The sequence below is a fragment of the Hylobates moloch genome, unplaced genomic scaffold (assembly GCF_009828535.3).
Source record: "Hylobates moloch isolate HMO894 unplaced genomic scaffold, HMol_V3 SCAFFOLD_17, whole genome shotgun sequence".
Lineage (NCBI taxonomy): Eukaryota > Metazoa > Chordata > Mammalia > Primates > Hylobatidae > Hylobates > Hylobates moloch.
In genome coordinates, this window is record NW_026652292.1 from 49,152,744 (window position 1) to 49,220,084 (window position 67,341).

Here is a 67,341-nt window from a genome sequence, read left to right on the forward strand (position 1 = left end):
AAAAGTGAAAATATAGATGGGCTAGACAGTCTATAAGTTAAAAATTATTAGAAATAATTAACCAGTGTTAAATTCTACTGATATCTGTAATAATGTATTGTTTCAAGGCAAAATAAATGGAATATTTGGTGTATGGATTATGCAATACTTCTTTTCCCCTTGGCATGACATAAAAGATCCATTTATAAGAGACCCATTAATAGTCAAAAATGTTCATTTGCAAGAGTAGAGTATCTCCCTTTATCCTTGCTCAAAACTCTAAAGACATCTAAGAGTATCTGAAACCATTCTTCTCAGACTGCACCAATAGCAAATGTATTCCACAAATTCTATAAATTTTTAAAAAAGAATTAATCATGTGAATGCCCAAATTATGATGGCATCCCAAAGAACATTCACGGGCACATTTCTGACACTGTTACTTACCATATAAAAATGCACACTTCAATGGCTGGGCATGGCGGCTCACACCTGTAATCCCAGCACTTTGGGAGGCCAAGGTGGATGGATCACAAAGTCAAGAGATGGAGACCATCCTGGCCAACATGATGAAACCCCGTCTCTACTAAAAATACAAAAATTAGCTAGGCGTGGTGGTGCACGCCTGTAGCCCCAACTACTTGGGAGGCTGAGGCAGGAGAATCACTTGAACCCAGGAGGCAGAGGTTGCAGTGAGCTGACATCACACCACTGCACTCCAGCCTGGTGACAGAGCGAGACTCCGTCTCAAAAAAAAAAAAAAAAAAAAATGCACACTTCAGTGAACAATATCTGAATGAGGACTGTACTCTAAAGCTTTCCTTCACAACTATCAGTAAGAAATTTACTGACTTCTCAGTGGAATTTTAGTTTCTCAGTCTTAAATTGAGACCCCAAAATGTCTTTCTACTTGTTGCATAAATATAATGGAAAAAATTAGCTCACTTATGCACCTTGAAAACTAGTAGTATGTATTAACAAATGATAATGGTCTAAATTTTTTTTATAGCATGAAAAGGTTAAAATCATGACCAAGAAGCCCTTTAGAACCTTGCTTAGATAGGTTAGTGTAAAAACCAGCTGGAAATAAAATCAACAGTCAAAACCTGTTTCCTTTTCCCCCAATTTTTTTTAGTTACAAGCAAAATGAGAGCCACTAGAATTATTTTTCAGAAAACTTGCCACCAGGGGGCAGTTTACTTGTAATTAAGGTAAGATTCTAACGTTTCAAAATTTAAGAATCTGATAATTACCAGTAAGTAGAAAATGAACAAAGCATGATTTTATAAACCTGCTTTAAGGTTGAGTATATTAATAGCAAAGATTTAAAAACACTGATGCTACTGAAAGCATATTACCACTGTATGTATGTATAACATTATAGCAGCCAAAAAACCATTTCAGAATAAGTATAATGAACACAAAAACCCAAATAGACTTGTAATAAGTCTCCTTACGGATAACTTTGCCACAATATTAAAAGGCAAACACCATCACCAAAAAACCCTCTGGTAGGTTATTAGGATGTTTACTTACTTTGAAAAATTTTTTTTATTTCCAACAATATATCCATATAATTAAAAACATAACTAAAAATATAAAAGAGCACAAATGAAAATATTTTCCTTGAAATGGTTTCATATTTTTCTTTTGTTTTTTAAAGGAGATGAGGTCTTGCTGTTTTCCAGGCTGGTCTCAAACTCCTGGGCTCAAGCGATTCTCCCACCTCAGCCTCCCAAGTAGATTACAGGCATGCAATCACCATGCACAAAGTCCAGATTCAATATTTTTCCAAGAAATGTTTCTTTTGCTTATATTTTGAAATTAAGAACTGTCCTCAGGACAGGAAAATATAAAGTTCATTAAAAAAATTAATTCAAAAGAAGCCCAATAGCACAAGAGCCCAAAAAGGAAGTTTAGCCATCCAGATAAAGTAGTTTTTTTTTTTTTTTTTTTTTAAAGCCCATTTCTAAACACTTCAAAAGATGAATTACATGCTTTGGATATTACTAAGTTGAAGTGCCAAACACAATACTATGAATTCATAGTATCAAGACCCATTATTTTAAAGAAATCTAAGTATATGACTGTATCTTGTATAAATTAATGACAAAAAAAAGAAGTATCTTTTTATTCTGGATCACCACAAGTTTTATTTCTGTGTCTTCAGAATCTTGGTTTGTTACTTAAGTGGAATGGTCTATTACTGTTGGAACACTAGGCAATAATGGTTGTAAAGCTCCAAATTTGTAGGATTTAAAAAATGATACAAACTACTATTTTTTAAAAATATATAAAATTTTAAAGTAAACCTGTGATTAAATTCACAAACTGACAATCTAATTACTTGATATTTATTAATATTTGTTTTAAGGGCAACTTAATGAAGCCAATGGTACCAATATTAAATTTATCTTAATTTAGTGGCATAGCCCCAACTTACCCCCACCCCCTTCTTTGGTTAACAGGACTCCCTTCCTTTGTGGAACTTAACTGCCTCCTATTCTGTTTCTGGCGACACCACCAACCAAAACCCCATATACTCAGGTTTTCAGGGAAAAATAGTTGGATACACTATCTCCACTGGGAGGGAGAGAATAAAGAGTAGAAAGGCAAAATCTCTTTCTATAACTTCCCCAAGAAGGAGATGTTTATCTCTGCATTTTCCGGAGGGCAACAATATATGGAGAGAAGTCTTCCCTTTACTAAAAAATAGTGGAATTTCCCCCTCCCTTCATAATATATTGCAATAAAATCATGTAAGCCTTTTTACCATCAGGGCATTACTCTTAATCATTTCTAGTCATCCAACCTAAAAGACCTATGATAATTATCGTTAACTTTTTATATTGATCTTAAAAAGCATCTTAATATGTTAGAGATACATAATTAAAATTTTACTAAGTTATTTAAAATAACATGAAATGATTTAAACCAGGAGAAAGGAAAGTGAACAGGGATAAGGGTAGGGCACATTTCACCACAGCCAAGGATTGTGAGGGCTGGGAGATCAGAATATGGAGGTTCATTACACTATTTTTGTGCATGTTCAAAATTTGCCTTGATAACATAAACTTTTAAAAGACCTTTGTTGACACGTCACCTGCTTAGACTGATAATTCTCAAGGATCTCAGTGCACCACTTTCTTGGAGTTTCTCCATTCAACCAGCCTTGAGGAATGAAATATTTTTCCCTTCACAAAGCTCAGAATTATTTTATAAACAGCTCCAAATATTTCCATATGCTAAAGGAAAGAGCATTATGAATCAATAATGCATATGTCCCTAAGAACTCACACTATTAAATCTTTAGGAAATCAATTTTCCTAACTCTTTTTATTTATTGCATTACCACTTTTCCCCTTACGTAGATAACTCATTTACTAATTAATATTTATTCACCTGTCAGAATTGCCTTTATACAACTGATTTCCATAATGCTCTTAGATTACAATCTCCAAATGGACAAGGATTTAACTTCCTTGTACAGTGTATTGCTTAATGCCACTTGTTAAAAAGCCGTAGAAAATTCTTAACACCTAGAAGGGAAATATATTTCTTTGTTATCCTGCATTGACTGATGACTGTATGCTGTGAATCATTATAGGGCTATAACTGATCTCTAGAGTATAAATTTCACTAGATTAAAAAAAGTACAGAATCAAGCAAACAGCTGAGACATCAATGTAATTTTTCTTTCCTTTTTTTTTCCAGTTACACCTTAGATCACATTTTTACCAGTTTCACATCAGACCTCAAAATCACGGCATCTCTATTATTTATGATGGGCTGAGGATAAAAGAAGTGTGTTCAAATTCACCTTATTCTAACAAAAAGGCAATTAAGCTCAAAGGAAAGCTGATTTCTAACTACAAACGTTCTTAGTTCTTTTGCAAGATAACATTTTTGTATCTGCTTAAATCCAGAGAGATTTTTATTCCACAATTAGATTTTAACATCAATAAAATCTTACATATAACAATACAGATGAAGGAACAATTTAATTTGCATTGAAATAAATATTAGACATACAAAGTATATACAGTGAAAAAGGGTCACAATAAATTACAAGTAGAGACATTATTTCCCTCAATCACCAAAGAAAGCCCTTGATACTTCCAATTTCACACCATCAAATTTATCATTCTTGCTGATTTAAGCAGAACACAAAACAAATATGGATCCCAGGGCTTACTTTCACAGGTACCAGCATGGATAATTTACTATCGTGATCCAATTTGGAAATCAGTAGGGACCAGTAAATCACTGCATAAAAGAAAGAGTGAATGAGGTCCTTTTTCCTTAGTGTCAGCAGGCTATGATTATTATGTTTATTAGATTTTCTTGAAAGGACTTCACATTTTCTCAAATATGCAGGAGAACTGTATTTCCCCTCTGAGCCCTACATTAGCATTTATGTGCTTTGGTCTTGAATACAGGGGAATGAATTTTTCAATTTATTTTATAAATTTATATAGTCTGGATAGTATTGGCCTGAAGAATGTAACTCCCCAACCTGTACAATATTAGATATTAAAAATGGATTCAAGAGAAGTTACTAAGAAATGCTGACATACTGCATATACAAATTTTTAGTTCAATATATGCCATTATATAAAGCACCAAAAGTAATGCATTTATAAATCAAGCCATTTTTTATGACCCTGTTTCTAATCTTTGTAACCCTTTTACATTTGTTCCAATATACACACATCACAAATGTCACTCAGTCAACACTTCACCGATTTGGTCTCAACTTAAAAATATATATGTAGGCAAAAATTAATGTCAAAGGAACTGTTCTAACAGTTACAAGAGAAAATAGTAAATATTTGGAATTAAACCATCATGAACCAAGAAAAAAAAGGTTAGTTTCAAAGTGCTAGGCATATCAAGTGAGTAGCTTCAGAAGGCTAGATAACATGAAATGATTCTTAGGCCATTCTTTCTCCTGGAATATGAGCTAACTGTTAGATTTCAGCAAAGATATCCATCTATAATTTTTTCCTATTGTTTTCTAAGAAAGGAATCTGCTTTAGATTTTAAAATACTGTGCTTTCTTTATCTCTTGTCACATCAACTCACACTGCAGGTCAGACTTCCTACATGCACAAGAGGAGAAAGACTATATAGAGTTAATCCATCACACTTGACTATGTTCCTTCTAAAGAACCCATGTGAACATCGCCTTAAAACATAAATATTTCCTAGAATAGTTACTACCAGGAAACCTCCCAAACTTTTAGCAGCTCCTTTCTTCTCCTTAATAGCAGATCCAATCATAACTTATATAAGACTGCTCCCTTAAAACAATCTCTGGAAATAACTCCTAGATTTACACGGGTATGCCTTTGGTATACTAAATGTTGAGCTATAATATCATATAGGCTCTGTGGAATTCTCCTAATCCTAGAGAATTCCAATGAGTTGTTAAGGGAAACTAGTTGTCTCAGCCAGGCTTAGTGGCTCACACCTATAATCCCAGCACTTTGGGAGGCCGAGGCGGGCAGATCACTTGAGGCCAGGAGTTCAAGACCAGCCTGACCAAAATGGTGAAATCCTGTCTCTACTAAAAATACAAAAATTAGCTGGGCATGGTGGTGCACACCTGTAGTCTCAGCTACTAGGGAGGCTGAGGCATGAGAATTGCTTGAACCCAGGAGGCAGAGGTTGCAGTGAGCCAAGACTACACCACTGCACTCCAGCCTGGGCAACTGGGTTGAGAATCTGTCTCCAAAAAAAAAAAGAGAGAGAGAGAGAGAGAGAAACTAGTTGTCTCTACAAGCCAAGCTTAATTTTCAAATCTAGGTGCCATTCCTAATATAATATCTACAAATTTCAATATGCTTTTATACTACTATCAAAAGTCCAAATTTTAAAAGAGGTTGAACGGGCTATATCTAGTCTACCTACAAAATGATAATGAAAACATTTTAAGTACCATTTTTCTGCACATCTGAAAATGAAGGAGAAAGGTTAATTTTATATTAGTGTGTTTCGGTGATGTAGGCACTTAGCATGAAAAGAAAAAACTGGATAGACCATGATCTGAATGATGTCACTCCAAATTGTGGCCTATTTTACTGTTTTCCTAGAAAGCACATATTGACAGGGTACTTCTTTTGAATAATTCAGTATTTTAAAAATGTAGGCCAGGCGCAGTGGCTCACGCCTGTAATCCAGCACTTTGGAAGGCTGAGGTGGGCGGATCACGAGGTCAGGAGTTCAAGACCAGCCTGGCCAACATGGTGAAACCCCGTCTCTACTAAAAATACAAAAATTAGCCGGGCATGGTGGTGGGCACCTGTAACCCCAGCTACTTGGAGGGCTGAAGGAGAATTGCTTGAATCTGGGAGGCAGAGGTTGCAGTGAGCTGAGATGGCGCCATTGCACTCCAGCCTGGCCAACAAGAGTGAAACTCTGTCTCAAAAACAAACAAGCAAACAAACAAAAAATGCTTATTTAATATTTTTTCAATCTTGAATGATTACATATTTAAAAGGGCCATGGAATTCAGGGAGTTAGTTTTATAGCTGACTCAGCACTTTTGGTGGCATTTAACCTTCAAACACAACATGTGAAATGGGGGGCTACCTGAGGAAAGAGTGCCACCTACCGATTATAAACATAACTGTCCATGGCTACTTCTTCCTTGAAGTTTTCATTTCAAAGTGTCAAAATTAGTCTAATTTGTGTGACAGCTTTGAGACTGTCAGATTCTAAGGAGACTGAAGAAGGAAGAGGTGGTGGTCAGAATAACTATGTTAATCAAAGTAAACTCCTTAGCATTAGTTAAGGTTCTTTACCTCAATCTCTCAAAATTAATGTTATTCTGAACTAAAACTTTTAAAAAAAGAAAAACTAAATCTCTCAGTTCTACTTGTCTTATTACACATATACTCATCTTCTTTTCCAGAAAAAATAATATTCATGTCCTAAACTTAGAAACCTAACCTGAAGTTTTGATCCAGATTTTTAGGAAGAAGGAAGTATTGATAGTTTCATCATTCTTAGCTCCATAAAAGAACCTATTAATTTTTCATAACTTTTAGCTTAGTATTATAGTTGGCCTTGATTTTCTCTGTAAGGGACGTTCTTAAATATTCAAGTCTAATTTTCTTTAAAAAGTTCGCTTGCTTTCTTTCTTCCAGGAGGATCTACCTCTGAATTTTATTCCAAAAAAAAAAAAAAAACTAAATACAAATTGCATTTAATAAATTTCTCTTTAGATTGATATTAGAGTTTAAATTAATAAGGTACCAACTATACAAAAGGACAGAGAATCCTTGCTAAAATAAAGTAGATTTTGTATAAGGCTTCCATCTATCCAAAAAGGTTTAATATTTAAAAATGCCAGAAGAACAATGGTACTACACCACTTCCAGAACAATTAGACAGTCTGGATGTTAAATGAACTTCTTTTAAACCTGTAACTAACAGTAAGTTCAACGATGCAGAAAGAGTTAATTTCTCTTACTACATTCATTCTATATATTGCTATTGTATTTCCTTAATTTTAATTTGATAGGTATACATGTAACACTATGATTTCAAATTCCAAATCAGCTGGTTGTAGATATTCCTATTGCAGAATTTCTAACTATGAGTTCATGCAAACTAAACATCTAGTAATGCTCAAATTGTAAAATTTACTTTTTTGGGAGTTTAAGATTACCTTTTTTGTATATTAAACCTTCCTTTAAGAAACAAATCTGTTTCAACTTGTCAAACATGAGTATATCAGAAATATTATAACTCTGCTAAAATGACACAAAACCTCAATTTAAAGCACAGAGTGTTGTTTTATACTGTAGTAGTTTTAATGTTAAAATGCTTTTTGTTAAAACCAAGATGGATTATTGACCAATTATCTTGACCAACAGTACTTTTCAAAATAAAGAGGAAAAACTCAAAACAGAGACACACAGATCTTTAAAAGACAATCATAATCATGGATCATGGTATAAACAGAGCACACAAAAGGAAAATAAGAAATGAAAAAAACTGTTGAAATTCAAGTAAGTTTTATACTTCAGTTAGTAGTATTGTTCTGGGCTAATATCTTACTTCAGATAAATGTTCTACAGTTATGTAAAACGTTGACATGAGAGGAGCTGAGTAAAGGGTATGCAAAAGAACTCTTCTTGGCCGGGCGTGGTGGCTCACGCCTGTAATCCCGGCACTTTGGGAGGCCGAGGCAGGCAGATCACGAGGTCAGGAGATCGAGACCATCCTGGCCAACATGGTGAAACCCCCGTCTCTACTAAAAATACAAAAATTTTATATTTTTACAATACAGCTGGGACTACAGGCGTGGTGACGTGCGCCTGTAGTCCCAGCTACTTGGGAAGCTAAGGCAGGAGAAGCACTTGAACCAGGGAGGCAGAGGCTGCAGTGAGCCAGGATTGCACCACTGCATTCCAGCCTTGGCGACAGAGAGAGACTCCGTCTCAAAAAACAAAAACAAAACAAAAAAAACTCACTTGTACATTTCTGACTCTTCTATAAATCTAAAAGATCTTTTTAAATTATAGGAAAAAACTAATAGCTTCAAAATAAACATGACTTCAGCTGCCAAAATTTCTTGATATAATTCAAGACTTCATTTTTTAAAACATAATTAGAAATCAACGTTATGTTTACTTAACATTATAGTCATTTTATTGCTCCAGAAAGTTTAGTTTCTAAAACCATTAGATTACTTATATAGTGACAATAAGACTAGCCACATACACAAAATCAACTGTATGAGGCTGCTTCTCCAACTTAGTGGACAGATATTACAAAAATACAAAAATAGCTGAGTATAGTTAAGCTATCAAGTATAATTTTTCATGTATTTATCCTAAGAATATCCCCTTTTTATAGATTAGGAAGATGAACAAAAATAAAACTAATGTTGCTGATAAATTACTAATGAATGTATTTGAGAAATCCAAATTACATGCAGACAGAAACTGGTCACAAAAACCATTACATTTCTCTATACTAAAACTGTACAATGTTTTAAACATTTCCAATCATGCGACGGTAACGAAGATCAGCATGAATTTTATAAGAGTTGATGGGAGTTCAATGAACAGGATTTAACACATTTTACAACCCAAATCAAAGTTGCATAATACATCCAATTCCCCTAAATTTATCTATGCATTAAGAGACTGAAATGCACACTATTCCCCCACAACTCCTCTTCCTACCCCATTCCCAATCAATTACCTTACCTATAAAACCTTCCATTTAACCTTTTAAGTCAGATTTGATGGGTAAACATGTAATCTACAGTATACTCTCCATTATTATTTCAGAATAGACACACATATAGTCAGATGCTGAATCCTCGTTAATTCCTTTCAAAAGGCATCTAAACTGTTGCAATTGTCTATGAAAATTCAAGGCCAAGAAACCAAGAAAACTGGCAGTCAAGATTCTGAACTAGGTAGTTCTACAAACTATAATACGAATAATCTATATGTCCACATTAGCAAAAGAAGGATTTCCTACTTGAGAAATGTTTCTCAATGGCTCTCTGAAGGGAAAGCTGTGTCACTACTGCTTTCTGCTTTCAATGGCTAGGTGACCCCAAATATTTATCCAATTGGCTAAGAGGCTTACAGTTGAGCCTTTTAAAAAATTCTCAAGGCCACAGAAGTACTTATGGAAATAAAATTTTAGAAGATCATAGTTTAAGATACGTAGAATTCTTCTTATAATGGTACATTCAAAACACATCTGTCCTAACAAAGCAGCATAAAACCAATTAAGAAAACAATTTGAAATTAAATACACTGAGAAATGTTAAAATCATTAGCCAAAATTACTGAATGGTAGAATAGTGTTTCAAAATGTACTGAATTCACATATGTCTATCACCATAATGAACTCATGCCAGATATAAACTCAGGTTACCAATTAGGTTGAAACAAATTTTAGAGCTATTTTTTACAAGAGAAATAAATGTACTTCATGATATAGGCACAACAGCATCTTTTTTAAAAAATTGGTACATTTATCACTAGATACAGACTTCTTTAACCATTAGCAACACAGCGCAGTAAAATTTTCTCAAAACTTTTTAAGCTTGATTTAACATGCCAAGAAAATGATTATTTTTCCACTGAGATGCATTTATGTAAATTATGTAAATTGGACTGAGGTCAGTGTAACACCTGGAATTTACAACCCCTAGCAGAAGTACCAGCTGCTAATAATGCTTATACTATATTTGTAGCTTAACTAGATGTTAAACTATGGAACTGTTGGTGCCAATCTGCTTATAAAGGCAATGCTCTGGAGACAAAGTCTTCTCACAAACAGTGGGCAAGCAGGTTTCATTATTATGTGTTCAACAACAATCCTCAGTTCATTAAATAAGGTCCTGCAAGATAAAATAGTTTTCTTTGAGAAACACAAGGAAAAAGCAATACACAGGCTTACCTCATTTTATTGTACTCCACAGTTATTTCATTTTTTACAAATTGAAGGTCTGTTGCAACACTGCATACAGCAAGACTATCAGTGCCACTTTCCAACAGCATGTGCTCACTTCATGTCTCTGCGTCACACTTTGCTAATTCTTCCACTATTTCAAATGTTTTCATTATTAATCTATTATGGTGATCTGTGATCTATTCTGTTATGGTGATCTCTTTGGTGTTGTAACTGTTTTGGGGCACCACAAACTGCACAAATGTAAGATGAAGCACTTCATCAAGGCCATTCCTGGTTGGTCTCTTTCCCTCTCCTCAGACCTACCTATTCCCTGAGATACAATATTGAAATTAGGCCAATTAATAACCCTATAATGGCTCAGGTGAAAGGAGGCCTCCCATGTCTGTTACTTTAGATGAAAACTAGAAATGATTAAGCTTAGTGAAAAAAGCATGGCTAAAGCTAAGACAGGCCAAAAGCTAGACCTCTTGTGCCAAATAGCCAAGCTGTGAATGCAAAGGAAAAGTTCCTGAAGAAAATTAAAAGTGCCATTTCTGTGAACAGATGAATGATAAGAAAGCAGAACAGCCTTATTGCTGATGGTGATGCTATTGCGCACTTAACAGACTACAGTTGAGTGTAAACATAATTTTTGTATGCACTGGAAAACCAAAAAAATTCATCTGACAGCTTTATTGTGATATTCACTTTATTGTGGTAGTCTGGAACCACTCCCACAATATTTCTGAAGTATGCCTCTAATGCTAAACAAATGCTCATAAAGGAATATACCATAGCCATTAGAATTTGAAGTAAAAGAATAACTAGCATGCATTGTAGTGAAAACACAAAATACAATGAAATTCTCAAACTCAACACCTACATCTTTTATGGGTGGAAACACTCATTTAACAAAGGTATTTAATAAATGGCTATCTCTAAAACCTCAGATTATATTTTAAAAATTATATATATATTTTTTAGAGTCAACTAGTTTTCAACTAGTTTTTTAAAACAGAACAAGAAAAAATATATAACATGGACAGTGTTATATATTTATTTACCCACTATTTCCTTAAATGTACATATTGTCCCTCAGAGATTTCCTCTTCTGTAAAATAATTCTGAGTTGTGGTGAAGTTTAAATGCAATACAGAAGATGCTCAATAAATGTTACTTCCCAGTTGGATCAATACACTGAACTATGACTCTTTTATGCCTTCCGACTAAAGCCCAAGTCCTCAGCATAACACCCAATACCCTCCACAATCTAGTCTCAATCTAATTTTCTGCCCCATCTCCTGCCACTCCCTGCCCTCGCTCCTATCATCGACTTATGTTGCATGTTTGTGCCCAAAACCATGTGGGCTTTGCCTATGCCTTAACTGTGCTCACTGCCTACAAAGTATTATTACATACTGTGCACATCACATATATTATACAGGCTAGTATACACAAAATCATGTATACTGTACTGACATTTATAAGTGATATGAAGGATCATCAAGGGTAATTTTAACCAATCACAATTTTCACCTTATGTGCTGACTCATCCTGTATAAAGATGCAACTACTATTCTACCTTTTTGTGTCCTGTTTTACTTTTATGGTTAGAAAAAAAGGAACAAATCTACTTTTCTAAACAAGTATTTAATATGCTTGCACAGAAAGACAATAATATTTGGAGTAATGCATAATTTTCCAAAACCTGCCCTTCCTGTATCTCCTGTATTCGTGAGAGTACCATTACAACTCTAAGGCTTCCAAGCCAGAAACCTGTGGGTCTTTAACTTACTCTTTTCTCTCAAGCCCTAATATCCTACCTCCTAATACCTTTCATATTTGTCCCCTTTTCCTTTTACCACTGGATTAATTCAGGCTCTAGACTACTCTTAATAGTCTCCAAATTGATATTTTTCTTCTCTTGGTGAGCTTGCAATCCATTTTCTGGAATATTTCTAAATCAGATTTCATCATGGGGGTTCCCAGCCTCTCCATGTTACAATCTTCAAAGGCTCTCCTTACCTCAAAATAAAATCCAAACCCTTTCATGATCTAGTCCTTTCTACCATCTACCTTTCTGGACACAGATATTTATCAATTCTCTACAGACTTTCTGAGCTCAAGTATGCTAAGCACTTTTCAGGCACCCATGTGTCAGAACTCAGGCTCATTCTTTAAAAGACTTGGCTTATGTTCCCACCTCCTCAGTGAATTCTTACTTGTCTCTGTCTGTTCTCTATGCTTTCAGAGCACCTTCATCACCACACTGATTTACATGGCTGTTTAATTTATTCAGCAGTGAGTACCTCTGAAAGAAGATATTTTAATTCCACATAAGTTCATCAACATACAATCACTGTTCTAACCAATCAGTCAAATGAATAAAGCTAGAAGACATGAGGACTAATGAAGTCAATCGCTTTCGCTAAAGTCACAGTTAATTCTTTTATTACTGGCTGCATCGCTGGCATAGACCAAGTCAGAGTTCCTTAACAGCACGGACAACAGAACTTTGAACAATGATAAAATTTTTGCATATCTGTGCTGAAGGAGCAAGTCAGAGAGTTCCTTAATGGCACTGACAACAGAACTTTGAGCAATGACAAAATTTTTGCTTATGTGTGCTGATCCACAGTTGCCACCAGCAACACATGGCTTTTGAGTACCCACCTGAACTGTGCTCAAAAGGAACTGGGTTCTAAGGTTTATGGATTTTATTTAAATGGTCAAATGTGGTTGCTGTGCTGTATTGGACAGCACAGCTATAGACAATCTGCACTAGAGATCCAAAAAGAACTGAAACCACCAACTTGAGAATAAATATTGTAGATGAAAATGGTACAAATTGTGAATACAGATGGTCTCAAAACCATTAATTAAAAAAAGTGTAGTATTGAAAATGTAGTTTTATAGCCTGTTTATCAATATTTACAAGCTGAAATATTTTCCATTACCTTTCCACTGGTTTGATTAAAATGGGTGCTTATAAGACAGCTTTGAAGATGTTTACCAGCACATATTTGTGTTATCTTGATTCACTGCTATCCTTTCCTTTTCAGTCCACTGAAAACTAAATTCTAGATGTACTAATATGATTTAAGGGTATGTGGAGAAAATAGGAATGGAGAAGGAGGCACAAAGAAGCACAGAAAAACAAATTTTCTGATTAAAATAACAGATGTCAGGGCAAGAGACTACAAGATAATGTCTGAAATGAATATAGGGACCAGAAAGAAAAAAGGCTAAAACTCAAGAAATCAAGTAAAAATGAATGTTAATTTGCTACTAGAGACTCACTAAGAACGAATGTCTAAAATAAGTTCTGTTTTAGAAAGTATTACAAAAAAGACATTGTCTAATAGAGCACAAAAACATTGAACAGAAAATCAGATCATAGAATAACGAAAATGAACTAGTAAGAACCTAACAGTCTAAGTACTTTTAAAATACTACTTCACTTCACCCCCAGGAGTTATTTCCTCTACCAATGAAGAAATCCAAATTTAAATAACTTGCCTAGTCACACAGCTAGTTAATGATGGGCCAGCATTCAAATTCAAGTTCTTTTTACTGTACTTCTGAAAATATACAGATTGCTGTAATGCACTCATTGGATTTCTGGCTGAATTCTACTACATTATTTTAAACTTAAAAATAGACTATGTTAATATTAGTATCTGAGTATCATGTTAGTTTTACTCCAATGCTTGAGATCAGAATGCATAATTTAGTGTATATTAATTTAAGCCTCCATTCCTGAAAACTACAGTAATTCCCTAAAATTTCTCTGCTTCCTCATTTTTCTGCTTCAAACTCTTCTGGCACAAGGCTATCAGAAGAATATTCTGACCACGTCAAAACCATCATTCCCATTCACCTAAAAGATAAATTCCAAACTTCTTCTCCTAAAACTCAAGAAATTTTATAATATGGCTCCAATATACCTTTCTAATCTTAGCTCCAGCAATTCACCATTCAGAATCTCCATTAGAGTCAAAACAACTCTACATAAAGTTCTTCAAATATGGCTTGTGCTTCTCGTCTCTCTTGCTCCTACTGTTTCCCCACCTAAAATGCCTTTCCCTATTTTCATTATTCAAAAACTTTACTCCTCCCACAATCTCAATTTTGTGAAACCTTCCTGGGCTCATCTATCTTCTGGCCCAATGATCTCTCCCTTCTGTGGACTGCAGTACTGATAAAACAAAGCAAACTTATGGCGTTCATTATCTATTGGCTTGTGAATTCTGTATCCTAACCATTGTTTATCTAATTGACATGTGTTTTGTTTCTTCAACTAGGAAAGCTGAGAGTGGAATCTATGTCTTACACATTTTAAAATTTGCTAAGTTTTAGCAGTGCTTTAGAGGTGGCGTAGATAACTGCAGTCTCAGTTTCTAAAAAGAAGTACAACCACTTCCTCACCAACCCCAGTACATTCTAAGGCCTAGAACTTAAATTTACAAAAACACTGCTTGCTTCTGAATTCTAACACATTAGCTAAGTAACTCTCAAGATTTACAAATACTATATATTCACAATACTCTCAACAAATAAAACATGCCTAAAATAATCATCAGCTTACCGACAATATGGGTTTCTTCGAGACGAATATCGAAGAGTAAGAAATCTATAGTATATAAAAGGTTGGAGCAAACTTCCTTGACCACTGAAATAAACAAATACAAGCGTGATAAATATACATTATCAATTCATGTGTATACTCTCAAAACTTAAAGGCAATTCAACTAGAGAATATGTGTATCTTCATTCATCAAATGGTCATAGTGAAATCTACCATGTCTAAATCCAAGTTATCCTTAAAAAGGATATAAAAGAATGTATATGATTGGTAAAGAGTAAAATGTTGTTTAATTTTTTATAAATGTATTCTTATATGTATTACTTTTGAAATTTTTTAAAATACTAAATAAATCAGAAAATGTTAAATAATTCCATAATTACTAATTGATGAAATCAAGTTGTAAAGCTTCATAAAATATGCAAATGAAAAATGACTTATTTTATATACATTAAAAAAAAAACACTCTCCCCCACCAAAAAAATTACACTGGCTCATTAGTAAATCTACATAGCCTATACTAATTATTGTTCTTGGTTAAAAAACACAATTACACTATCCCAAGAATTTTATATATATGTTTATGAAATACCAAGTCTGGAATTCTTCCCTAAGAAAAACTATCTGAATTAAGACATTCACTGAAATAACTACAAACAAAATGTGGCAACAACCTAATGTGAAGCGTAAGGAAGTAGAATTAAACAACTTATATTACGGTTATTTAATGGATTTAATATGCAACTACCTAGAATCTTGGTTATGAAAATTACATAGCAACTTTGAAAAAAGCAGAATATAAAACTACACATATTATGACAACTGTATTTTTTTAAATTGGAAGAAATATATTAAGATGCCAAATGTGTTTTATTAGGTTTTTTAACCTTTTCTTCTAAATTGTATTACTTTCATAACAAAAAAAATTTACACGATTACAAACTTACACTAAACAAATGCAACATCCATTTTCCCCAATAATTTGACAAATTTTTATCTTTTTAAAGTGAAAACGTAAGAGACACAACACAGAAAATATAAATAGAAAATATTCACTTAAAAAACAAGTTTCCCATCATCCAAGTTAGCCCCTTCCTCAAACTTAATACCACAATCTCAAATATGTCCTTTGAGAAATTTATATATACAAGTGTATATAATGACTAACATTAAGATGGTGCTCACTTTATAATTCACTAAATCTGTTTAACAACTCTAGGACAGAGATGGTTTATCATTCCCAAAAAACTGAGACAGAAACATCTATGTCCTTACACACATACACCCCGCTAAATATAAATGGAGAACACCCTACACAACTAAGTTTAACTTATTATATCCTGGTGATTATCCCATATCACAACACATAAATTACCTCCATCTTTTTTACAGCTTCAAATATACCATCTAATGCTTGGACTATTATGTAACAAACTCCCTACTAACGAATATTTGGGTGGCTCCAGTCAATTAGAAATAAAGCCACAATGATCCTTTTATCTGTCTTTGCACACGCGTGCAACGCATGTGTAAGATAAACTCACAGACTATGCATCAATTTTTAAATACAGGGCTTGAAGCATTACTGGCACAAATATAACTTGATAAAGCCTCCTAATATTAGACAGTGTGTCTACCACAAAGGGTAGCACATTAGGAATAGCAGTAATGTAAGATTGTTCTTTATTTTATTGTTTAGGTTATATTCAAGCTACCTACTTAAGGCATTAACAGCTTTTCCTAATAAGAATTAAGTACAACTTTATAAGCTGATTTTAATTTTTCAAACAAAATTATTTCTCTATTTAAACATTTCTGGTAAATTCTCATCTTTTTTACAGTGATTTTAAAAAATTAAGATGGTAAGTTTGTACAAATAAACATTTAAATTAAACATTTAAGGAGCACAATTGAATTAAAGTACCAATGCAGTCAAAACCTGGTGCTCCTAACAAAAAATTCACTATAGTTCCAAAGTGAAGTTTTTGTCTAAGTTTGCATGGCATCTCAGAATTTCATTAAAATTACTTTAATCAGATTTAAGAGAAGCGTAAGAAATTATTTTGCTTACTAAACAGAATCCGGAGGTTTCAGGATATAAACATCAATTATACCCATATAAAAAAACTAGTCTTGGTATCTACCTTTTTTTTTGTTTGTTTGTTTGAGACGGAGTCTCGGTCTGTTGCCAGGCTGGAGTGCAGTAGCACGATCTCGGCTCACTGCAACCTCTGCCTCCAGGGTTCAAGCAATTCTCCTGCCTCAGCTTCCCAACTAGCTGGGACTGCAGGCATGCGCCACCATGCCCAGCTAATTTTTGTATTTTTAGTAGAGACGGGGTTTCACCATATTGGCCAGGATAGTCTTGATCTCTTGACCTCGTGATCTGCCTGCCTTGGCCTCCCAACCTGCTGGGTTTACAGGCCGTGAGCCACCGTACTCGGCCTGGTATCTGCCATTTTAACTTTCATCTACTTACATGAAACAAATCACAGAACCTGGTCTGACCCAAAAGCAGGATTACGTGACACAAAAACCAGAGAAAAATGAATAACAAAAGGGAGCAAAAAGTTCCTTTTACTAATTAATAATTAAAGTTTCTAAGTGTAGATCAGGATCACAAAAGAAAGAGGTGGAAAGAAAAACCTACAAATGATGGGAAAAACATTAGAACGAGCTTGTCCCTTTTTCTGTTGTCCCAGATTACATTACCCTTTTCTTTTATATGCTTTCAGCTTCTAGGATAAGAGAAGGCTTTTATGAAATTTTAGGGTCAGGTTTTAGAGTTAATTTACAAACACAACTGCATCAAATCTACTTGAGACCACACAACTTAAGCAACACCTGCCAGTCCTGGAGTTCTCAGAAGAAAGCACTACTTAAAAGAATGAAACAGATATACATTTATAAGGAAATCTATAAAACTCTGTTCTTAGTTTGAAGAGACTGCTATAGAAAGAAGTAATTGTCAAGTACATGAAAACTCTACTAGTTAATCAAGGCAAGGTACATTTAAAATTATAAAATATAACTATATGATCAATAATGACAGTTTGTTACAAACTAACAAGATTATGAAAAACAGGTAATACAGACATTTTAAAGAACAATTTAGCATGGTCCATTAAACACAAAAGGCACCTAGCTTGTACTAGCAAAATCAATTCTGGTATCTATGTTAAAGAAAACACTGGCATTAAGTATAAGCAGGTAAAAAATAATTACTGTGTCCGTATTTGGAAAAGCAAAAATTTGGAAACAAATTCCATGATCAGGAGATAAGCTGGAATGCTATACGGCTAAAAAAAAAAAAAAAAAACAGAACTAGATATGCCAAATCAATTAGGTTATGAAAACATACAAGTGGGAAAAAGGTACAGAATAACACCTTTTTTTTTTTTTTGGTGAGACAGAGTCTCACTCTGTTGCCCAGGCTGCAGTGCAGTGCAGTGGTACCAGCTCACTGCAATCTCCATCTCCCAGATTCAAACAATTCTCCTGTCTCAGCCTCCCGAGTAGCTGGGATCACAGGCGTGCACCACCATGCCTGGCTAATTTTTGTATTTTTTTTTCTTGTTTTTATTTATTTATTTTTTATTATTATACTTATGTTTTAGGGTACATGTGCACAATGTGCAGGTTTGTTACCTATGTATCCACGTGCCATGTTGTTTTGCTGCACCCATTAACTCGTCATTTAGCATTAGGTATATCTCCTAATGCTGTCCCTCCCCCCTCCCCCCACCCCACAACAGTCCCCGGAGTGTGATGTTCCCCTTCCTGTGTCCATGAGTTCTCATTGTTCAATTCCCACCTGTGAGTGAGAACATGAGGTGTTTGGTTTTTTGTCCTTGCGATAGTTTACTGAGAATGATGTTTTCCAGTTTCACCCATGTCCCTACAAAGGACATGAACTCATCATTTTTTATGGCTGCATAGTATTCCATGGTGTATATGTGCCACATTTTCTTAATCCAGTCTATCGTTGTTGGACATTTGGGTTGGTTCCAAGTCTTTGCTATTGTGAATGGTGCCGCAATAAACATACGTGTGCATGTGTCTTTATAGCAGCATGATTTATAGTCCTTTGGGTATATACCCAGTAATGGGATGGCTGGGTCAAATGGTATTTCTAGTTCTAGATCCCTGAGGAATCGCCACACTGACTTCCACAATGGTTGAACTAGTTTACAGTCCCACCAACAGTGTAAAAGTGTTCGTATTTCTCCACATCGTAATTTTTGTATTTTTAACAGAGACAGGGTTTCACTACGTTGGTCAGGCTGGTCTTGAACTCCTGACCTCAAGTGATCAGCCCACTCTGGCCTCCCAAAGTGCTGGGGTTACAGGCGTGAGCCACTGTGCCCAGCCAGAATAACATCTTTGATGTAATAAGGACTAAACAAATTAACAAACAAAACTCCACATCCACAATATATATGTTCTACAAATTTGTATAAGTATTTTAAAGGACTACATACATAGACACATATTAAACTCCTTACACCTCTGGGAAGAGGACAAAATTGCAACTAGGATTCATATAGTCAAATGTTATTTTAGCTTTTATCTGTAATGTCTCATCACTTGTAAAACTAAAAATTGATAAAACAATCATCTGGGTAGCAAGGTGTATTGTTTTAAAATGTAATGCAAGAATTTCAATGCAGAGGTCAATATTATTTTAATGTTCATACTTTTAAAAGGATGGCTTTCTTTATTCATGTATTACTTCTATAAGATACAAACAAAATAAGGTGATAGTAGGCACTATTAATATAAGAACCTAATTTTAAAAGTTTTTCTCTAGTGTAAGAAACATCATCTCAATAGTGACAAAATGGACTAGATTAGACTTCATAAGATTCTTTCAAAGGTGGTAACTATGAAAGTAATTTTTAAAACGTTAAATGATAAATCACAAGGAATAAGACAAATTCCTAGGTCTACTACATTTCAAGTTCTCTACTATAAATGACAAAGGTTAGATTAGGCAACTGCTAAGATTCGTCTAGCTCTACATGTCAATACCTACCTTCAACAGATTTAAACAGAATAAAACTTGAGTTACTATCTTTATTACGTTCAGTCATCAGCCTCCCAAAACAAATATAATTTTTCCTTACCTAAATAGCATAAAAACTGTTGCAGGCATCAGGAATATTTCATTGCAAGCAATGAATTTCAGAATATTTTGTTGATTAGCACTTAATTTGTCCAAGACAGATCTCAGCAGAGGTAAACTATTTGAGCCCCTTGCCTAAAACAAAAGAAAACCAACATTAGAAATAAGTGAAGCATTTCTGATAACAGTAGTTTCTTTCTGTAGGTAAACAGCCTATCCAACAGGCAATACAACCAAATATACTACTTTGGAAATGATGGTACAAAGTTCACAAACCATTTAAGGACAAATACAGTATACTTTCCTGCTTTTTTATATTTTTAGACAATATAAAAAACAACTTTAGTAAAAGTACTTTTCATTCTTAGCTGCTTTTTCTCAAGAACGATTATTTAACAAAAAATAGTGGTTATTTCTCTCTAACTGCGACAAAATCTGACTATCCAGTAATACAGTTAAAATATCTGTGACTCCTTCCTTAGCTAATGTTAGAATTATACAGCAGTGTAATTACTGCTGTGACCAAAGAATTATAGGGATAAAGAAAATGCCCAATACAAAGCATAAATCTGGCTATTTTAATTCAAATTTCTGTAAATGTGCTTGGTAAATGTGCCTGGATATTTTAATTCAAATTTTAGTATATGCTGTAAATGGCCTGGTGCCAAGTTAGGTTTAATGCTCCAACCTAGCAATAAGAATTTCAGGAAAGCAGCAGTTCTGAAAATTAGTGTACAAGAGATTCATTCAGTACACTCAACTTATCAGGTATGCCAGAATTAAACATTGATAGAACAAGAGATCGGACAGCTCAACAAACTTTAGAGACACAGGTTTCAAAAAAATAGATCTATTTCAAACTTGAAAAATTCCCCTGGAGACTGGGGGGTGATTTTAAGTGCAATCCTTTATCTATAAAATGTTCTAGTTCGTGAAACTTCAACAGTAAACACTTTTAAACTTAAAACTTTCCAATCACTAAATAATTCATAACAAGTTTGTAAGGTGTAGAGGGACTTTTTGTGACAAATACCAAAATGTCTTAGAACTTGAATTCATGTCAACGATCTGTAATTCAGAAGTCAGACAAAGAGTAGTTTTACTTACATCAAGGACCTTTTTCGTATATGTGGCAGCATGAAGCAAAGAGAATAACAAGACTGGGAAGATACTCACTAAAGAAAACAATTAAGGAAAACATTTAAAAGTCATCAAGTATTCTGCAAAACAGACTATGTATTATGTCCTAATATACAGATGTGAAACATCTGCTAAAATGAGTTCAGTGGAATGGCTTGTTTTACTGATACACTTTAAGCCAAATCAAATTTTGTTAACTATAAAGAAGAAAGTAAACTATTTCATTTTCTAAAATTCACAGTTCTTTTTTTTTTTTGAGATGGTCTCACTCTTCTCCCCCAGGCTGGAGTGCAATGGCACGATCTTGGCTCACTGCAACCTCTGCCTCCTGGGTTCAAGCGATTCTCCTGCCTCAGCCTCCTGAGTAGCTGAGATTATAGGCGCCTGCCACCAAGCCCAGCTAATTTTTGTATTTTTAGTAGAGACAGGTTTTCACCATGTTGGCCAGGCTGGTCTCGAACTCCTTACCTCAGGTGATACGCCTGCCTCGGCCTCCCAAAGTGCCGGGATTACAGGTGTGAGCCACCGCGCCCGGCCAATTCACAGTTCTTTTCATGATAAAAATTAATAGTGAAAAAAAGGTTTTTCCTTCATTTCTACTGGGTAACAATGTAAACACTTGCTAAATTAAATTGAAATCTAGGCCACCCCAAAGGGTTGTAAGTATAGCTTTTAACCCTACAATGGCTTTCTTGGTCACTCGAACTTAGCCTTCAAACACAGTAGTTTCATAGTGCTTTCACAATCTCAAACACTGAGGAAAGAGTCTAAGGTAATGGTTTAAAGAGTAATTCCCCAATTTTTAGTCCCAAAGACTAAAGATCTTTTATTACTTCTTTCCTACAAGGACTCCATTATTTTGAGATACTATACCTAACAAGTTGTCACGGTTATGCTCTCAATTTGTAAAAATTAAAAAGGCAGTATATATTTTGCTTTGTATATAGTCAGTTGAAATTATCATCAGCTTAATTACAGACATAAGGAAAAAATCCTTTTGAGTCCAACTGTTTGGCTTTATGCCATGAATAAACATACATTTTTCATTCAACTTTTTGAAAAATGGAAATTGTTCAGAAGACCCCATTCTCCACCCCAATTTCTGCCAGGTTGATTTAAAAAAAAAAAATTGTCAAGTAATTCCACAAAATGATATAGACTGTTAGTCAATCACAAATGGCAAAAATACTTTTCTTAAAAATATTAGCAGTTCCTAAGAAATGAACCATTGTATTTTTCTACACGAACTGAAGGCCTGATACGACAGGAAATGGTGATTGCGGTAACATAACCTGAGTATCAAATTCATTATAACCATAACTCATTTAGGAATTCAAGGGTCCCAGCTTCCAACTGACAAGCAAGACACCAACCTATATCCAAGTACTGGAAGAACCCTAACTCTCTAATATAGTTCTCCAAATTAATATCCTGACCAACTCGTTCCCACCTCTAATAAGAATTAAGAAAAATGTCCATTTCCTAAGTATATAAGAAGTTTTAAATTTTTTAATGAATCATAGACTACTTTGAAACTGACGGAAGCTACAACTCTCTCCTAAAGTCACTATAAAACTGTTGATCCTTAAAGAATTTAAACTTTGACACATATCCAGACTGAATTCAATAAAAGGGGCAGTGTCAGGTAGTGAAAATAGAGCCCTGAACTGGGAGTCAAGATACCTGAGTTCCACTCCTGACTCTGTCACTAACCTAATTTTCCTAGGCCAAGTTTCATGCTGTGGCAAATGAGTATGTAGAGATCAAAGCTAGAAATTTCCAATGAGTCTTTTATCTCTAACATTCTGTAGTTCACAAATCATTGGTAAGAGATTCATAATCTTAGTCTTCAACATTACTTTTAAACTGTTAATACAATGTATTTAGAAAAGATAAGAGGTGAAATGCCCTAACTATCTGTTATTAATCGAGCAAGGACAAAATATCCCCTTTCTAAGAAGATCAGAAAGCAAGTCTGTAATATTACTTAGAGCCTGCTTTTATTTATTACTGTATCACTTTAATAATCAGATTAGCATTTGCTGCCAATTACTAGTTTATGTTATTCCCACTGTTTACTACATTCCCTTTGTAAGAATTTAAGGAATATGAAATCCTTAATCTTCAACATTCCCAGGAAAGAGGGGCTACCAAATAACCAACTGTATAAAAAGGCAGAAAGGTTTTCTTCACCAGTCATGAGTCTCATTTGGCAAGACCTCAGGATTCACTCAACAAAACTTACTGAGCACCTGATCTGTGTGAGGCACTGTTCCCAAAGTTATTGACATATTCAGTTTACCCTACATTAAAACACATTTTCTGTCATTTCTATTTCTCCCTCCAAAGAAATTTTAAGCTACTAAAAGATATGACAAAAAATCTCTATATAACTTCCTGTTATAGCTCAGAAAGGCTAGAATTTTAACACTGGTGGCTGCAAAGCACTTCAATCAACAGAGGCTGGTCGAGCCAATATGCCAAACAAATGTGATTATCATTTACAGTTGCAGTATAATAATCATTTAATGAGTTTTACCTAAAAATAAACCAATACAAATTATGATGGGACATTACAGACCCATGCATTGAAACAGGAAAAATTTTATCCTTACATTTCAAACTACCCACATTATCTCAGTGAAGCAAGTAATTTAAAGGGAATCTCCATATACTGAACATTTAAATGAAGTTACCAGCTTTACCCACATACAGAAAGAAATATTTTTAATGTACACAAGTATTACTCACCCACTAACTGTAGATAAGGTAGGGCTTTTAAGTTAGAAAGACCTTTTCAGCATTACTACTTACTAGCCAATGTGTGGGAAGTGAATACTGACAATCAGCAAATCAGCATCTTTATTAAAAATATACTACAACAATTTTTTTCAGCAGAGTGCTACAAAGATTAAATGTCAAGTTCTTTTTTTTTTTTTTTTTGAGGAGGAGTCTCGCTCTGTCGCCCAGGCTGGAGTGCAGTGGCACGATCTCGGTTCGCTGCAACCTCCACCTCCAGGGTTCAAGCAATTCTCCTGCCTCAGCCTCCCGAGCAGCTGGGACTACAGGCACATGCCACCACGCCTGGCTAATTTTTTGTATTTTTAGTAGAGACGAGGTTTCACCATATTAGCCAGGATGGTCTCAATCTCCTGACCTTGTGATCCGCCCACCTCAGCCTCCCAAAGTGCCACCACGCGTGAGCCACCGCGCCTGGCCTAAATTCAAGTTCTTATACTGGCAAAATTGGTGCTCAGGAAATTTCGGTTTCTTCCTATTTCTTTTCCTTAAGACTTATAAAAATCTATTTAAAAATTTGATACTTCAGGAGCATAGGTATCTAAATAGGTAATGTTCAGTCTCAGAGGCATATTTTATTGTGCTTTACATAACATACAGATGTATCATAAATATTCAAAAGCTCTTAGAGCAGCACTTCTCAATGCACAAAATGATTTGCAGAGATAATCTACAGAAAAAAAAAAAACCAAAAAAGTTAAGTTTAAAAAACCCTACTAACTCTTTTAGTTTCACAACACGTTAGAATACCAAAGCCCCTACAGTAAAGAATCCTATTTAAAAATGTTTAACCTGGCCAGGCATCGTGGCTCACGCCTATAATCCCAGCACTGTGGGAGGCAGAGGCAGGTGGATCACGAGGCCAGGAGCTCAAGACTGGCCTGGCCAAGATGGTGAAACCCTGTCTCTACTAAAAATACAAAAAAATTAGCCGGGTGTGGTGGCAGGCGCCTGTATTCCCAGCTACTCAGGAGGCTGAGGCAGAGAACTGCTTGAACCCAGGAGGCGGAGGGTGCAGTGAGCCGAGATTGCGCCACTACACTCCAGCCTAGGCGACAGAGCAAGAAAAAAAAAGCTTAACCTAGTGTTCACTATAGAACTTCTTCCCTATTTTTCCCCTCCTTTATGGAATACTCAGTATCATCCCACAACACACCTCTGAAATGTGAAAACATACAAATTCCAAATGAGTTATTTCTCATTAGCTTCATGGATTATCCATGCATGTCCTTATTTTCTGCTCTATACACAGCAAATATTAACTTCTTTGTATTGATTATCTTATTACCTGCTTAAATAAGTTATTTCTTGGTTAAATTCCATTTGTGTCTAGTTCACTGGGGGTTAAGACGGAAAGAGCTGGCCGGGCACAGTGGCTCACGCCTGTAATCCCAGCACTTTGGGAGGCCGAGGTGGGCAGATCATGAGGTCGGGAGATAGAGACCATCCTGGCTAACACAGTGAAACCCTGTCTCTACTAAAAACACAAAAAATTAGCCGGGCGAGGTGGCGGGCGCCTGTAGTCCCAGCTACTAGGGAGGCTGAGGCAGAAGAATGGCGTGAACCCCAGGGGGCGGAGTCTGCAGTGAACCGAGATTGCACCACTGCACTCCAGCCTGGGCGACAGCGAGACTCTGTCTCAAAAAAAAAAAGACGGAAAGAGCTGAGGACCTCTCTTTTTTAAAACAAGATATCTGGACGCTTTGCCAAAAACATGAATAAAATGAAAAAAAATTTAAATATTAAAGGAAGTTCTGCATAAGCTTGTGCCTCGAAGTGGAATTTGAAAATATCCATTCTAATATAGAAGCTTACAAGAGTCAAGAACAAAGATAGTTTAAAATTCCTAAATCAGCTCTTCAAAGTTTAGAGTTCACATTTTAAAGTCAGAAATTCTTACACTAAACATATCTTCATTCAAATGAAGTGCCAAGAACAAACCCAGGCTTCATGGAATGCCTTCATTGCTGAAATAATCAGAAGAGATCTCTTATATGCTTAGTTGGCAATTTCATTGTTAACAAGGTAGAAAAGGATACTTGTAACTGGGTAGGAATTTACAAAGATGAGTGAATACAACAGGTAGTGGCAGCTGTCCTCTAACAAAGCCTGGGCCAGGAATGCTCTGCTTAACTGGAAGTGTGGTAATCTTTGATGCAGCCTCAGAGCACTGGTAAGAGCATTTGCCAGCAAAGCACGTTGGTAAAAGCTTGCTGCTTCATGCAACCTGCAAATTACCAGAGGAGAGGTTATCATGAGACATAAACAACTGCAGTGTCTCTTCCTCCTTTGTGAATTGCATCATAATTGCACAACACCTAAATTACTTGTCAATAGAAAAAAATTACATGAACTTATTCTACCTTTTTAATAGCTTCACTTCATATATATGCCCAACTGAATTTTTTATAATCAATTTATAAAATTGAATTTTATAAAGCAGGATCTTCCTGTCAAGTAATAAGTAAAAATAGTAAAAATGAAAAAAACATGAACTTATCTCATTCCCACACATCAATTTTTCCTCGGATTTTCAATGTGTTAGTTTCACAAAGCACAAGATATAAAATATTCCTCTAACTGATAATTTTATAGGTTGTTAGTATTTTAAGGCTGGAACTTGTATTTTATTTGTCTCTAAACCCTTTACCGGTTAACAAGTCTTACACCTAAAAGGCATTCCATATAAACTGACTCAACAATTGAATATAAAAGGCAGCAATATGTATAATACATACCCAAGAAGAGGCAGAACAAACAGAGCAGAGCAGTAAACTGTGAACAAGCGAGAAAGCCACATTGCCGTGTCCAGTTTATTGGTCATCATGAATTGCTAAATTTAAAAAGAAAAATACTGTAAGCTATGCCTGCAAATTATGTTTTTAAGCATCAAGACTGTGTGGTTTTTATGTCTACTCAAAATATTTTAATCTTCCTCCATTTGTTTTTTAGATCATTACGTGAAAACTCTAAGGCAATTACACGTTTCATGTATATGCTTAACGACAAGTCCAAACACCTTATAGTTTTCATGTGGAAAGCACAAGAAGTACTTAAACAGAAATAAATAGAAAAATATCAGCTGACATTTTAAAAAAATGCAAAGACTAATTAATTAGAAAAAATAATCTTAACAGAAATTCAACTACAATTGTCTGTGTTCCTTTAACACTTGTAATATTGGCTTCATCTATTTTAAAAGAACATTAAACAAAAACTAATTGCTCTCAAGAGATCCATATGCCTATTATTAGCAAAAAAAATCTCAAATCCAAATAGGTAGGTCTCAGAGCTGAGTAAAACATCACATAAAGCCAGTATGGATTAAAGAAACCTTTTGAAGAAGAAATATAAAACCATGATAGTGGTAACAACTAAACTCATTCGCCTTGTAATCTGCCTACATGCACAAGGGCCTGGCATACTCTAGGTGCTCAAAAAATGGCTGACAGGTATTAAATGGCCACCTGCCTCTCTGATTACACCACTCTCTTTATCACCTCCATGTTCCCCCACACGTCTTACCCTAGTTTCGGTGGTCCTAGATTAAACTTCCGTATACCATTTTCTTCCCCATTTTTTTCCCATTCTATCTTTTCCTTTGCTGCTTCCCCCCAATACTTATGTCTATTACCACTAAAGCAGAATCTTAAAATTTATTTTCTCATTAAAATGTACCTTATATTCAAAAGTGGCTTTTACATTTTTTGTCTAGGATCTTTGCAATTTTAACATCGAGATCCATATACATGGATATATAAACAAAAGTTTCACAAACAATATTTACCCTACTGTATATAATGGATTTTGACACTTTCTATTTAATTTTTTAAAAATAGCTGGTGTTTTCACTAAACTGACTTCTCAACTCATTAATGGGTCTACCTGAAGTCTAAAAACACTGCTCTATGTAATTTAATTTCATTATCTTTAAAAAAAAAAACTATAAAAAAATTGAGAGAAAAATGCAAGTACATTGTAAAATTCCAGGCTGTTCTATTTTATGTCTTTTTAACCCACATGTAGGTAATTTCAGGAATATGAAATACAACTTTGATTTATCATTAAATTCAGACTTACCGTACTGTGACTCCAATAAACTGAAATGATTAGCAGGAATCAAGCGAAGGATGAATCTAGCTTACTGTGCTCAGTTTCTCAACAAATATTACAACTGGGCACCACAGTTTGAAAGTTAGTTTTAGAACATTCTCCTTAAAATCTATTTGTTCAGGGTGTTTATTTTGCAATAAATCATTGAGCTATGCATTTCGTTTTGTACACGCTTATGTATATTATACAATTTTAAAAGTTTAAGAAAGTGTATTGGTATACATTTTTAAGAGTAAACTGTCCAACCATCAGGCAAAAAAAAAAAAAAAATCACTAGATCTTTGGGTGAAAAATTGTTGAGGAGCAATATTCGCACAGTCTCACAGTATCATGCCAAAGAACACTTTTTAATTAGAAAGGAAAAAAGGTATCTTTAAAATGGAGAAACTGGTGGACACCACCTTAATCAAATAATCAAACAAATTCTGCAATGATGGGATAAATCAATGTAAAATGCTTCCTCATATATAATACAGATATACATATTAGATGTACATATATGCTGCAAAGTATGTCTGGACTCTTGAAAACTATCAGTATCTTAAAGGACAAAAAAGGGGAGGAGAGGGCAGAACTGTTCTAGATTAAAAGGGAGTAAACAAGATACGGCCAGTAAATTGAATGCATGCTGAGATAGGGTCTGGCTCTGTCACCCCAGGCTGGAGCGCAGCAGCACAACCCACCTCAGCCTCCTGAGTAGCTGGGACTATAGGAGCGCACCTCCACTACCGGCTAATTTATGTTTGTTTGTTTGTTTGTTTGTTTTGAGAGGTTTTGCTCTATCGCCCAGGCTGGAGTGCAGTGGCGCAATCTTGGCTCACTGCAGCTTCAACTTCTCGGGAGCAAGCAATCCGCCCGCCTTGGCCTCCCAAAGTGCTGGGATTACAGGCGTGAGCCACCACGCACCGCCTGATTTTTTTGATTTCTAGTAGAGATGAGGTCCCGCTATGTTTCCAAGGCTGGTCTCCAACTCCTGAACTCAACCGATCCTCTCGCCTTGGACTCCCAAAGTTCTGGGCTTACAAGAGTGAGCCACTGCGCCCGCCCATCGATGCATGCTTTTTGACTGAATCCCAGATGAAGAGAAAGCAACTTTAAAGGGCAATTATGGAAATTTGCACTTGGATTTTATATTAGGTAATATTTCCCAAATGTGGTAACTGCATTGTGGCCACACAGAATAATACTTAACTATTTATGGATTAAAAAGTAGAGGACAATAACGCTCCGGGCACAAATAACTTGTTAGCTCCAGATCAGCATCTTAAAAAAATTACAAAAGCATAATGATATCTCCCTTCATAAAGAACAAAGTGAATAAGAAAAAGACCACCGCTCTCCTCCCTTTGCATAATTTCTATATACAATGGTATAAACCAGGCAGAAACGTTCTTTGCCAGCACTCGTGTGCTCCACGTGGTGTGTGTCATGGATCATGTGTGTCATGGCACAAACTCATGTGGCATCTTTAACCTTGGGGCCTACGATAAACAAAAGACCGAGGTGTGAGAAGAGGAAAGAAGACCCAATTTCCATGGCATACAGGTGAGGGCCACCAGCTCCAGGTCAGCCTATTGTCGCTTCGGAAACAAACTTGCAGTTCCCTCCATATCTTCGCTCAGGACCTCCCCTCTCCCCGCTCCAACTTCCCCACCCCAACTCATCAATCCCATTCCTGAAAGTACTGAGCTTCTGGAACGCCTCGGGACTCGCAACGCTTCCTGCTTCTTCCTAACTCTTGCAAATCAAGCCAGGCTACCCTGCCCTCGCACTTACCACAGCGCCCGCCCCTTGAGGGCCGTTCGGGGTTGTATCTGCCATAGGGGCTCACACTAGCGTCTGCGACGCTGCAACCACGAAGAGAGAAGAAAGCGGAGAGAAAACGTCAGCGCTGGGGCCAGGACCCGGGTACCGGCTTCCCTGCCTCGCGCCACACACAGGCCGGATGCACCCCGCCGGAACTCTGAGCCTCCACCAGGAAAGGGTCTCGCTCGCCCGGGGCAGCCGACTGGATCCAGGGCACCCGCAGCGGCCGGGAGGTACCTGTCCCGCACCGCCGAGATCAAAGAGGTGTTTCCAGAAAGACGGGAGCGAAGATGGAGATTCGAGGTGAAGCCCTTAAGAGCCAACCTATGCCACCGGCTCCAGGTTATTGCCGAACCCGGAAGTGCTCCTTTCATTTCCGTGGGGAAGAGGCGGTGACGAAGAGGGGGGAAACGGGAGCGGTGCCCAGAGGCATGACGGGAAGTGTGGTTTTTTTTTCTCCTAATTTGAGCTCCACCTGTCCTACCCGCCGATTGGCCCAGTGAGCTAAGAAATCAGGATGGGGAAGCCGGGCGCGGTGGCTCACGCTTGTAATCCCAGCACTTTGGGAGGCCGAGGCGGGCGGATCACGAGGTCAGGAGATCGAGACCACGGTGAAACCCCGTCTCTACTAAAAATACAAAAAAAAAATTAGCCGGGCATGGTGGCGAGCGCCTGTAGTCCCAGCTACTCGGAGAGGCTGAGGCAGGAGAATGGCGTGAACCCGGGAGGCGGAGCTTGCAGTGAGCCAAGATTGCGCCACTGCACTCCAGCCTGGGCGACAGAGCGAGACTCCGTCTCAAAAAAAAAAAAAAAAAAAATCAGGATGGGGGAGCAACTTTTGCGTTAAATACAGCTCACAAATGATCCTTCCTGCCCATTCTCAAACCACGAAATTTCTGCATACACGAAATTCCCGATACAGAGGCCTCAGAAACATCTTTGATTCCTTTATCCAGGGGCTCACTAAGCCCTGTGGTTCTACGTCTATTATTAATTCTTTCAACAGGTATTTATGAGGCCTGCTATGCGACAGTCTCCATACTTGGCATGGCGGATAAAAAGAGGAATATGACACAGATTGCAAAAGAGAGACAAGTAAACGGAAATCAGAGCATAGTGATTGTGTAATATGTGCAGAGGCTGATTTAATCACAGGGAGCACAGAGGACGGTACCTAAATCAGAAGGAGTCTGGGGAGTTTCCTGGAAAAGGTAAGTCTGGGCCTTGATCTTGAAGAACAAAAAGTTGGCTGAAAGTGTTACTGGTTATAGGTTGTCCAAGTTCTTGGCTTTTTGAACATAGAATTGGACAAAACGCACAAAGCAAGGAAAGAATAAAGCAACAAAAGCAGAGATTTGTTGAAAATGAAAGTACACTCCAGAGTGTGAGAGCGTGAGACTGCAGTTCAAGGGCCCTGGATACAGAATCTTCTTGGGTCCAAATACCCCCTAGAGGTTTCCCATTGGCCACTTGGAGTTGACTTCATGTAAATGAAGTGGTCCGCAATCAGTCTGACTGGTTGCGCAAAGCAACCAATCAGAGGCTGAAGAAGTTACAAAGTTACACTTCTATGCAAACGTCTGATTGGTTACAAAAAGCAACCAATCAGAGGTACTTTCAATTTCCCAACTGCTGCGCAGAACAGGTGGGGGCTTGCAAAGGGAGTAGTCTCTGGTCCTTTTTTTACTTAGGGGTGGACAGTAAGGGTTTTCCTTTCAATTTAGTTCCAGGAAGTCAGCGAGAAACGGCATTAGGTTCCCTACTGCCATACCATATTCTCCTGCCTCAAAAGGGGAAGGGGACTCCATACAGAGTAACAGAAAGTGCAAGAAGTAACAGGACAGCGAGAGGACTAGTTGAGTGTGACCAGAGTGATGGTACCAGTCAGGGGATTGTAAAAGATTTGGGCTAGAGAGGCAGGCAGGAGTGTACTGAGGAAAGGATCTGAACTTGACCCTGAAATCCAGAGAACCATGGAACAATTTTAATCAGAAGTGTGACATCATGAGATTTAGAAAGATCTCCCTGGCAATAGGGTGGAGGATGAACAGAAGGGCAAATTAAAAGTCAGGACATTAGTTGTGAAGCCATTTATATATATATACATAAACTAAAAATAAAATCCTAAGTCAGGGGTCTGTCGACTGACTGGACAGATCCCTTTCTTGGCCAAGGGGACCCCAGCCATGATGGGACAGGAGATCAGATATGCCTCATTATACCCCCTCCCTTTTGTAGTTTAGACATAACTGACTAGCAACTACTTAGGCGTGGAAAGTTAGGGTTTTCCTTTCAATTTAGTTCTAGGAAGTCAGCCTATGTTTAACATGTTAATGTTACAATAAAGATCATAACATTGACAGAACAAACTCTTTGTGGGAATAGGATACCAAATTATAAACAGGACCTAAGGCCATGCCAGGCAAGGGTTACGTCATGCACCCCCTACACTTAAAAAATAAACTATGTTCTACCACAAGAGTTTTTTTTTCCCCCCTCTGGCAGCTAAACAACCACTGGCCTAGAGAGAAGCAATATTAAAATAATTACAACTAATCCAGCTCACAGACACTAACGAACCCCTGCTATACCAACCATAGCTACAGCTTTGATTGCACAAGAGACTGATTTCAGTAACATTCTCCAGATAAGACCACTGACCATAGGCTGGTTCTGGCCACTTTACAGAGGCCATGAACTTGTGTGCCTTCGTCTCTGCTTCACCTTTTGAGGTACAGAGCCTAACTGTAATACATTAAATGTTAAGTCTCCACCCCAAGGTGAACAGGTTGTATGTAACATGCATGTTGTTCCATACGCATGTGTCAGGACTACTTTTATGAATATTCATAGCTCTTCCTGTAACCTGTTTAATATGTATGTTTAGCCAACCTATTCAGCATAAAGCTCCTACCCCAGCTCCTCTTCCTTTAAAGTGCCTGTCTCTGGTCCTTTCTGGAGGCAGTGCTTCCCAGCCCATGAGATGGCCACCTTGCAGGCTGTATCTCCTTATAAGAAATAGTCTCCTTTTCTAAATGTATAGATCTTGTGAGTTTTAAGTTAACACATACATGTAGGAAAGAAGTGATGAGATTCTGGATTGAGGCAGTGTTGTTGGGGAAAAGAAGAGGAAAGATGACTTGCAGGTGGCTTCTAAGATGCGGTGACTAACTAGGTATGGGTGTGTAGGAAAGGGAATGTCATCTGCTGAGACCTGGAGAAGAGTGCAGAAAAAAATGCATTAGAAGAGCAGTAGATTAAGAATCAAATATGAAGGGGCTAGGGAGAGGGAGCAGACTGAGGACCTACTGGAAAGCTGCCACCCTGTTGGAAAACCCTGAGACTGTGATGTTCTTCCTCTGTCAGATGTGTGGTTTTTCGCTAGTATCCATGGGCAGACCAGATGCTAGTCGGCTGCAGCCAAGAAATCAAATGGGGTTCTCTTGAAACAGTACAAACCTCTTTTTCTAAGGCCACTGCCCAAGTTCAGGTCCTTCAGATCTCTAGCCTGGATTACTCATCCTCCTAGCTGAGCTAAAATGCCACCTCCTCTGCACTCTTCCCATATCATTTACTCCATATTTTTATAGCACTTACACTTTTTAACATTTCTTAGAATTATATGTCTACTTGCCAGTGTGTGTGTTTGTGTGTGTCTATGGTAGTCAACTCAGGCTGCCATAACGAAATACCATAAAGTGGGTAGCATAAGCAACACAAATTTGTTTTCTCACAGTTCTGGAGGCTGAGAGGCTTAAGATTAAGGTGCCAGCAAGGTAAGTTTAATTTTAGCCACCAGCAGCTGCCATTTTCTGTGTGCTCAATTTAGGAGGGGGTAAATGATCTCTCTCTTCCTCTCTTCCCCTTCTTATAAGGTCGCCAGTTCTATTGGATTAGGACCCCATCCTTATAACTTAAGTTAGCCTTAATTACTTCCTAAAGATCCTGTTTCCAAATATATACAGTCATATGAGGGTTAGGATCTTGACATATGAATTTTGAGGGACACAATTCAGTCCATAGCTATATATATATTTTATATATATGTATGTAAGTACATATATTTTTTACTGCTTTAAAGGATCATCTTATTACAAAAACATTAAAATACAAAATGTTCTCTATTGTAAATTCCATATAGCTAATTAATCTCACAGATACTTCTTTTGATTTTGCTGAACTCTTATATCCATAGCAATATACAGTTGCCATTGATGAATGAGTGTAATTCCATGAATGTTGCTTGATATTTTTGTTAAAGAGTAAAATGAAAGTGAAACAACTAAGACACATATCTTCAACTTTGCATATTAAAAAAATGCAACTTTACTCCCCTAAATAGTTGTATTTAGTGTATGGGAATAGCCCTAATCCCTGCCAAAATTTGCTATTTTTAGTTCTTGCCATTATTAGGTATATAAAATGGTATGTCATTATTTTTTCAATTTGCATTTTTGTGAGTAGTAGAGAGGCTGAGCATCTTTTCACAACTTTATTGGCCGTTCATATTTTCTCTCCTGTTGGCTTTTTTTTTTGAGACGCAGTCTCACGCTGTCGCCCAGGCTGGAGTGCAATGGCGCAGTCTCGACTCACTGCAGCCTCCACCTCCCAGGTTCAAACAATTCTCCTGCCTCAGCCTCCTGAGTAGCTGGGATTACAGGTGCCCGCCACCATGCTGGGCTAATTTTTTGTATTTTTAGCAGAGATGGGGTTTCAGTATGTTGGCCAGGCTGGTCTCAAACTCCTGACCTTGTGATCTACCCGCCTCAGCCTCCCAAAGTGCTGGGATTACAGGCGTGAGCCACTGTGCCCGGCCTCTGTTGCCTGTTTTCTACTGAGCTGTTTGTCTTTTATTATGGTCCATTATTATTGATTTGTTGGCATTTTAAAAATTTTTGTTAAAATTGTGTTTTGATACTAGTTTTTTGTTATATTGTTACTGGTAGAGGGTCTTGACTGCAAGTTGTCCAGATTCTTGGCATTTTGAACAAAGAATTAGACAAAACACCCAGCAAAACAAAGAAAGACTGAAGCAATGAAAGAACAAAAGCAGGGATTTGTTGAAAACGAAAGTACACTACGCAATGTGGGAGCTGCCCGATGCAGAATCTTCTTGGGTCCAAATACCCTCTAGGTTTCCAGTTGGCCACTTCATGCTCACCTCAGGTAAATGAAGTGGTGGCCTGCAATCAGTTGCTTTGTGCAGCCGATCAGAGGCTGAAGTGGAGTTACAAAGGTCACACTCCTGTGCAAACATCTTCACCTTCCCCTTCCTCTCTTCCTCTTCTTATAGGGCCACCAGTTTTATCTAATTAGGACCCCATCCTTATAACTTCAGTTCACCTTAATTACTTCTTGAAGATTCTATCTCCAAATACATACAGTCGCATGAGGGTTAGGGCTTTGACATATGAATTCTGGGGAACACAGTTTAGTCCATAGCTATATATGAAGTTACAAAGGTGAAGGCTAAGGTGAAGTTACAAAGTTGCACTTTCACACAAACAAAGACTGAGCCTCAGTCAGTCAGATTGGTTGCGACAACAAATTTCCCATCTGCAACGCAGAAAAGCGGGGGTTTGCAAAGGGATAGCCTCTGGTCTTTTTATTACTTAGGCATGGAAAGTTAGGGTTTTCCTTTCAATTTAGTTCTAGGAAATCAGCAGGAAACGGCCTTAGGTTCCCTGCCTCCAGACCCTGTTCTCCTGCCTCAATATGAGTTGAAAAATTTCCTTTCCCTTTCAAAGCTGAATAAAAATACTAAACGACTATACAGGAGAAGGATGGTGTGACAATCTTTCCTGCAACCTTAGACCCCAAGCTGAAGTAGAAACTGTTAGGCCATGGCTCTGTGAATCTGCCAAATGAAGACAAATGAAAAAGGGGCACAAACCAGGTTACTTTCCAAATGGTCCATAGTTTCCCTGCCTGCTTATTGAAAGATGATACTCCCCATTAAAACTCTTTTTAATAGGTTGAGTTCCTTTTGCTGACTGAATCAACTTAATCATATTAGTCTAATAATGGAGTTCTTTCAAGTTCACTCTTTGCTTCTTCTGCATTCTCAGATGTGCTGAATATAGACTAATAAAGACCACAAATGTGAGCCTATAATGGAGGTTTTAAAACGGCTTCTAAGAAGTAATCATTTGTTTTGAATGAATAAAAATCAGAAGGTAACAACTTTGTTAGATTTGTACTACAGTTATCCTTAGAGTGTTCAATTTTACCGACAGCTAGATTTTCTTCTTCTTTTGTTCTTCCCCTAAAGCATAAGCATTTCAAAGGCAGACTGTATTTTCCCCATTTCTGTGTCATTTCCCCAGGCTTCAAACAAATCCATAAATATTGATGTGGATATCAGGACGGTGTTTCAAGCAATTTAGATACAGTACAAAATATACTGATGCCATAGTAGAAGAAGTTAAAGCCACTTTGCCAAGATACTTAGTTCTGGTAAGATATTTTAATGGTTGGTTTTAACTGTTGAATGCAATGACATCTATCTTTTTTTCTGCAAAAAGTATCATTAATAGTTTTATGTTTTGTGTTCTGTTTAATGTATAGATAATATTTGAATCTCCTCTTTTGTTGTTTCTAACCATTGGAATTTGTCTTCTTTTTTTCCTACTGTTTTCCTACTGTATTTCTTTATTTTTTATTTTTTATTTTTTGAGACGGAGTTTTCTTCTTGTTACCCAGGCTGGAGTGCAATGGCATGATTTCAGCTCACCGCAACCTCCTCCTCCTGGGTTCAAGCCATTCTCCTGCCTCAGCCTCTCGAGTAGCTGGGATTATAGGCATGCACCATCACACCTGGTTAATTTTGTATTTTTAGTAGAGACAGGATTTCTCCATGTTGGTCAGCCTGGTCCCGAGCTCCTGACCTCAGGTGATCCACTCGCCTCAGCCTCCCAAAGTGCTGGGATTACAGGCATGAGCCACTGCGCCCAGCCCCTACTATATTTCTTTACTTTCTTCCTTGATCATTCTTCTTGGTAATGAGATAACTTCTCAAGTATACATGGTTGTCTTAGTCAGGACTCTCTTGATTGCAGGTGACAGAAATTAAGCCCAAACAGACTTACGGGGGACAAAAGGCAAAATAATATGACTACTCTGAAAAGATCAGAGGTAGACAATCTTTTAGTAGACATGCGTATATTTAAGAGCCCAAATGACATAAAAGAAAACTGTGTTCTTGTCTCTGCTTCTCTCTGAGTTGACTTCATTGTCAAGTTGATTCTTCTTCAACTTTAGTCCATATTCTACCAGATTAGTAAGACCAGCCTGTGGAAAGTGCCTCTTGCTCCATACTTTCAATTTAATGAGCCAGGCTTGATTCTCATTGGATCAAATTTGGTCCCATACAAATTTCTACACCAGTCATTTAGTTTAAGAGACAAATTGACCATGCTTGGGTCATTCACTCACTCTTGTTTGAATGGAGAGTTCTGAAGGGAATGTATGAAAGATCATTACAGCAGGTAGCTAGCATAGTATGAGGAGGACAGGAAAGGGCACTGCACCCCCATCCCCACACACACCAAGAGTGTTGGGTAAGCATCAGGGGATGGTTGGGCTGTTGTTAACTGTCTCTCTAGAATAATAATTAGTTACAGGACGCACCAGGGAAGGACAGTCTCCTAGTAGATAGAAAATACCTGAAACTGGTGATCAGCAGCTTCCTGATAAGATCTCAGGAGTTGGGCAAGTAGGCTTAAGCAAGACAGCCCACCCCATGGGAAGAATCAGGGGAGGAGTAATGAAAGATCCCAGAAGTATGCCAACATGCAAAGCCCCAGGTGAAAAGGTCAAACCATGCACTTGATCTCTCAAGTCGCCCACTTGGCCCTCCTCCAAGTATACTTTACTTCCTTTAATTCCTTTCTGCTATTTGCCTCTTGGTTGAATTCTTTCTTCTGAGGTGGCAAGAATTGAGGTTGCTGCAGACCCATACAGATACAGATTCGCAGCTGGTAACTGGATGAACCTCATTTGACATTCTGTGTGTTGCTATAATAAGAACAATGTATGCACGCCAGGTAAAGCAAAAAAAAAAGAAAAAACATTGATTCTGCTACAGTTCTTCCATAGGGTCAGGGTCAATTCCTAAATGTTACCTAACTTATTTTAATTGAAGGTAAGAAAATCCAAATGTAACACAAACCCCGAAGCTGAAGCAGTTGACTACCAAGAGGCCATTATTCCATTTGGCTAGAAATTGGCTGATGAAACAAGAATTGATTCCAGAGTTATTGATGATTTGGCTCTCCCCCTGTTTTCAAGGGGGATTCTGCTGAACCATCAAGTCATCAATTTGCTCATTTCTGCTTCCATCAGTGATTAATAATTCTGCGATTGGATAGGGTATCTTTGCAATTGCTAAGTGCTAAGTCATTCATTTCATTAGTAATACATTCCTACTTTTATTTGCTGCCTGAAAAGTAAGCTCCATAAGCTCTTCAGTTATAGCTTGAGTATGAGGTCTTAACTAAGAAATGAAAATTATTGTTACCTTTAAAAATTGGTAATGTAAGAAAAACTTTAAGACTTTAGAATGGGTGCACGTTCAGTGGAATGCTGAAGACTGGGGATTATCTGATGCTGTATCAGTGTATCTTTGTCTTTGACTAGGCTATGTTTTAAACTCTTTAAATTGTAAATAAATGATAGCAATGCAACTACTTCTTATCTATTACCTCTCTATTGATGATGTGACAAATTATGACAAGTTTCATGACTTAAAATAACCCAAGTTTATTATCTTATACTTCTGAAGGTCAGAAGTCTCCCACAGGTCTCTCGGGGATAAAATCAAGGTCTGCAGGGCTCCACTCCTTTCTAGAGGCTCTAGTGGAGAATTCATTTTCTTCCCTTTTCCAGCTTTAGAGCTCACCTTTGATTATTGGACTGCTTTCTCCATTTTCAAAGCCAGCAATGTTGCATCTTTCTGAACATTTCTCTATAGGCACAACCCCCTCTGACTCTCTACTGCCATCCTCTTCCACTTTTTTTTTTTTTTTTTTTTTTTTTAAGACAGAGTCTCACTCTGTCTCCCAGGCTGGAGTGCATTGGCATGATCTCCACTCACTGCAACCTCCACATCCTAGGTTCAAGTGATTCTCCTGCCTCAGCCTCCTGAGTAGCTGGGAATACAGGCATGTGCCACCACGCCTAGCTAATTTTTTTTCTTTTTTTTGTATTTTTAGTAGAGATGGGGTTTCACCATGTTGGCCATGCTAGTCTCAAACTCCTGACCTTAGGTGATCTGCTCGCCTCAGCCTCCCATAGCGCTGGGTGAGCCACCATGCCTGGGCCAGCCTTTTCCACTTTTAAAGACTTGTGATTATTTTGGACCCACTTGGATTGCCCAGGGTACTCTCCCTGTAAGGTCAGATGATTAGTAATCTTAATTCCATCTATAATCTTAATTCCCCTTTGTCATTTAATTTAAGAAATTCACAGATTCTGAGGATTAGGATGTGGACTTCTTGGGATGAGAGGCATCCTAGGTATGGGAAGGATGATATTATTCTGCCTACCACATCTATAGACATGCAAATAAATTCTGCCAAATGGAGACTGAATTGACTTTTCTACCTATCTACTGCTATATAAAAATCCAGTTTTGTTTCTATTTGTAAGTTCATTTCAATATTCCTTTATTCTATATAAATTTGTAGTCTTTGAATGGGGTGTGGTGGCTCACTACTGTAATCCCTGCACTTTGAGAGGCTGAGGCAGGAGGATCATTTGAGGCCAATAGTTTAAGACCAGTCTGAGCAACATAACGAGACTCCTGTCTCTTAAAAAAAAAAAAAAATTTTTTTTTAACTAGCCAAGCATGGTGGTGCAAGCCTGTAGTCCTAGCTAGGATTGCTTGAACTCAGGAGTGCAAGGCTGTAGTGAGTATGATTGTGCCACTGCATTCCAGCCTGGGCAAGAGAGTAAGACTCTCTCTCTCTGTTAAAAAAAAAAAAAGGAAAAAAACAAGGAAAAAACTTGTAATCTTGACTTCTCCATTGAATCAGTGTTAACAGCCTTCCCAGTCCCCTCATTAATTAATGAGCTACACAAAATCTTTGACATGTATTTATTTTATAGATAAAATAAAATAATTATTTTATAAAGATTACATAGTTATAATGTCAAATTTTACCTTTTTTGAAAATGCATCAGAGACTTAGCTACTAGACATAGAAAAAATATATGTATACTAGAAATATATTCTAGAGCTTCAGAAACTAAGTCTATCCCCCACTCTCTTCCATCTTCTTATAAATTTCAACATGCACAGGAGATGGACCTCGCTGGGACTGTAATGGCTAGCGGTTGAAAGCTGGAGATCAGATTGCTTCTCCCTGACACTTGAAACTCAACTTTGCACCATAATCAATTCAAGGGAATTGTTTAAAATCACCTTTTCATTTATCTAACTGGGTCCTGGAGAAATTTTACAATCTACTTTTTCCCCTGGTTTTCAAAGTTTTGTTTATTTGAGTAGTTTCTAGCCATTATCATGTTTGCTCCTGAGAGGCGTGCTGACAGAGAGGGAAAAAATTCTTGGGCTAATTACAGAGTCTAGTACACTGAGGTGGAGGTGGACTCCTGGCAGGCTCAAGGTATAGCTAATAAAGATGACAGTTTTGAAGCTGCAGGAAGCAGTGGCCCAGGCAACAGCAGGCCCCAAAGCATGCCCCATCCAGCCATACACAGAGAAGTGTGTCTCAGCATGGGGTGGGGGAAGGGGAGACACAGACAGATGCCTCCACAACAGTGCCTCCCACTCCCCCTGGCCGCCTGTACGCTCTTTCTTTCTTTCTTTCTTTTTTTTTTTTTTTTTGAGACAGAGTCTTGTTCTGTCACCCAGGCTGGAGTGCAGTGGCGCCATCTCGGCTCACTGCAACCCCTGCCTCCAGGATTCAGGAGATTCTCCTGCCTCAGCCTCCTGAGTAGCTGGGCTTACAGGTGCCCACCACCATGCCTGGCTAATTTTTGTATTTTTTTTAGTAGAAACGGGATTTCACCATCTTAGCCAGGCTGGTCTCAAACCCCTGACCTCGTGATCCACCTGCCTCGGCCTCCCAAAGTGCTGGGATTACAGGCATGAGCCACCTTGCCGGACCACCTGTACCCTTGTAGCTATGCCCTTTCTAGTCCTCTGGAGAGCCTGCCACCCCAACAATAGCTGAGATGGTGGCTGTCCTGTGCATGCATGTACATGTGTGTGTGTGGACATGCACACCTTCCTTGCCCACAGCTCCAGGAAAAGCAGCCCCAGCAGAGCCACAGTGGCTTTCTCTGTGGGTGGACAGCGCACCTGTACATACAAACCCCACTCAGGACTCAGATCCAAGCAGAAATACCTCCTGCAGCCTTGTCCATCACCAACACAGTAGAAGAGGGTCCTCCATGGGGGAGAGGGGTGCCCACTAGAGGCCTCAATTGGCTAGACATGTGGCAATGGCCCATGGCAGACTCACCAGTTGCCTTTCACTGCTTTGATGTCACTCAGGAGGTTCCAGACTAGAAAGATGCCAAAGATCTGGAGGAAGGTGATACTCACAAAAACCTTGGTTATGACGATCAGGTTGTCCAGCAGCCACTTCTCAAACTGACCCATGCAGCGTCTGGTGTGGATGGAGCCCTGCTGCTCCAGCTCCAGTTTAAGCCAGACATCACAGTGAAGTGGCATCATTGTCTGGGGTAACATACGAGGTTTGTTGCCTCTTGCCAAGGAAATCAAGGACATGGACACACACAGGAGTGAGTTTAAGAGTGGAGGTTTAATAGGTGAAATAAGGGGAAAAGAAAATAGCTTTCTCTTCTGCAGAGGGAGAGGGGCACCCGAGTGGGTCTTCCGGTCCCATGATGAAGTGCACAGGGGTTTTATAGACTGGCTTGAGGAGGTGGTATCTGATCTACACAGGGACCAAAGAATGGTTGGACCAGGTGAGACATTTACATAGTGCAAGAGGAAGCTGGCCATCCCACCCTGGTCTTCTATTATGCAAGTGGCTTCTCTACTTTACCAGCTCCACATTGTCTGCTCCTTACTGTTCACATGGTTGGCAAGGAAAAGGGAAGATGGAGCCGCCACGTTGAACATGCCTAGCCCCCAGGTAGCCTTCTCCTATTGGAACAGCTGCTAGCATTCACCCGTGCAAGCTTCCAGCTTGCTTATTTATGTCTGCAGCTCAATTTTACAGGCATCTTTGTGTTAGAAACACATGCTGTAAAGGGAGGGGATGTTCATGGAGACTCAGAAAAAGGAAGTCATGTAGAGAGGGCTGCACTGGCAGCAGTTGTAACCTCTGGTCAGGGAGGCAGCCATTCCTGCAGCATCCCTACAAGGAGGAAGCCGGGGTAAAAAACTCATCCTCAAAACTGGCTGCACCTATAGTCCCAGCTACTCGCAATGCTGAACCAGGAGGACCACTTAAGCCCAGGAGTTTGAGGCTATAGTACACTATGATTGCCTTTGTGAAAGGCTACTGCACTCCATCCCAGGGAATACAGGGAGACTTGTCTCTAAAGACAACAATGACAAAAACCCATGCTCTTTATTCCTACCTCCTTCTGATCTCCTACCAGGGATCCCCAATGGCCAAATCCAAATTGAAGCCAGAGAGCAAGTAAATTCATTGAAGCAGCCCAAGCAGGTCAAATTCCCAGGGTCAAGAACAGGATGGAGAAGTGTGGAGAATGAATCTGGAGAGGCAAACAGAAGATATTCAGCACAAACCCTATGAGATGGGTAGTTTTATTGTGCCCATTTTATATATGTGGAAATTGAGATGCAGAGGGGTCAAATAATGTGCCCATAGATAACAGGCGGATAAAAGTGGCATTGAAATCCAGAGTCTGTGTTTAATCACTGTCTATACTGCTACCACTTTTTTCTCCATGATGTGTCCTGCATAGTGCCATATGGAATAGAGGTCCTCAACAAATACATTTTAAAAGAAAACAAAATGAAAGAAGAGATTAAGTAAACTATTTATGAAGACTTTAAATTAGTTCTCTAGAACAGTGGTCACCAACCTTTTTGGTATCAGGGATTGGTTTCATAGAAGACAATTTTTCCACAGTCGTGAGCAGGGAATGGTTTTGGGATGAAACTGTTCCACTGGAGATTATCAGGCATTAGAGTCTCATAAGGAGCATGCAACCTAGATCCCTTGAATGTGTAGTCCATAATAGGGTTTGAGCTCCTATGAGAATCTAATGCCACTGCTGATCTGATAGGAGGTGGCGCTCAGGTGGTAATGCTTGCTCACCCAGCGCTCACCTCCTGCTATGCGGCCCCATTCCTAACAGATTAGTACTGGTCTGTGGGCTGGAGGGAGGGGACCCTGATATATTAGTCCATTCTGCTATAAAGAACTGCCTGAGACTGGGTAATTTATAAAGGAGAGACATTTTATTGACCCACAGTTCCATAGGGCTAGGGAGGCCTCAGGAAACTTACAATCGTGGCAGAAGGGGGAGCAAGCACATCCTTCTTCACATGATGGCAAGAAGGAGAAATGCCAAGCAAAATGGGGAAAAGCATCTTATAAAACCGTCAGATCTCATGAGAACAGCAGTATGGGGCTAACTGCCCCCACGATTCAATTACCACCTACCAGGTCACTCCTATGACATATAAGGATTAGGGGAACTACAATTCAAGATGAGATTTGGATGGGAACACAGTCAAACCATATCATTCCAACTCTGGCCTCTCCTAAATCTCATGTTCTCACATTTTAAAACACAATCATGCCTTCCCAACAGTCCCCCAGAGTCTTAACTCATTCCAGCATTAACCCAAAAGTCCAAGTCCAAAGTCTCATCTGCGACAAGGCAAGTCCCTTCCACTTATGACCCTGTAAAATCTAAAGCAAGTTAGTGACTTCCTAGATACAATGGAGCTATAGGCATTGGGTAAATACACTTGTTCCAAATGGGAGTGCCGAGTCCTACCCACAGACCCTGACCCAGTGACTGATGAACAAATGCACTAAGACACAGATATCCAGTGAAAGAGCAGGCTAGGGGATGGAGCCACTCACAGACCCCAAGGAGGGTGCTGTAAAGAGTCAGCAGCCATGGCCGCAATTAGCCAGAGAAGTTTGCATTTATTTAGTACAGATTAAATGACAAAGGTCTTGAGTAAACACCACTAGAGGGTAATTAACGTTGCCGACCTCCCAAGTAGAGAGCAGTTATGCACCGCAGATAATCAAAGGTATTTATTGAGCACTCAATCTGGATTACCCAATGATGTCTTGCATATGACACCAAAAGCACAGGCAACAAAAGAAAAAGTAGGTAAACTGGACTTTATCAAACTTTTGATACACAGACTTTGGTGTATCAAAAGACATTATTGACAGTGAAAAGACAACCCACAGAATGGGGGAAATAACTGCACATCATATATCTGATAAGAGATTAATGCCCGCAACATATAAAGAATTTCTACAATCCAACAACAAAAAAACAAACAATCTGATTAAAAAATGGGTGAATGACTTGCATAGACAGTTCTCCAAAGAAGACACAAATGGCCAGAGTAGGCACATGAAAAGAGGCCCAATATCAGTAATCACTGGGAAAATGCAAATCAAAACCACAATGAGATACCACTTCACACCCATTAGGATGGCTATAATAAACAAAGCAAAACAATCTCCAGGAAATAACAGAGGTGGAGGAATTGGAATCCAGTGAGCCATGATTGCTCTACTGCACTCCAGCCTGGGCAACAGAATGACAGCCTGTTTAAAAAAAAAAAAAAAAAAAAGAATCTACTGCAGAGGTGGCTGACAAGATAGCCAAGTGGGAACAGCTTTGGCCTGCACCTCCCAGTGAGATCAATGCAGAAGGTAAGTGATTTCTGCATTTCCTTTTTTTTTTTTTTTTTTTTTGAGATGGCGTTTCACTCTCGTTGCCCAGGCTGGAGTGCAGTGGTGTGATCTCGGCTCACTGCAACCTCTGCCTCCCAGGTTCAAGCAATTACCCTGCCTCAGCCTACCGAGTAGCTGGGATTACAGGCATGCACCATCATGCCTGGCTAATTTTGTACTTTTAGGAGAGACAGGGTTTCACCATGTTGGCCAGGCTGGTCTAGAACTCCTGACCTCAGGTCATCCACCTGCCTCAGCCTCTCAAAGTGTTGGGATTACAGGCATGAACCACCACGCCTGGCCTGCATTTCCAGCTGAGGTACATGGCCCATCTCACTGGGACTGGTTACACAGTGGGTGCAGCCCACGGAGGGCAAGCCGAAGCAGGGTGGGTTGTCTCACCTGGGAAGTGCAAGGGGTTGGGGAACTCCTTCCCCTAGCCAAGGGAAGCCATGAGGGACTGTGCCATGAGGAATGGTGCATTCCAGCTCAGATACTACACTTTTCCCATGGTCTTCGCAACCTGCAGACCAGAAGATTCCCTTGGGTGCCTATGCCACCAGGGCCCTGGGTTTCAAGCACAAAACTTGGAGGCCGTTTGGGCAGACACCGAGCTAGCTGCAGGAGTTTTTTTTTTTTTCATAGCTCAGTGGTACCTGGAATGCCAGCCAGACACAACCTTCACTCCCCGGGAAAGGGGGCTGAAGCCAGGGAGCCAAGTGGTCTAGCTCAGTGAATCCCACCATCACGGAGCCCAGAAAGCTGAGATCCACTGGCTTGAAATTCTCACTGCCAGCACAGCAGTCTGAAGTTGACCTGGGATGCTCAACCTTCGTGGGGGGAGAGGCATCCACCATTACTGAGGCTTGAGTAGGTGGTTTTCCCCTCATAGTGTAAACAAAGCTGCTGGAAAGTTTGAACTTGGTGGAGCCCACTACAGCTCGACAAAGCTGCTATAGCTAGATTGCCTCTCTAGATTGCCTCTCTCTGGGCAGGACATCTCTGAAAGAAAGGCAGCAGCCCCAGTCAGGTGCTTCTAGATAAAACTACCATCTCCCTGGGACAGCACACCTGGGGGAAGGGGCGACTGTGGGAGCAGCTGTAGCAGACTTAAACATTCCTGCTTGCCAGCTCTGAAGAGAGCAGTGGATCTGCAAAGGACAACGCTCAAGCTCCGCTAAGGGACAGACTGCCTCCTCAAGTGGGTCCCTGACCCCCGTGCCTCCTTATGGGGAGACACCTCCCAGCAGGGGTCAACAGACACCTCATACCTGAGAGCTCTGGCTGGCATCTGGCAGGTGCCTCTCTGGGATGAAGCTTCCAGAGGAAGGAACAGGCAGCAATCTTTGCTGTTGTGCAGCCTCCACTGTTGATACCCAGGCAAACAGGGTCTGGAGTGGACCTCCAGCAAACCCCAGTAGATCTGCAGCAGAGAGGCCTGACTGTTAGAAAGAAAACTAACAAACAGAAAGGAATAGCGTCAACATCAACAAAAAGGATGTCCACACAAAAACCCCATCCACAGGTCACTAACATCAAAGACAAAAGGTAGATAAATCCAGATGAGGAAAAACCAGTGCAAAAAGGCTGAAAATTCCAAAAACCAGAACACCTCTTCTCCTCCAAAGGATCACAATTTCTTGCCAGCAAGGGAACAAAACTGGACAGAGAATGAGTTTGATGAATTGACAGAAGTAGGCTTCAGCAGGTGGGTAATAACAAACTCCTCCAAGCTAAAGGAGCATGTTCCAACCCAATGCAAGAAAGCTAAGAACCTTGAAAAAAGGTTAGAGGAGTTGCTAACTAGAATAACCAGTTCAGAGAAGAACATAAATGACCTGATGGAGCCGAAAAACACAGCACAAGAACTTTATGAAGCATACACAAGTATCAATAGCCAAATTGATCAAGTGGAAGAAAGGATATTAGAGATTGAAGATCAACTTAATGAGATAAAGTGCGAAGACAAGATTAAGAAAAAAGAATGAAAAAGAATGAACAAAGGCTCCAAGAAATATGAGACTATGTGAAAAGACCAAACCTACTTTTGATTTACCTGAAAGTGATGGGGAGAATGGAACCAAGTTGGAAAACACTCTTCAGGAGATTATCCAGGAGAACTTCCCCAACCTAGCAAGACAGGCCAACATTCAAATTCAGGAAATACAGAGAACACCACAAGGATACTCCAGGAGAAAAGCAACCTCAAGACACACAATCATCAGATTCACCAAGGTTGAAATGAAGGAAAAAATGTTAAGGGCATCCAGAGAGAAAGGTCAGGTTATCCACAAAGGGAAGCCCATCAGACTAACAGTGGATCTCTCTGAAGAAACCCTACAAGCCAGAAGAGAGTGAGGGCCAATATTCAACATTCTTAAAGAAAAGAATTTTTAACCCAGAATTTCATGTCCAGCCAAACTAAGCATCATAAGTGAAGGAGAAATAAAATCCTTTACAGATAAGCAAATGTTGAGAGATTTTGTCACCACCAGTCCTGCCTTACAAGAGCTCCTGAAGGAAGCACTAAATATGGAAAGGACAATCGGTACCAGCCACTGCAAAAACATACCAAAAAAAATTACCAAATTGTAAAGACCATTGACACTATGAAGAAACTGCATCAACTAATGGGCAAAATAACCAGCTAGCATCATAATGACAGAATCAAACTAACACATAACAATGTTAACCTTAAATACAAATGGGCTAAATGCCCCAATTAAAAGACACAGACTGGCAAATTGGATAGAGTCAAGACCCATTGGTGTGCTGTGTTCAGGAGGCCCATCTCATGTGCAAAGACACATGTAAGCTCAAAACAAAAGGATGGAGGAATATTTACCAAGCAAACGGAAAGCAAAAAAAAAAAAAAAAAAAAAAAAAAGCAGGGGTTGCAATCCTAGTCTATGATAGAACAGACTTTAAACCAACAAAGATCAAAAAAGACAAAGAAGGGCATTACATAATGGTAAAGTGATCAATGCAACAAGAAGAGCTAACTATCCTAAATATATATGCACCCAATACAGGAGCACCCAGATTCATAAAGCAAGTTCTTAGAGACTTACAAAGAGACTTAGACTCCCACACAATAATACTGGGAGACTTTAACACTCCACTGTCAATATTAGACAGATCAACGAGAGAGAAAATTAACAAGGATATTCAGGACTTGAAGTCAGCTCTGGACCAAGTGGACCTAATAGACATCTACAGAACTCCCCACCCCAAATCAACAGAATATACATTCTTCTCAGCACCACATCACACTTTTTCTAAAATTGACGACATAATTGGATGTAAAACACTCCTCAGCAAATGCAAAAGAACAGACATCAAAACAAACAGTCTCTCAGACCACAGTGCAATCAAACTAGAACTCGGGATTAAGAAATTCACTCAAAACCACACAACTACATGGAAACTGAACAACCTGCTCCTGAATGACTACTGGGTAAATAATAAAATTAAGGCACAAATAAATATGTTATTTGAAACCAATGAGAACAAAGACACCATGTACCAGCATCTCTGGGACACAGCTAAAGCAGTGTTTAGAGGGAAATTTATAGCACTAAATGCCCACAGGAAAAAGAAAGAAAGATCTAAAATTGACACTCTAACATCACAATTAAAAGAACTAGAGAAGAAAGAGCAAACAAATTCAAAAGGTAGCAGAACACAAGAAGTAACTGAGATCAGAGCAGAACTGAAGGAGATAGAGACACAAAAAACCCTTCAAAAAATCAATGAATCCAGGAGCTGGTTTTTTGAAAAGATTAACAAAATAGACCACAAGCCAGACTAATAAAGGAGAAAAGAGCGAAGAATCAAATAGACACAATAAAAAACGATAAAGGGGATATCACCACTGATTCCACAGAAATACAAACTACCATCAGAGAATATTATGACCCCCTTTATGCAAACAAACTAGAAAATCTAAAAGAAATGGATAAATTCCTGGACACATACACCCTCTCAAGACTAAACCAGGAAGAAGTTGAATCCCTAAATAGACCAATAACAAGTTCTGAAATTGAGGCAGCAATTAATAGCCTACCAACCAAAAAAAGCCCAGGACCAGATGGATTCACAGCCAAATTCTACCAGAGGTACAAAGAGGAGTTGGCACTGTTCCTTCTGAAACTATTCCAAACAATAGAAAAACAGGGACACCTCCCTAACTCATTTTATGAGGCTAGCATCATCCTGATACCAATTCCTGGCAGAGACACAACAAAAAAAGAAAATTTCAGGCCAATATCCCTAATGAACATTGATGCTAAAATCCTCAATGAAATACTGGCAAACTGAATCCAGCAGCACATCAAAAAGCTTATCCATCATGATGAAGTTGGCTTCATCCTGGGGATGCAAGGCTGGTTCAACATACACAAATCAATAAACATAATCCATCACATAAACAGAACCAATAACAAAAACCACATGATTATCTCAATAGATGCAGAAAAGGCCTTTGATAAAATTCAAAACCCCTTCATGCTAAAAACTCAATAAACTAGATATTGCTGAAACGTATCTCAAAATAATAAGAGCTATTTATGACAAACCCACAGCCAATATCACACTGAATGGGCAAAAGCTGGAAGCATTCCCTTTGAAAACTAGCATAAGACAAGGATGCTCTCTCTCACCACTCCTATTCAACACAGTATTGGAAGTTCTGGCCAGGGCCATCAGGCAGGACAAAGAATAAAATGTATTCAAATAGGAAGAGAGGAAGTCAAATTGACTCTGTTTGCAGATGACATGATTGTATATTTAGAAAACCCCATCATCTCAGCCCCAAATCTCCTTAAGCTGATAAGCAACTTCAGCAAAGTCTCAGGATACAAAATCAATGTGCAAAAATCACAAACATTCCTATACACCAATAATAGACATACAGAGAGCCAAATCATGAGTGAACTCCCATTCACAATTGCTACAAAGAGAATAAAATACCTAGGAATCCAACTTACAAGGGATGTGAAGGACCTCTTCTAGTAGAGTTACAAACCACTGCTCAAGGAAATGAGATGACACAAACAAATGGAAAAACATTTCATGCTCATGGATAGGAAGAATCAATATCATGAAAATGGCCATACTGCCCAAAGTAATTTATAGATTCAATGCTATCCCCATCAAGCTACGATTGTCTTCCTTCACAGAATTAGAAAAAAACTACTTTAAATTTCATATGGAACCAAAAAAGAGCCTGTATAGCTAAGACAATCCTAAGCAAAAAGAACAAAGCTGGATGTATCATGCTACCTGACTTCAAACTATACTACAAGTCTACAGTAACCAAAACAGCATGGTCCTGGTACCAAAACAGATATATAGAACAATGGAACAGAACAGAGACCTCAGAAATAATGCCACACATTTACAACTATCTGATCTTTAACAAATCTAACAAAAACAAGCAATGGGGAAATAATTCCCTATTTAATAAATGGTGTTGGGAAAACTAGCTAGCCATATGCAGAAAACTGAAACTGGACCCCTTCTTTATACCTTATACAAAAATTAACTCAAGATGGATTAAAGACTTAAATGTAAGACCTAAAACCATAAAAACCCTAGAAGGAAACCTAGACAATACCATTCAGGACATAGGCATGGGCAAAGACTCCATGACTATCACACCAAAAGCAATGGGAACAAAAGCCAAAATTGACAAATGAGATCTAATTAAGCCAAAGAGCTTCAGCACAGCAAAAGAAACTGTCATCGGAGTGAACAGGCAATCTACAGAATGGGAGAAAATTTTTGCAATCTATCCATCTGACAAAGGGCTAATATCCAGAATCTACAAGGAACTTAAACAAATTTACAAGAAAAAAACAAACAACCGCATCAAAAAGTGGGCAAAGAATATGAACAGGTACTTCTCAAAAGAAACATTTATGCGGCCAACAAACATAAACATAAAAAGCTCATCATCACTCGTCATTAGAGAAATGCAAATCAAAACCACAATTAGATACCATTCCACCAGTTAGAATGCTAATCATTAAAAAGTCAGGAAACAACAGTTCCTGGAGAGGATGTAGAGAAATAGGAACGCATTTACACTGTTGGTGAGAGTGTAAATTAGTTCAACCATTGTGGAAGACAGCGTGGCAATTCCTCAAGGATCTAGAACCAGAAATACCATTTGACCCAGCAATCCCATTATTGGGTATGTACCCAAAGAATTATAAATAATTCTGCTATAAAGACACATGCACACATATGTTTACTGCAGCACTGTTCACAATAGCAAAGACTTAGAGCCTACCCAAATGCCCATCAATGATAGATTGGATAAAGAAAATGTGGCACATATACCCCATGGAATACTATGCAGCCATAAGAAAGGATAAGTTCATGTCCCTTTTTAGGGACATGGATGAAGCTGGAAATCATCATTCTCAGCAAACTAACACAGGAACAGAAAACCAAACACCACATGCTCTCACTCATAGGTGGGAGTTGAGCAATGAGAACACATGGACACAGGGAGGGGAACATCACACACCGGGGCCTGTCAGGGGTTGGGGAGCTAGGGGAGGGACAGCATTAGGAGAAATATCTAATGTAGGTGACGGGTTGATCGGTGCAGCAAACCACCATGGCATGTGTACACCTGGGTAACAATCCTGCACGTTCTGCACATGTATCGCAGAAATTAAAGTATATATATTAAAAAAAGTTCAGGAATTGTGCACACAATTCAGCCTCTTCAAAAAGAGACATGAATGGTAATAAATATGTGTATATACAATCTATGTGTGTACATATATACACACAAATATATGTTTATAAATATACACACGTTTACAAATATCAGCTCATAAATAAAGAGACATTATCAATAGTTAAACGGCATAAATAGAACCCTACATTCTAAAATATAACCACTGTTAAATGTATTGGAAAAGAGAAATAAAAGCACATTTTCTACTTATCAATATTTTAAAGTGTTTGTGAAAAATTTATCACTCTGTGCTTCTGGTAGGTTCAGTTGTCAATTCTGGGATTGTATACCATCTAGTAATAAGGCTTAAATCAATTATCCTAAGGAAAAATGATCCACCCTGAGATATTTGCTTAATATGGATAATCCAAAATTGTTTGTAAAAGAACATGAACTTTTTCTTAAAACACTTACAGTATTCATCTTTTGTCAAATTTTAGCGATTTGGCTCTAACTTAATTCTTCTTCTAACCATTTTGTAAAGGGAAGTGGGTATGTTCATAAGCCTGTGCAGAATAACAAAGTCCAAATGTAAAAAATTATATATTTTTTTAACATTTGGACCAAAGTCCAAATTATCTTTACAATAATGTAAAGATGCTATCAGGAAATTAATTCCACTGGAATTGGATGTGTTTCAGAGTATTTCAATTATGATGATTTCTGGTGATATGTGTTTTTTGACCTTTGGACTTCTGACACACACAGGCACACACACACACACACACACACACTGCTCTAAGTCAGTACATACTAGAATTTTGTATTATTACAAAAAAGAGCCATATTATTAAGGAAGTGCATTATTGCTTAGAGATTAGTGGTTTGATTCCTGAATATGAAACTTTATGGCAGCATAGCAGAGTAATTGCGAACATGGACTTGGGTTCTATTACTTCCTAGCTGCAACCAGGGCAAATTATTTAATCTGTGCCTCAATTTCCTCATCTATAAAATGGGAAGAATCATAGTACCTACTTCACAGAGTTGCTAAGGTTTTTTAAAGTGCTTAGAATAGTGTCTACTTCACAGTAAGTGCCTTGTGCTTGTTTGTCATTATTATTATAAGGTCATCCCCTACAAGGATTACCAACAATTTGACTCTAAATCTCTTGTATGGTGGGGAAAGATATTGCCAAGTCATTGTATTCATGAACAGCAGGCAAAATCCTCTGTCCTCTGCACCCCTGACCAGTCTGTGGACCACTTTCCCTCACCATTATTCATGTAGAATTGACCCTTGGCCCTGATATCTGCATTGCTTAGTTGTTTGAAAACAACATTTTAATGCAAGATTTTATTGAATGAATCTGGTTTTGCATCCTTTTCTTAGTCAGTTTGAGCTGCCTTAACAAAATGCCATAAACTTTAACCAGCAGAAACCTTTTTTCTTGCAGTTCCGAGGCTGAAATTCCAAGATCAGGTGCCTGTATGATCAGGGTCTGGTGAGACCTCTCTTCCTGGTTTGCAGATGGTCACTTTCTTCACACAGAGGAGAGAGACAGACAGAGAGCAAGCTCTCTGGTGTTCTCTTCTTATCAGCACCTAATCCCAGGTCCCTTCACTCTCAGGACTTCATCTAAATGTAATTATTCATAAAGGCCTCATCTCCAAATACTATCATATTGGGGGTTAGGACTTCAACATATGAATTTTAGGGGATAACAATTCAGTCCATAGCAATTAGCAAACCCACATGTATCAGACTTTTCTTTTTTCCAGATGTTTGTAGATGATGACATGGTCATGAACAAAAGGGGGAGAAATACGTCCACCTGCTCCCTAAACCTCTGTTCTTCTTGATGTGTCTTAACTCACATGACACTGCCTCTTCTCATGGTTTTGCTGAACCACATTCAAGTTTTCCTTTCAAATTGCTGGATTAAAGTTTTCGTCTAAGAAATACTTTTTATTTATTTATTTTTAGAGACAGAGCCTTGCTCTGTCACCCAGGCTGGAGTGTGCAGTGGTGCAATCCCGGCTCATGACAGCCTCGACCTCCCAGGCTCAAGCAATCCTCCCACCTCTCAGCCTCTCGAGTAGCTGGGACTATAGGCATGAGACACCACACCTGGCTAGTGTTTGTATTTTTTGTAGAGGTGGGGTTTTGCCATGTTTCCCAGGCTGGTCTTGAACTCTGGGGCTCAAGCAATACACATGCCTCAGCCTCCCCAAGTGCTGAGACTGCAGATTATGAGCCACCGTGCCTGGCCAGGAAATACTTTTAATAATATAACTGGAATTAACCATACTATACAAATAGTTGTTAATTTTTTAAAGCAAAATAGTTGATACAGGTTGAATTGTGTCCCCTCAAAAAAGATATGTTGAGGCTGCTAACTCCCATTATTTCAGATTGGGTCATTATTTGAAATAGGATCATTGCCCACCCAATTGGTTAAGACAAGCTTATACTGAAGAAGGGTGGGCTTATAGGAAGATGGCTGGAAATCAAGATTGGAGTGATGCATCTACCAGCCAAGGAAGGCCAAAGATTGCTGACAAACTACCAGAGCGAGGAAGAGACAAAGAATGATTTCCCCACCGGTTTTCCCCTACTGGGGTAAAATGGCCTTGCCAACCACTCTTTGATTTCAGATGTCCAGCTTCCAGAACTATAAGACAACACATTTCTGTTGTTTTAAGCCACCCAGTTTGAAGTACCTTGTTAGGACAGCCCTGGGAAACTAATACAATTGTCTGTCTTCTGGAATTGGAATGTAAATGTAATAGAATAGTTAGAGGCACTTTATGTTATTAAGTTTGTATTCACTTTTTTCTTTTTAAAAAGTGGTGAGAAAATTAAAGATAACCAGAAACTACCGTTTATTTTTAAAATTCAAGGCTAGCAGAGTGAGTCACAGCAATAAGTTGTTTTTTTTAATTAATTTTTTTTGCACACAAAACAATAAACATTTTCTAAAGATACATACAAACAAAAAGATGCATATCAAACATATTAGGAAGGTTGCACATGGGAAGACGGGGAATAGAAATGGGGAGTGGGAATTAAAGAAAATAAATGAGAGAGGGACTTTATATGGATCAATGATAATAACTCAATCCTCTATTTGACAAAGAAGAAGGAGAAGGAAGAGGAAGAAAAAGAAAGTGGGATAAAGGATCAGAAAGGGAGGAAAATAGAAAAAATTAGAGTATGACTCCGGGGTAGACCTGTTTTGTTGTCGCTGTGTTGGTTGGTTGGTTTGTCTGTTGTATTTTTCATATGTTTTGCCATGTTGGCCAGGCTGGTCTCGAACTCCTAGCCTCAAGTGATCGACCCGCCTCAGCCTCCCAGAGTGCTGGGACTACAGGCATGAGCCACCACGTCCAGCCCCCACATTGCTTCTGGCCTCCATGGTAGACCTCCCAGATGGGGCGGTCGGGCAGAGGCGCTCCCCACATCCCAGACGGGGAGGCCGGGCAGAGGCGCTCCTCACTTCCCAGACGGGGCAGCCGGGCAGAGCCGGGCAGAGGCGCTCCTCACTTCCCAGACGATGGCCGGCCGGGCAGAGGCGCTCCTCACTTCCCAGACGGGGTGGCCAGGCAGAGGCGCTCCTCACTTCCCAGACGATGGCCGGCTGGGCAGAGGCGCTCCTCACTTCCCAGATGGGGCGGCCAATAAGTTGTTAAAAGTCAAACAAAAACAAAAGTAAATATGTTGTTTTATTTAATCCAAGAAAAAAAGAAAGCCTTTGCCACATAATATGGCTTATTGCCAGAGGAGTTGTTGGGAAAACAGTTTAAGTACATTAAAAATGACATTTACAGAAGCAACTATCAAATTATTTGTGGAATACATTTAAAATTAAATTCTCATTCCCAATCCCAGTATGAAAGAACATTCTTAGTATTATGTATGATATTAATTATGCAAAGTAGGTGGAGGATGGCAGACTCATAAGCAAATTGACAATTTAGATAGAAACTACTCTTGGCCAGGCATGGTGGCTGATGCCTGTAATCCCAACACTTTGAGAGGCCAAGGTGGGTGGCTCGCTTGAGTCCAGGAGTTTGAGACCAGCCTGGGCAACATGGTGAAACCTCGTTTCTACAAAAAATACAAAAAAAATTAGCCAGGTATGGTGGCTCATGATTGTAGTCCCAGCTACTCTGGAGGCTGAGATGGGAGGATTGCCTGTGCCCAGGAGGTTGTTGAGGCTGCAGTAAACTGTGATTGCACCACTTCATTCCAGCCTGGGCAGCCAAGCAAGACCCTGTCTCAAAAAAAAAAGGAAAAAGAAAGAAACTCTCTCTGGAAAGTCTAAGAGCTATCTTTCAAGAGTTCTTCAACTGCTTAAAATAGAGGGAGAATATTAGAGATTCACAGAGGTTTCTAAAACCTTATACTTTACTAAAACTGTTTTCCAGATTTAAAACACTTCTTTACATCCTGTCACATCATCAAATAAAACATACTTTATACTGACTTACGTGGAGAAATCCAAGAATGTCTAAGTCAAGTTCTTTTGTGTCTAACTAACCTCTATTCAACAACAAAAACAGAAGGTCCTAAAAGAAGAAGTAATGTGTAGAATAAGCAAGACCTAATCGAGGTATGACTTGTTAGTTAGCACTCATTTATGTAGGAATGAAAAGGAATAGAGACTAAACAGTAACCTGTTTTACCACCTAAAAATACTTATTGATAAAAGTGTGCTGCAAACATATGGTCAGGAAAATAAACCATATACGATACACTTTTCTTCACAAATTCTAAGGAAGTTATGAGTGCCTCTTCCCTCTAGACAAGTTTGATTTAGCACCTACCATGTGCTGGGAGCACAGCATGGAAATATACAAGGAAAGACCCTACTGTCACAGAGGTTACATTATAGTAGAGGACACAAAAAAATAAATCTTGTTCTACAATATGTTCTGTCAAGTTGTTTGAATACTTAATATTTCCATTGAAATAATTATTTTCCTCACAGGAGTGAATTTGATGATTTCTCAAATTTATAAAATTAGGACCATATTTATTTTATTTTATTTTATTGAGACACGGTCTCACTCCATCACCCAGGCTGGAGAGAGTGCAGTGGCACTATCACGGCTCACTGCAGCCTCAACCTCCCGGGCTCAAGTGATCCTCCCAAATCAGCCTCCTGAGTTGCTGGGATCACAGGCGTGCAGCACCATGCCTGGCTAATTTTTGGATTTTTTCTAGAGACAGGGTCTCACGATGTTGCCCAGGCTGGTCTTGAACTCCTGGTCAAGTGATCTGCCTGCCTTGGCCTCTCAGAATGCTGGGATTATAGGCATGAGCCACCGGGCTTGGCGGGACCATATTTTAAAGTCTATCTCTTCTGGGATCATTATGGCAATAATATGGCGGTGTATACTGCTGGGACAGTTTAGTTGGCAACTTAGCTTAAAAGAAAACAATCAGGCCGGGCACGGTGGCTCACGCTTGTAATCCCAGCACTTTGGGAGGCCAAGGCGGGCGGATCACGAGGTCAGGAGATGGAGACCACGGTGAAACCCCGCCTCTACTAAAAATACAAAAAAAAATTAGCCGGGCGTGGTGGTGGGCGCCTGTAGTCCCAGCTACTCGGAGAGGCTGAGGCAGGAGAACGGCGTGAACCCGGGAGGCGGAGCTTGCAGTGAGCCGAGATTGCGCCACTGCACTCCAGCCTGGGCGACAGAGCGAGACTCCGTCTCAAAAAAAAAAAAAAAAAAAGAAAACAGTCATCAATGTTCTTGAGCATTCTTTTTTGTCACACCGAAGTTCGTTTTACCTATAGCAAATGTAATCAGCTGCTTTTGGTTTGGGGCCTCCCTGTTCACACCACTCCATACAATTCTGCTAATTTTGAGTAGATAAATTTTGGAGCCCCCAGAAGTCCTAAATGAATATGAGTTTAGCAATCAGTGTTCTTGTAACAGAACAAAATAATTTGGGCCTTTATTCTACCTCTTGCAATTCCATGAAAGGCCCATAGGAGAAAACACCTTGGATTTGGGTAATTTCATACAAGGGTCTCCTCATCTTCCTTATGTTTCTTATTATAGCTGTTCTACAGGTTCCCACACTTTCAGTCCTAGCTCCGCACAATCTAGAGTGTGAGGTCCAAATGCTATCATCAAATGATTTAGAAAATCAAGACAACACCAACATTAAAAAAAAAAAAATATGCCAGGCACGGTGGCTCATGCCTGTAATCCTAGCACTTTGGAAGACTGAGGTGGGCGGATCGCTTGAGGTCAGGAGTTCGAGACCAGCCTGGCCAACATGGTGAAACCCTGTCTCTACTAAAAAATACAAAAATTAGCTGGGTGTGATGGCGCACGTCTGTAATCCCAGCTACTCCAGAGGCTGAGGCAGGAGAATCACTCGAATTCGGGAGGTGGAGGTTACAATGAGCCAAGATCGTGCCACTGCACTCCAGTCTGGGCAACAGAGTGAGACTCTGTCTCAAAAAAAAAAAAAAATTAAAATTACTTGTGCAAGATCACCTAGTCTGTATACAAAAGGAAGGGCTAAGTTCTGAAGTCCTTGTGGGCATGCAGTTTATTCTCTGACATACTGAAAGTATCAGTCACGATTCTCAGTTGCAAGCAAGATATAGCAAATCTGGCTGTTTTAAAGAGAAAAGAAATTTATTAAAGAATATTGAACTGTTCATCTGGAGAAGAAGTCTTACAGACTATACAGCCAGAAGGCACCAGTACATGTGTGTACGTGTGTGCCCCAGATCATGCTTTGAAACTGGCCCTGTGAAGCCAGCACTGCTGCTGTAGTGGGTCCAGATACACAACTTGAACGACCCCCATCACTCACACAGAACCGGGGACACTTGCACTAAAACCACAGCCACCGACAGCTCTTCAAGCTGTATGTATCTGCCACCTCTGCTGCCACTGTCTTCTACATGGACTCTCCTCAGACAGTGACACTGATGCATCTCTGGTCCCAGCTGTAAGGGAAGCTGGGAAAGTGGGTAACTGACATTTTCAGATTCCAGGGCAGGCTCCAAAGTAGGAGTTGCCTCTGACCAGGGAAGGGGATTCCAATGCAATGGTGAATATGTCTCTTCCTGGCTAAACTATAAGTTGAGTTACCATGCCTTGATGAACAAGCGTGTGAATTAGAAATGAACTTAAGACTTTTGCTGTCTTTATTATATAACACAGCAAAACAAGTCACCTCTGAGAGGGTGACTGCTCTTCCTATGCTCTCTCTCACTTGCCTCTCCAAGCAGCTGAACACAACTTTAGGTATGACTTAGCATTATCCAGTCCTATACCTTGACTGGCACTGTGCCCACTGCCTGGAGGGCCTTCTGCCCCTTAGCCAGCTGCATGACCTGCATGGCTTGATGAATGCCACTTCCTTCAGGAAGCCTAGAAATTAATTTGCAAAGTAGATTCATTTTGGCCCGGTTCCCTGATGGGCACTACTCTCTTGGCTCTCCACGCTTCCATAGCACTCTGCTGTTACTTTCCACAGCACTTATCTGCCTTGCAGTGCTGTGGTTTCTATACACACCCAATCTCAGTGGAAATGGCAGTAGTTCCTTTGAGGAGAAATGAGTGCAGGAGTCAAGGCAGGGGTGGAACTTGGAAGCAGGAAACTGTGTTTGCTTCACACTTGACATGAAGATTAACACACTGTGAGATGGGGGTTTTGTGGGAGCTTCATGTGCTCCTCTTCCCCTAGCAGTCACCATCTCGTTTGCTCCCATTTTCCTATATGGTGATCCAGAGCACAGCCTTTGCAGCCAACCCTCTGCCCCTTCCCAGTTGGGTGGCCTTTCCAGTTGTGTGGTGTTCAGCAAATGACTGTACATATGCCACAGAGTTATTGTAAAGATGGACTGTGTTAATACTTGTAAAGTGCTAACAATGGGCCCTGGCACCTCTCAAGCCCCATCTTGGCTCAATTTTTTTAGAGACAGGATCTCACTCTTAACCCAGGCTGGAGAGCAGTGGCATGATCATGGCTCACTGTAGCCTCGAACTCCTGGGCTCAAGGCTCAACCTCCCAAGTAGCTGGGACTACTGGTGTGTGCCTTCATGCCTGGATAACTATTTTTTTAAAAACGTTTTTATAGAGATGAGGTCTTGCTATGTTGCCCAGGCTGGTCTCAAACTCCTGACCTCAAGTGATCCTCCCAAGTTGGCCTCCCAAAGTGCTGGGATTATAGGTGTGAGCCACCATCTCTGGCCCGCATCTTTGTTCTTATTGTCACAATCTTTTAGCAGGCAGAGTCCTTCCTGGTTCTCTTTTGCATCTGCCTCTTTCCAGCCCCTCTCCCAGGGCCTTGCCTATAGGAAAGACTCATCAAGTCTGTTGAAGTGAGACTTGGTATCTGGAGGGAGGAAGGTGGGAGGGGAATTGGGAGAAGTAGAGCAGTGAACCATGGTGAAATACCGTCATGGCAATAAGAATCCTGAGATAGCCCAAGTCATAGGGCTATCCCAGGTTCAGGGGCAAAAGTTGGGGATAGAGCCCAAAATGATCATTTGTAGTAATGTCAAATACATGACCTTAGAAGGAAAAAAAAAATGTCTACCTTAGTCCATAGAACTTACTTGTTCATTTCGATGTTACATACAGCATGCTTAAGGAAACCTATACTCTTTCATTTATTGCTTTCTAAAAATGGCTGTTGTTCACCACCTCCCTCTTTCATATTCTCAGGGATCACAAGGGATCTTGTTCACAGGGCAGATTGTAATTCAGTAGGTCAGGGCAGGGCCTTAGATTCTGTATTTCAAATAAACTTTCAGGTGATACTGATGCTACTGGTCCACAGACCACACTTTGAGAAGCTAGGATATACAAAATGGGTGAAGAGGGGAGAAAAAAAAGCACATACCATTTTCCCTATCATTGCAAAATAAGCAGATATCAAGGTCAACGATAGTCCATTCTAACTTGAGTTGTTTCAAGATATGTATGGCTGTGGTAGGGTTTTGTCACAATGCATTTCCTTTGCTCTCCCAGCCAGGTGACACTGAAGTGGTCATTTATAACTACATTATTGTGGAGACAGGAAAGATATATATTTATCCAAACCTGGGGATGAATTAATCTTAAAAAGATGAATACAAGTACTTCAACAGATGGGGACAATCTGAAGGTTAGGTGGGTATTTCAAGTGGATTAAAGAAGGCTAAGTTATATTTCTTTTTCAAATGTATTTTTCTTTTCATTTTTAGTTGATATATAATAGTTGTATTTTTTAAAAATTTTCTTTAAGTGGTAATTTAAAGAGGCTGGGCACAGTGACTTACACCTGTAATCCCAGCACTTTGGGAGGCCGAGGCAGGCAGATTGCTTGAGCCCAGGAGATTGAGACCAGCCTGGGCAACATGGTGAAAACCCATCTCTATAAAAAAGACAAAAATTAGCTGGGCATGGTGCTGCATGCCTGTAGTCCCAGCTACTTGGGAGGCTGAGGTGGGAGGATCGCTTGAGCCCAGGAGGTCAACGCTGCAGTGAGCTGTGGGCATGCCACTACACTCCAGCCTGGGTGACACAGCGACACAGACCACTGCTTCAGAATCATCTGGTATATTTTTTCAGATGCGGGCTTCTGGGCCCCACTCCAGATATAATAAAACGATCTCTGAGGGAAATCTGAGAATCTGAATCTTTTATAAACACCTATCCAAGCAATTCTTACACCGTTAAAATTCAAAAAGCACACGCTTAGAGCCTTTGAGGTCTCTGCTGAGACTTAAATATCATTTGATGAGCTTGCAATACAGTTAATGGATAATAGTGTGAGTGGTGATAGCCTCAATCCTTATCTTGCCATAAAATATTCCATGATTTCTACTTTGGTTTCTTGCAGGAATCTTAAGGTTTGCATAAATATTCTTAGAATCCACTGACGATATGGTCCAATCTTTGTGCTTTTTATTGATATTTGGTAAATACTATTGGTCCACATGTAATATAACCAGACCAATGTTATTTTCACAATTTATACACACAATGGACTATTAAGTACTTTCTTCTTCAATATAGCAAATACAGAATCAGCTAGATGAAGTAAATTTCCACTCAAAACCTACGGTTATTTACTTGGAAATATCACCCCCGCCAACCCCCACCCTGCCAAAAAAAAATGCTGAATTAAGATTACTTCCATGGTAACATAAGAGCATCTCACAGAGAAAGGAAAATAAATTCATGATATTGCTAGAATGAATACCATCCTTGACTAAGTGACTGTTCAGTGAAAACAATTGCCATTTGGAGGTCTTTTTCTCCCTGGATAAGGTTGTAGTCTCTCTAGCACGGGCACCACTGAGCTACAATTGTATGTATAATTGTGTGGTATCTTAAAGGCATTTTCTGTGTAGTGTTGATCAGAAAACAGCAGAAGTATACCAGAACCAAAAATACTTTTCTTCACATTGTCAAGAGGACTTTCATGCTTTTCATCCATTCTTCAGAAAATGAAAAGCTAATGCCATGTAATCACAATTTCCTGGGATTCTGAAAAACCGTTAAAGAGGCACATTGATGGCATCTGAATAGAAACACTGTAGCGCGTTTTGGATTGGCTCTGTTCTGGGGGTTCTTGACACTCATATGCTCAAATCAGAGTGGTCAAAGGTTTCTTTTGTGTCCAAAACACCCAGACGGTCTGATTTCAACCATGCATGTGCTTCTGGATGAATGCAGATGGTAAGTTTTCTTTTTCTTTTTTTAGTGGAAAAAAAAAGAAACTTAATTAAAGCCCATATTAATTATGTTGTTAGTTGAGGCTTGATAATTATGAGAATTTCATTTTGTAGGTATGTAAAATAGGGTGCTTTAAAGTTGTATTGTCAGATGAAGTGTTTCTCTTTTTGTGTTCTAGATATATTAAAACCAACCAAACACCACATAAAGTTAGCTTTATTAGAAGCAGGAATAAACAGGAAGATTTCTGGCTATGTTAATATTTAATTTTAAGACAAAGTAGCACACCTGTGTTACTAGACACGTTAGGCTGTATTGTAAAACCATGTTATGTTTCTTAAACCACTGGCACGGCTTCCTCCTCCTCATATCTTCAAAAACATTGCTGCAGTGTGTGCTTGTATGTAGTATCCTGAAGCAGTTTCCAAGAGCTGCATTGATTCCCAGGAAAATGGTTGTATAGAAACAAAATTGGCTCGTGGTGTATTCCCAGGTACATTCAACAGCCAACTTCATGTATTACTACTTACTGTGTGCTGGCCAGTGTGCCACAGAAACCCACACAGTGTCAGCCATAGTGATTAAACAAAGTGGCATGGGCAATGTCAACAGTCCATGTTTCTGTGTAACAGGACATCTGATTTTGGTTCTCCAAATAGGAAGTGGCTCTTCCTATCAAAAGGGAGCGTTTGCCTCTTGCAAAGATGATGAATTAACCTTGGCAGTCAGATGGGAGAGTCAGAGAGCTGCAGCCCCAGCAAGCCAGGCTCTGGGTGAGTAAGCAAGTCCATAAGGACTTGAAACTAGAAGCAAGTATCTCAACTGCTAGGGACGAGAACAGCATGGATCACCCAGAAAAGGAGCACTTCAGGGCTAGGCATGCTCCCCGGCCACCTTTGAGAGGGTAAACCCATAGGATATTCAAGTTTGCTGTAAAGGTCTCATCTTAGATCATGAGTTCAGTTTTCAATAAAACTTTTTGTGCCTGCCTTAGTCTGTTTTGTGTTGCTATAACAGGATACCTGAGGATGAATAATTTATAAAGAAAAGAGGTTTATTTGATTCATGATTCTTGTGGCTGGAAGGTTCAAAATTGGACAGGTGCATCTGGTGTGGGTCTCAAGCTACTTCAACTCATGTGGCAAGTGGAAGGGGAGCAGGTATGTGTGCAAAAGGACTGCATGGCAAGAGAGGAAGCAAGAGAGAGAAACAGAGGAAGTCATACACTTTTTAACAATCCACTGTTGGGGAAACTAATCCATTCCCTGAAGAACTCACTCACCTCCTCAGGGTAGAGTATTAATCTATGTAGGAGAGATCTGCCCCTATGACCCAAATACCTCCCACTAGGCCCCACCTCCCAACACTGCGAAATTGGGGATCAAATTTCAACATGAGTTTTGGCAGGGACAGACCATATCCAAACCATAGCAGTGACCTGCATTAAGTCCAGTGTCAAAGAAACCGTTTAACATGTTATATGCAGAAATGTAGATGTGGTTCATCTGGTATGAACAGGAAACTTTTTCTCAAAAGAATGAAACCAGATACTTAGTCTTCTTTACTGAGTTCGGTAAAGCTGGCTTTGGTCTGGATATGCCACATATGAGTCTAACATGTGTGAAGCATCTTATATGTTATCCTGAATGAAACAGTTAAATAATCATATTTGGGTTGTGTAGGATCCACCATGATTTTGTAAGAAAGAAATGAATAAAAATAAACTGAGAGCTGAGATTTTCTGGAAAAAGAAAGGCTTTGAATAATCCAAGTTCATAGATAAGAGATATTTACTGCACCTCTAATATGTGCAACGCTCTGATAGGTGTCACAGTGATAAGGTTAGTGGAATGTGTGGAAAGGGAAAGGGGTTGGGTCTAACATAGGGTTAATTCTAATACCCTACAACTTCTACATTGGTGAACAGCAATGCTCAGAAGAGAGATCCTGTGGCATCCTGAAATGTTCTGTAATCATAAGCAAGGCCATTTATCATAGGGTTGAAGCACGTGCTCTCTGGAAACTCATTACCTGGGTTTAAATTCCAGCTCTATCATTTTCTAGCTGTGTGACAGTTCTCAGCTTCCTCATCTTCACAAGAGCAATAGTAACCATACCTATTCATAGAAAAGGCAGAATTAAATGAACTTAAGTACCTGATGTACTTAGTATTATGTAAGTGTTCACTATTATTGTCAAGTACTACTGAAATTGACATTCAGCAGTCCATGTATTCCATTACACACTGTGTACTAATTCTTTGCAAATGATTAGCCTATGTAAGTTATGTCAGCGACTGTGAGATAACCGAATTAGAATTCACAATTCCCCAGCCATTCTAGAAAAATGGAAATTTGCTGTACAAAAATTATGGCCCTGTCCTCAGAATTGAGGGTATTCCAAGAATATCTGGAGGAATCTTAAAGTTATGTTTTTTATTGAATTTGACATATTATGAATTCAATTCTTATTGTTCATGGAATATAATTCATATTAATTGAAGAAAAATAATTCAGACTGGCCTGAAGTTACAAAAGCATGCTAACTTTCATGTGAGCTGACAGTACTTGTCCACCAGGGGGCAGTCCACTCATTGAAACCAAGGACAGAAATAACCAGAATAAATAAAATCTGTAATTTACAAATAAAACGCATTTTAAATTAGTTTCAGTTTCAATACAACTTTTATAGAGATGCAATGACATAGCAGAACCAGTCCTTGCTCCTGCCTTCTGGTAGATGGACAATCAAGAGACAGAATAAAGCAAAAGGTAGTACTAATCTACAATCTGGTCTCAGGGCCAGCTAGGTAAATGAGAGGTCTGGGGGCACTCTATGAAGTGAACTGAACCAAGGCTAAGTTCACTGTACAGAACAGGATTTAAATGCAAGAGAGCTAGTGACAATCAGAGGGAGTATTAAGTCCTTAATTACATAGATGTTCATCAAAGGGCATTTTATAATTCCTGCCTCCTCTAAAATGTGGTGAAAGCAGCAGTAGCTGTAATAGCAGAACCATGAGCTTCTCAGTTAAGAAATGCATCCTCAAGTTCAGGACTACTGGTCCATATCTTGGCAAATCTAAAGGACTTCACATCCAAATAAATAAATGACTGTTTCATATGCCAAGAAATGGCATTTAGCCTTAGAATAGATGCATCCCACTGCCAGAATACAGAAACCATACTTCATGATAGAATAAAATCAAACATTTTAAACCCTGAACCTTCTCTGCATCTTGGTGAAGCCAATTTGGTGGATTAGATTTTTCCTAGCAAGGAACCAAGGAACAGTTGAGTTCAAACATACTATTACATAATCTGCAATTATCCAGGAACCAGTGGAGTATAGTGGAAAGATCAATGGCCTTGGTGTTAAAAGAGCCAGTCATAAATCTTAGTGTCTCTACTTTTCATTTATATACCCTTGGGCAATATATATGTAAGGGAGTTTTGCAAAACTATGTGGAGCACTGTATCATACATTCACAAGGTTTTATCAATTACAAAGGACTTTTCAACACACTGTTTCCTCCTAAGATCTTCCTTAGATGGAATTTTGCAAGGGTTAAATGAGATAATTCACATAAAGCACTTGGAGGGTGCCTGAGAATCAGAATAAACGCAATAAATGGCAGCTATTATTATTAGTAGTAGTAGTATTAGTTTGACCCTCATGCCAATCCCATGTGCTAGAGATTGTCATCTCCACATTGCCAGATTTTAAACAACTGCAGCCCAAGAGAAATAAAGTGACTGGTCTAAAGTCACAAAACTGGAATATTAGAGCCTTCAAAGATTTTTTCCCTTTGAAGTGAAAGTCCAAGTGGATGCCCCACCGTTAACTTTCCCACTCTTCTGGTCCTGGCCTCGTAGAGTCCCTGACCTCAAGAGCTCCTTCAATGCATCAGTATAGAACAGAGGCTCTTAACCTTCATTGCACATAAGAATGCTCTGGCGAGTTTTTAAAAGTACTGAGTCTCAGACCCCAAAGCAGTCTAATGAAATCGGAATGTCCGATAGGAGATTTCTTCCTCTTCCACTCTAGCCACAGTTACTATGCCTGAATCTGGAACTCAAAATCAGTTCCCCCAACTCCAAACACAGCACCCTTTCTGCTGCCACACGTGAACGCTGTCAGCCCCAAGAAGGGAGCCACCAATTACAGAAAAACAAGACTTTAAAAAATGGAAGATGATCAAAGAGGTGGATTGCCAGGAAAATGTAAGGGGTTTAGGGGACAAGGTGCCTGAGGAGGAGTCAAACTAAAGAGAATGAATAGACAAGCAGGTATTGGCTCACTTTTCCAGACATGGGGGAAGCAGGCAGCATGAATCATCCCCCTAAACTGGATTAAAAAAAAAAAAAAGAACTAGTATACTGCTTAACTGCATCGTGTCTCTGTGGAAGTAGGGCAGAATCAATCGGCATTGGCCGGGCTCTGTGGCTCACGCCTGTAATCCCAACACTTTGGGAGGCCGAGGCAGACAGATCACCTGAGGCCAGGAGTTCGAGATCAGCTTAGCCAAAGTGGTGAAACCCATCTCTATTAAAAATACAAAAATTAGCTGGGTGTGCTGGTGAGTGCCTGTAATCCCAGCTACTCGGGAGGCTGAGGCAGGACAGCACTTGAACCCTGAAGGCGGAGGTTGCAGTGAGCCAAGATCACGCCACTGCACTCCAGCCTGGGTGAAAGAGTGAGACTCCATCTCAAAAAAAGAAAAAAAAAAAAAAAAGAATCAATCGGCATGCCAGGGAACTCTCAGATGAAACTTCCTTGATAGTGATTGCTATTGAACACAGATGTGTGCTTCTGAGGTGGAGAACGGGTGGTAAATTTTTTGTACTTCGTAAGAGTATAACAGAGTAATCAATCTAAATGTGAATGTCTAGTAGAATCCATTAGCCAACATATTTTTACTAGTCAAGCTAATGGATATCCTTCTTGGCTCCAAACTCACCTATGAGAAAACGCATGCCACTGAGGTCAAGTAATCCTGATAAATTGAGATCAGATTCATTGTCTAGATAACCATAAAATACGGAGATCTCTTCTCATGATCTTCCA

General features: G+C 39.1%; 1 protein-coding gene and 1 long non-coding RNA gene across 3 annotated transcripts; one reads left to right on the top strand and one right to left on the bottom strand.

Moving 5' to 3' along the window:
• Positions 1-3,900: 3,900 nt before the first annotated feature.
• Positions 3,901-30,345, bottom strand: TMEM33 (transmembrane protein 33). 2 transcript variants are annotated; one of them, XR_009210618.1, is made up of 8 exons: positions 29,949-30,345; positions 26,798-26,892; positions 26,099-26,286; positions 21,228-21,295; positions 20,122-20,255; positions 14,999-15,082; positions 8,323-10,357; positions 3,901-8,278 (listed from the first exon to the last, which is right to left on the bottom strand). XR_009210618.1 is itself a non-coding variant. In XM_032135958.2 (7 exons), the coding sequence occupies exons 1-7, from the start codon at positions 29,991-29,993 to the stop codon at positions 10,228-10,230; spliced, it is 744 nt and encodes a 247-aa protein (XP_031991849.1). In that variant the 5' UTR covers positions 29,994-30,345; the 3' UTR covers positions 3,901-10,227. The 2 variants fall into 2 exon arrangements, 1 of the variants encoding a protein (XP_031991849.1); XM_032135958.2 differs by having other exon boundaries at positions 3,901-10,357.
• Positions 30,346-31,000: 655 nt separating this feature from the next.
• LOC131381730 (uncharacterized) lies at positions 31,001-42,810 on the top strand. Its single transcript, XR_009210628.1, has 3 exons — positions 31,001-31,189; positions 36,305-36,434; positions 42,576-42,810. It is a non-coding gene; the product is annotated as an uncharacterized LOC131381730 (long non-coding RNA).
• The last annotated feature ends 24,531 nt before the right edge of the window (positions 42,811-67,341 follow it).

Coding starts and splice junctions, on each gene's coding strand:
- TMEM33 (XM_032135958.2), bottom strand. CDS start 29,993: ATGGCAGATACAACCCCGAACGGCCCTCAAGGGGCGGGCGCTGTG. Junction 15,083..20,121: donor ACAGTTTTTATGCTATTTAG/GTAAGGAAAAAT, acceptor TGTTTATTTCAG/TGGTCAAGGAAGTTTGCTCC. Junction 10,358..14,998: donor CGAAGAAACCCATATTGTCG/GTAAGCTGATGA, acceptor TTTATCTTGCAG/GACCTTATTTAATGAACTGA.